The 72089-nt window shown below is 35.5% G+C and overlaps 3 protein-coding genes across 3 annotated transcripts; all 3 read right to left on the bottom strand.

Annotated features, from left to right (window-relative positions):
* Positions 1-13485: 13485 nt before the first annotated feature.
* Positions 13486-60485, bottom strand: ESP (separase). The gene is made up of 27 exons (XM_089832534.1): positions 59550-60485; positions 59145-59322; positions 58925-59032; positions 49432-49560; positions 48863-49281; positions 48624-48738; positions 48380-48505; positions 47835-48110; positions 47619-47747; positions 47298-47510; positions 47057-47185; positions 46695-46844; positions 46134-46517; positions 45936-46025; positions 44112-44348; positions 43820-43943; positions 43235-43723; positions 42888-43131; positions 42675-42777; positions 33699-33899; positions 18034-18089; positions 17730-17956; positions 17341-17599; positions 16671-17235; positions 16260-16580; positions 16034-16121; positions 13486-14030 (listed from the first exon to the last, which is right to left on the bottom strand). The coding sequence occupies exons 1-27, from the start codon at positions 60308-60310 to the stop codon at positions 13549-13551; spliced, it is 6603 nt and encodes a 2200-aa protein (XP_089688660.1). The 5' UTR covers positions 60311-60485; the 3' UTR covers positions 13486-13548.
* On the bottom strand, positions 41256-41585 carry LOC149579408 (protein BOBBER 1-like). Its single transcript, XM_089832544.1, has one exon. It carries the CDS (start codon positions 41583-41585, stop codon positions 41256-41258), a length of 330 nt encoding a protein of 109 aa, XP_089688670.1.
* On the bottom strand, positions 41637-42200 carry LOC149579407 (uncharacterized). Its single transcript, XM_089815478.1, has one exon. The coding sequence runs from the start codon at positions 42198-42200 to the stop codon at positions 41637-41639; it is 564 nt and encodes a 187-aa protein (XP_089671604.1).
* Positions 60486-72089: the final 11604 nt, after the last annotated feature.

The following is a 72089-nucleotide window of genomic DNA, read 5'->3' as shown; positions in this document are numbered from 1 at the left end:
TGCTGACATCATCATTTTTATAGCTGACATCATCATTTCGGCTGATAGATTTTTCAGGCCCTAACATCATTTTACGACGTACTGACATCATTTTTTGGTGACCAATTTTTTCCCGGCAACTAGTATAATTTTTTGGAAGACATCCATTTGACGGCCATACGGCCATCAAATTTTTTGCAGTGTCTGTAATTTTCCTGAGAGCTCATTCTTTGGAGGAGTTGTTCATCTTTTGGCCATAACTTGAGCATACGGAGGTCTTTTTTCAATCTGAAAGAAGCGTCGAAAAGTTGGTTCCAAGCCAAAGATAATGATGTAGGTTTCATTTTCTTATGAGGCCATTTGAGGTCCTATTTTTTTCATTGAAGTAGAGGATTTTTCTTCCTCCCTATGTGCACCTAGTGTCTAGGTTTTCTTCTCATTTTTTATGCTTTCTTTAGTTGGTTCTTTGGTTTACGAGGGATAGATTTATACATTGTTGGGGGTGAATTTTCATTTCTATCATTTAATTTAGAAATGACCCTTCTACTTTCATCTTCTTCTCTCAATGACGGACTCTTATGTCGCCTACCTTACACCTCACAACTACCATACTCGGAAAGGACAGATGACCAGATTACTTATGGAAAAGGGGTGATGGTCATGTCGCAATGCAGCTCAACCAGTACTACAAAGGCCTTATGAGGTTCTTATGCAGCACAATAAGATGGATGAGGCAATGGGCCTCATTGCAATAAATATTTAAGATGGGTTACTATTTCACCTAGATAGTTTGACTACACCCAGGGCTATGTGGGACAAGTTTTCCACCTTGTTTTGCACAATGAATTAGTTCAGGGTTCTACAGATAGATGTAGAGTTCACATCCTTGATTCTTGAATCATTCACCAACATTGAGGACTTCTTAATGAAATTCAAGTCTCTTCGATCTATTTTACAAGTTGTTGGAAAGACAAAGCTAGATGATGAGTGTATCTTTCTGATACTCTCAAAGCTTCGAGGTCCTTATCAAATTTTTACTTCTACCTTCTACTCCACTATGGATGCATTAGGTGCACGACATGTTATGCCCTCTTTTGAGATATTCTATGATAGGTTGACTCATGAACAGTCCAAGCTCACTCAAATGGATTCACTTAGAAGTTCACAATCACATGCATTGCTTGCCAAGTCACCTCAAGATACACAGAAGCCGAAGCCAAAGCAGATATCAGGTTCCTCTTCTTAGCACTCTATTGGTTCATCATCTTCTTCTAAGAAGGAGAAAAATAAGACTAAGATTCCTACCTATTCCTATTTTCAAATGGACCTCATGATGAGTCACATTGTTTTCAGAAGAGATTTGATGGCTATGAGAAACAAATTGCAAATTTTCAAGCTCTTCTTTAGAAGAGCATTGTTTCCTCTCCATCCTCTTCTACCTCATAGGGGTCTGCCTTTCGGTCTTCTTCCATCTCTTCAACATCTACACCAGATTTTAGACAGGGTCATGCATTACGAGCATCCATTGCATCCCCTTCCCAGGTCCCTTGGATATTGGATTTAGGTGCTTCTCACCATATGGAATCTTCTCAAGGGGTCTTCTCCACTATTGAGGCTTCTCCTATTCCTCATATTCTTATGGGGAATAACACTTCCCTAACTGTTTGCAAGAAAGGTTCAGTTGGCATTCAGGGTGGCACATCCAATGATGTATTTTATGTTCCATCTCTATCTGCAAACCTTCTCTCCATTTGTCATATTACACGCAGTGGATTAGGGAAGACAGTTGAGTTCACTGCAGATTTAGTCTTCATTCAAGATAGTGCAACAGGAGGCCTTATTGCTCCAGGGATAGTAGATCATACCACCCATCTCTACACCTTCTCGCACTTTGGTCCACCATCTCCATTGTCAGAGCAAAACTCTTCTCTTTCATGAGAGCATCATTTGGTGCAGTCGGGACACTTGAACCTTTGTATTGTTCCCAAGATCACTATTTTGACTAACACATCACATCCAGTTGAGGTCTTTTCTCTTCAGTAGGATTCTTCTTCCACTCTACCTGACCCTCCAACTCCATTCATTGAGCCTCCAGATGCCCTTGTTGAGGATTTTGCAGTAGACATTCATCTCCTCTTTCATGGTAGCATCAACACACCTGCATTGGGGATTCCCTCTCAAGATCCTCATGTTTTCTCCTTTCAGCATCAGTTAGGCCTTCTAGTTTCACCTCTCATTCAGGGGTTTCCTTGTTTTGTGTCCTTCTTTCTTTCGCATTGGAGTTCCATTGGTTCATTCATTTCTACAGGGGCTCCATCATTCTGGGGGGGGCTTTGGTGTCTCTTCTCTCCCATGGGGGGGTTGGTTGTACTTCTAGTTTTGAGAGAGTCTCTTGAGCCATTTCTTTTCTTTTTTGTCATCTCTTTTTGGAGATGAGTTTTTCCCATTGGGTTTTCTCCTTTGTCTCTGGTTTACAGAGATATCCTTGTATTGGGTAGCTGATCAGGCCTTGTTGTCAAGACCCATTTCCTGCTTTCATAGTTGTGCTAGGTTAGCTTATCCCCTTCGCTTAGCTTAAGTGGGGCTGTTAGAGTAATATTATGTTTTCTCACTACTTAAATCTTTTTTATTTAATTAGTGAAGTTATTACTCTTTAGTGCTTAAGTTTTCTCTTAGGTACATTAATAATTAATCCTTATATTAATTATTAATGTGCAACCTAGCTTTCTTAGCTTTTAGGGTTTCATTCACCTTAAGGTTGAACACTTTTTTTTTCCTTTTCATTATCTTGGAATACATTTTTCTCTCACTCTGTTGAGATTTCCAAGCTGCACTTTTTTCCTTCTTTGGTTTCTCTTCAGCACAGGTCATTTGCATGCAAGTGTTCTTGGTGAACTATGAAGTTAGTTTTCACAACTTTTATAGGAATGTACCTGCACTCGCTATCCTGACAATTGTAATAACCCCATGTTTGTGGCTAATATATGTGTGTTATCCTAAATATAAATATACGTAGTTAAGTCTTTATCTAAATATATTAATCAATAATATGAATAAAAAATTTATAAATAAATATGTAACTAGTATGCGAGTGGTTGCAAAATAATGTAGTTATATTAACATATACATAAATAATATATTACAATTGACTACTTTACCAATGGATACACAATCCATTAATGCTTACGATTAAGAGTTATAATTAAAGAAGAGATACAATGATTATTCACTCATTACCGGTTACTAATCAGAGATTAAAGTTCATCAACTTTCCAAAAGAAAGCACCCCATGATCATAGACATATAAAATAATGATATAACTAGATTTAGAGAAGATATGACTCAGAAAAGAAATAAGAAATGGCTAACCGTAGACTACAAGAAAACTATTAGGAGATTGCACATCATCATCTGCAAGGAAACTTTCCATCATTAGATGTTCTACCACCTTCACAAATAGGCAGTGAACAAGAATGAAAAAATGATAACTAAAGCAGTAATCAACGATTATGTGCAGATAATATGGAAAGGCTAATAGAAGAGTTTATAATGACATTGGATTTAATGCATATAACAAAAGATGTGATGCATAATAATTATAAAGGCGTGAAGGGAAGGGGAATGTTATGAAGTCAGAAATGTTATTCATCAACGTGGAAGGAATAGATCTCATGCAAGTTTCTAAGTCAACATCGCCAAAGTGTGTCGATGCTATGTACTCCATACGTGAACTCAATCGATCCCTTTAATGTTATAATATTACAATATATGTTTGAATGGTCAGGTATCAGACACAATGGATGTATCTCAGATCGACATGACCATATATTATGGTTGAGACCTTGCAGATTATAATGTTTGATAACATCCTTGGGTGGCACATAACATATTATGATATCATTTACAGTGTGGTGACATTATAGAGTAGAAGTACCCATTACAAGAAAGGTTACTTAAATAAGGATGAGCGAATATTTTAAGGGACAAAATAACAAAGGCATCTTCGATCACTAATAGAAGGATAAAATATAAGTTATTTAATCTCTCAAATTGTGAATGGATAATGTTAAAGATTTGGTCAAGAGTGGACCCCTGACTATGCATTGACATAAGTATAAGGTATGTATGTTCTAATTCATTCCTATGTTATTAAATTTTAAATGAAACATTATATTCTATTTCTATGTAAATAAAGAGTGATATATATATATATATATATATTCCAAATAAGATATAGGTATTATTACATTTATCAATGTTATATTTTATGAAAGGATAAATATAACTTTGTATGGAGTAAAGATTGATTTTAAATATTGTATTGTTAGTATCAGAGATGAGTGTAATCTTCATTTGGCTAACATGATAGAGATGTAACTAAAACTCCTATTGTTAGTATCAGAGATAGGTTAAATTCCCATTTGGCTGACACAATAGAGGTGGAATACAAACTCTTAGTGCTAGTATTAGAGATGGGTGTAATTACGCATTTGGTTGACACTATAGAGATGGATATTTAGTGTCGGTATCAGAGATGGGTATAATTGTCTTCTACAGAATAGTGTCTCTCTGCTAATTCTAAAGCCTATATTCTTCTTATATTTTCTTGCTAAATCCAATCTCTCTATTCAATCCAAAGAATTTGAAAGTTTTTTATTTCTTTTTTAATCATTGTTGTTTGATGTTTAACCTTATGTTTATGATTATCACTCCCTTTTGGGTCTACAAATTTTCTTCAACTAATTGTCCAACGAAAATATGCCTTCCACTTTTATAATTATTTTGCTTCCTTTCTTGTTGGTTAATCCACCTATTATTGTCAAGCAGTGCAAACCCATATTCCACATGATTACTATAGGTATTCGTGCATGTCATAATATCACTTGAGTTTCCTTAATTAATAGTACCACAATTCTATTTGAATGGACACCCTTAAACATCACATACTAAGGAAGAAATTAAGCTTGGAAAAATAAGTCAACTTTGACTAATTTAAAGCTTTTAGCGTAGGAGTTTAGCCTTAGTGTGTGATGTTTAAGTCATCCTCATTTGAATCATCTTCCCAACATTTATCTTTGAAATGAAATAATTTGAATAAATTTCTAGTTTCGATAATTCCATAGCAAAATGAATATGGCCAACTCTAAATGATGTTGAAGATCCACTGTCTGAATGTAACATGACAAAATTCAGTGCGACAATGGTCAAATGCTTTGGTTCAAGAATCTAGTGGTTCTTTCACTACAAACAATGGTAGAATGATTAGAACCCATATCTCCAATTTCTTTGTGTCTTTGTCATGTTCAAATATCTTAATGATTACCAAGTGCAAATAAAATCAACTTATTTTCCCTTGATTCAAACCTACTATGATACCATGTTAATTTTTGGAGGATTGTCACAAATGTAATAGCATTTCCATGTTTGGTATGTACCAAAGGTAGTGATCTCTCTCTTTATATTGAGGATGAAACGTAGAGAGACATGTCCTTCAAGGGACATGTCTATTTATTTTAATTAATTAATATAACAATTGATTAGTTAACCACACACACACACACACACACATTGATCAGTTTAGTCTCATGAATTTATCCAACTAAAGCTACCGAACATTAATAACTCTAATGTCATTTTTAAATTACAAACTCAAATTTTGCAAGACTAAACCATATTGTAGAGAATAGCACCAAAGTATTTCATTCATCGATCACTAAACAGAATGTACATTTAAATGGTCCCCAAAAAACATGGAAAATTATAAAACTTAGAAATTATCTTAAATCCTAGAAGAGAGTTAAGGCCAAATGTACAAAGAAATGCAACGTCTAAAGACTAGTATTTTGTAGGATGGGATGAAGATGAAAATCAAATTCAAATATACAATTATAAGAAATGGCATCACATGGTTTAATTGCATCCCCAAACTAATATTTTATTTTCTTGAATTGAATGCCCAAACTAATATGTTATTGTCTTAAATATTGTAGTAGCTTTATATGAACTTCCACTAAAATGAATGCATGTCAAGTTATATGTGTTAAATATTCATTTGTAAACTTTGAGCTTGCCTTTATTTAGGTTCTAACAAAATTATGCAAGCATGAGGTATTGCACTATTTGTTCATTAGTGGTTTTTAATGAAGATAAAGCTCCAAATTTAGTCTAGATCCATTAATATGCCAAATTTATTGTGCAGGTCTAAAAACTAGATATCAACATGTATTATTGTCATTGATGTGAAAAGGGTGGAAAGGTTTTTGCTTATTGAAATTGCTATATAAAGAAGGAACCACATTGATGTTATAATATGCCTTGATATCTGCATGTTGGGAAAATAATATTCAATTTTGACTTTGAGAGAGATTTTAAAATAACATTATTTCTTACTCGAATTGAAATTAAAACAATATCATATGTTGGTTGACTTGAGATACTCAAGTTTAATGTTAACCAACAAGGAGAAGCATATTCTATGTTCTATTTAAGGCTCTATTAGGGGGAGATTTCTGTAAATTGGCATTGATGTTAATCGTGTTTAAAGACCAACATTGGAGTTGCAAGCAAATAAAAATAAAATATATATTTTTGGAAAGAGTCAATCCTTAGACTTATGACACCCTTACCTAGATAAATAAAAATTGTAACTTAATTTCACAAATCTAACCAATTATGCTTCATAGAAATGTTATTCAATTATTATGTTTGTTTGGGAAACCTCTCAACATATTATCAAGAGAGTGCAATCTTACTATTCTTAATCTACCCAAGGAATCATGTGAATGGAGTTTTATGATGAAGTGAAGACATATAATTATAGACAATGCCACCTAGAAATTGGGTGATGGGGAGAGTGTCAATCTTTGAGAAGACGCATTTGAAGGACAACCAACTTTCTCAAATAGTGAGTGTAATATGGGTCTATGTCACATCACAAAGGATGGATGGGGAAAGGTCTTTGACTTTATCATTAAACAGGATTTGTGGGGTGTTGAAGTTGAGGTAGAAGGGTAGAAATGATTGAAGGTTGCCTAGTAAATCTTTGTCAAAGTTGAAAGGGTTGATCAAAAGTCATAATTTTGTGATGTCAAGATAAAAAGACAACTTGATTTGGTGTGGTTCTGAGAAAGGGAAATATTCTATAAATATTGGTTATAAAATGGTTGAGGTATTTGTGATGGTGGAGCAGGAGCCAACTCATCTTTTTTGCAATAAGTTTTGCCACCCTAGGGTAGGAGCTTTCTCCTAGTTGGAGCTAAAGGGTGGGATCTTGACTAGTGAAAGGATGGTGAGGAATGGATTTCATGGCCCCTTTGATTGTGTTATTGGTAGAGAGAAAGAAGACTCAAAATTATCTCACTACATTGTAAGTTCTCATCCCTATGTTGGAACTTTGTGAGGAACTAGATATATTCATCATGTACATTTCCCTTAACTTTACTGTTGTTTTGTTGACTTTCACAAAGCCTTCGACTCTGTTCCTTAGGCAACTCTCGATCAACATCTTAGGGACATCAGGATCTTAGAGATTCTCCTTACAACTATTATGAGGTTATACAAGTGTATTGTGGGTAGATTCGGGACTCCACAAGGCTTCTTCAACCCTATCTAGAGCACTATCAGGGTGAAACAGGGCTGCCATCTCTCCCCCACTCTCTTTGACATCTACATCGACAAGCTTGAGGCATTTCTCCGTGATTGCTCGCTCCCTGGCGATGGTTGTTGCTTGCATCAGGTGTCGATCTCTATTCTCTATTTGTTGATGATGTGATTCTCCTAGCATCTTCCCTCGATGGTCTTCAACAGCTCCTTGATGGCCTGGCCTCTTTCTATGACTCACGTGAGCTTGTTGTAAATCTGGGCAAGACTCGGGTTATGGTCTTCAATTGTTTGAGGACATCACACCTCCATTTTTACTTCCAGGGTACCAAGATCGAGATTGCATCTTCATATACATACTTGGGCATTAAGTTTTCTTGACCTCGATTCAGCATGAGACAAGCCATGCAACCCAGAGTCAAAAAGGGGCTTGGCTCCCTCGCTATTCTTGAGCGACAGTGTTTTCGACACCACTTCTAGGACACCATGACTAAGATGTCCCTATTGAGAGAGTCCAAACTCTTTTCCTTCGACGCGTTATCAGGTGTTACCGCTCCACACTGCACAGCATTGTTCTAGCAGAGTTTGGTGCTCACCCTTTCAGATTGGGGACCATCTTTGATTTAGTTTGGCTTCTTCATTGGCTCTGGAGCTTTGATGATTCCTTTGATGGTCGTCACAGATATTCCTACTTAGCTTATTGTTCCTCTATGGAGGTTGCGGGTTTGGACTCTAGACACAGGTCTCATTGCTAGTACACCCAAGTCTCTTCCCTCTTGGATTCAATTGGTATTAATTTGGATTGTCTTCCCCCCTCTCAATTTTCTCTAGATGCTCCAGCCCATCTTCCACTTCAGCGGGAGTTGAATAAGCATGTTAGACTTGACATCAACAAATAGTATGTTATCATGACCTGGAGGAACCCCCTTGGTGGGCTTCGCTTGCGTATGGCCTTCTATACTAAGCACTTCCTTGATATCCAGGACGAGATAATCCTACGCCCCTGGTACCTCACTCGTTGTTGGAATCGCGCTCTTCGCATCTCCTTGGGATCTTTTAGATTGGGATCTCACCAGCTACGTATTCAGACTGGTCACCAGATTAGCAAGGAGGACAGGATCTGTCGGCTTTGTCACCTTGGGGAGGTTGAGATTGAGTCTCACTTTATTTTTCGTTGTCCCATTTACTATCAGATCCAAGGGAGATTCTATTGTTTGTTCAGAGAGTGTCAGTCTCTTCCCTCATTCTTCAAATATATTGACCAACACTATCTTGCACTCTACCTTTAAGAGACCATGCAGCGTCGTGAGCACACTATACAGCTCCAACTTTGCTTGACATTGACCCCTACGCAACTCATCACCTCTTTCTTTAGTCCTACAATCCCTGTCCAAGGATTGAAGTGACCTCCCTATACTATCTCGGGTCACACCAGATCTGTGAGATCTCGCAGAGATCACACTCAACAGCGACCCTCCAAAGTACCTGATTGCTCTAATGCCCACCTTTCCATTATGGACTACTTCTCGCCTATGAGTTCTTAGTTGTTATTCATTTTCTTGGTTCTTTTGTTGTTTTGCTTTCACGTTCTTTCTGCGTACACCGTTTGATATTCCCCCCTTTTGGTATTTCCCCCTACCAGTGTTTTCCCTTTGTACTGTTTCCAATCCCTTAGACCCTCATTGGTCTCCTGTTGGACATTAATAAATTTATCTTATCTTATCTTATCTTATCTTATCTTAACTATCAAGGAGATGTTCCAAGTGTGGAGAATTACTCTTCAAAACTTTTTTAGTATTTGGAAATTATTTCCTTCCTTTATCATATAATAAATTTGGAAAGATCATAACTGATATATTTCAAGGTAAATTTAAAATAGTGGAAAGGTTATATACGAGGATTCAGATGTCTTTATAGGGTTGTCAATATTTTTGTAGGTGTACAAAATCCTTGCAAGATCCATTTATGCTTCTTTGAATTTGTGCTTTAGAGACAATGGCCTTTGTTAGAGATTTTTCCTACTAATGGACATTCCAGAGTTGATCTTATTAGAAATTCTAGGGATGAGGTTATATGGATGAAACAAGATGATGGCTAGATTAAAATTAACTTCAATGGGGCTTTGAAAGGAAAATGGGGCCATTAGGGATTGGGTATTTTCAAAGGGGTTCTTTGGGCAACATATTCGTAGTTGAATTGAAGAAACTAGAAGACAATACAAATAATGATGTGAAGGCTCAAATCACCTGATTAGTTGAGATGACCAAACATATTAATGCAGAACAACTCCACCTTGGAGGAGATTCTCACATTATTGTCAATGAACTATAAATTGTCATACACAAGTTTGGAAGATTGATACCTTTATTACAATTATTCAAAAGAAATTTATTTTATTTTTTGTAACTTCAAAGTATCCTGGGATGACTTTGTATTATGCAACCTAAATTATGAGGCATCGATATTGGAGGATAGTAAAGTGACACAAAGTACAAGCTCATTATTATGCATGATACCAACAACATTGGTATGTTTTGAAGAATAATTTCTCTTGGAACTCTATTATTTGATGTCTTGTTGGTAAAGGAGGGTCCAAAAAGCCTGGCAGTTGAGATGGTGGTCAATTTCAATTTGCAAGCAGCCAAGTACAAAATGTCATTCTAAGGCAAAATTTTAGAAGAAATATTGAGAATTATTTTTTCCACAATTGACCCATTTTGCCTCTCAATAGTGTGGCGTACATTGGGGGTTGAATACATATTGGCCAAGTATAAATACAAGACAAATATAGATATGTCTTCCATTTTTTGTGTATGGAGCTTCAAGTTGGATGAAAAGCGAAGGTGAAAAGATTTTTTTGTTTAAAACCATAATAGCATCAAGAATTGAATTTTCTTTTGGCTCTTGTCAAACGAGGATGTGGTTTCATAACTACAATGGGGATTGGCTTCATGTTCCTATCTTCCCACAACAAATTCATCTTTTTTTGTTGTGGCGTGCATTAGAGAATGGATAGCAGAAGAAATGTGATTCTTGGAGAATTCGGAGCTTCATTCCTTATCACACTCACAACTAGGAGGCATTGTCGGAAAGTGGTGTAAAGAAGAGTAAAATGGACATGAGAAGAATCAAATTCAAATTGCATATTAGTAGTGTAATATGAACCCAAAAAATGTTGTGAATGATGAAGAGGTCAATAGTGGTGAGGGATGTTTGGAAGAGGTGGATGAAGCATGTGAAGACATGGGCAAGGTCATGGTTGAGGTCTCATGGACAAGGAAGAGGGGAAGAAACCAAAGTGGAGTGAACCGTTTGAGGTGTGGTGGCTTTCTTATCCTTTATCGATTGGGCTGAAGAAATTATATTTTCATACTTGATGATAGACAATATACCATTTTTGTGATGAATTATGGGCATAGGATGGGATATTTGTATATGTTTGTCATGCAAAAGGCTTTGTTTGCTCACATAGTGGGTAGTGATAAGGGTTGGAGCTTTGGAAATTATGATATTGCAAATTTATGAGCAAAAGAATTTATTGTTATGCTCGAAATTTTTTATTTATTAAATTTAGGTGTAACCTACCAAATTTTAAAAATTAGAAGGCTTTAGACTCATTTTTTAAGTATTTCATTATCATCTAGGAATCTATTGACAAAGTCTTCACCTCTATTTCTATCAATTTTTCTTGTCTAAAACTTTGTTTTATCTTCAATTTCAGATTTCAAAGACTATATTGCAAGTTTGTCTTCAATGTCGAATCTGTAGGTATAATTGCAAGTCATTGTTATTATAAGTCAAGTTACAAGCTTGAATTACTTACTCTGGTAATAGCCATCTTAGAACCCGATTTTAATTTTGTATTTTATATTTTCGTTTAGTTTAATTTTTGAGTTGGTTGTTTAAGTGAATCTAGTCTTTTATGGTCATTGCGAGTAAATGTATTGTTTTGTTTATAACTTGTAAGTTGGCTTGTGAACCCTTATTTAGAAGTAACTTAAATTACAAGTTGTAACTAAGGGTCTAGATTCGAAATTATAACTTGTAATTAAGGGTCCAAGACCAAAAAATACAATTTGCAATGAAGGGTCCAAGACTCAAAATTACAACTTGTAATGAATGGTCTGAGACCTAGAATTACAACTTACAATGATGAGTCTAAGACCCAAAATTGCAACTTCTAATATTTCTTCTAAGACTCGAATTATGCATTGTTTATCCCAAACTTGTAACTTGCAATCTAAAACCTTAAAAGCAGCCTTATGAGGTATATTATACTCTTGCAAGTCAATATTCATGGGTTTTGCCATGTGTTGTGTGCATCACTCTTGTTTGCACACACGACCTGCCAAATCAACAATTCAATGCTAGTAATGAAGAAAGATAGTGTTCTAGGATAGTAAATGGCTTGTTTCATCAAAGAAAATATAATGTTTTTAAGAGAGAGATGGAAAGATGCTTTTCAAATAACACCTAGAATGATTTAGTATGCATTTTCTTGTTTTGGTTCAAGATGTTTCCACCAAACCAAAGTACTCCATCCACATAACATTGTGTGGCATCATGAAGATTAAAAAAGGATGATGTAAATAAAATCATGTCCCCATATATTTAGACTAGTTTTCAATTATGCACTTGTAACTTCTTTTTGACAAATTACATATTAGATGAAAAGATATAATTGCATGTTTACATGTAAACGAATTGTGAGTCATGTTACATTAGAACTGCAATTTGGACTAAGTTACAATTAGTTGTGGGAAAAGTCATAATTAGTCCCTCGCCTATAAATAAGAGTGAGTGCTCATTGTAATTTTTATCTTTTGGCAATGCAACCAAACTCTGTCAATTTGTGTGAGGCCCCTAAAGCTTTATTGTAAATGTAAAGCAAACTACAATCAATAAAAGAGGAAACATACTTTCAAACTTTTTTGTTAATTCAAATTGTCATGTGACAACATTTTCAAGAGTTGGTTGTGAATGTGTTCTATTGTCTAAGGGGGATTTTAACCCAATCTTACAAACTTTGACCTGTAAATTGCATTTAAAGTAATAGTTAGATTACCAGGTCTAAGATTAGCATAGAACACTCTAAATCTTCGAAGTGATTACCAAGTCTAAGATTAGCATAGAACACTCAAAGTTATCAGATTTTGGCAAAATATTGAGTCAATGCATAAAGGACAATTAGACCTAATTCAAGGTGGTCAAATAATTATCATATTACGTTATTGAAGATTGGTGTATCATATTCAAAGAGATTGGTAGATTTTGTTTAACTAGTTCTCACTTGTGAGAATTAATGTTTCTAATAGATTGGTACATACAAATCATTTAAAAGGATCACTTGGTGTCTATTTTGTCATATTTTTCACCTCCACGAAATTTCACTTAAATCATGTATTCATATTGTATTCCTATTCATATTCCTATTCATATTGTATTCCTATCTAGATCTTGTATGCGCTACGAATATGGGTGATTATATTTTGAATTATTACTGCCTTCTACAGTTATTTCAATATTTTAAAATATCTTACCCATGAGTGACGTTAAATGTTATAAAAGATCATATATAATGATTTCCAGAAGCTTGTTTTTTATTCTCACGAAAAGATAAAATTTGACATCTTTAATTGTAAAATGATGTCTGCACCGGACAAAGAAACAGGTCTCATAGATTCATGTGCAATCTTGCTCCCAAGGCCTATCAAATCTATAATCGAAGTATCATGGATTTCAATTTAATTTATCACCAACTGGTTCCTGATAACAAAATGTGACAAACCAGAAAACAAAATGTTATCAATATGAAAAAAGACAAACCAGAAAACAAAATGTTATCAATATGAAAAAAGACAAACCACGATTGCCCGCGTACTTGGTACCAGCCTTCGCTACTAAATATACTTCAAAGAATGGAAACATTTTATTTGATACACTGGAATAATTTTACATATATGAACATTGCTATTTGTTTTTAATATTAGTAGGTATTCCATAACATACAGGGGATGCCCCAATTAAGTAAGGAAGCTTGCATGTACCACGGCATTCGCCAATACAAGAACCTGTTCTTACTTCATCCATTGTATTTTTTGTTTTATCATCCTTTAATATCTGTCTAGCTCGGGGCACCCTTTTTACAGTATTTTCGCTACTAATTTTTAGGTTTTTAAACTCCTCAGTCACATTCAGGTCATTACATTGGCTAGACTTTGCTTCAAGCCAACTATGGAGCAGAACCCTGCTGAATCTGTCAATATCACCATCTGTCACATCCCAAAGGTTGGCTATGATACAAGGGCAACCTGCAATCAAATATGACAATGGTACACCAACAGGTTCATAATCCCCTTTATAAGAAAGACGGCCACTGCTACATCCCATAAGAACTACAGCTGCACAATAATCCAGCCTCTTGATATTTCTTTCAGGAATATATTGTTCTCCTGGCCAAATGTATAAAAATATAACAGGTCAGTATTGTGAGACCGACAGTCTTGCATGTGCATTATTAGCAAGTTTATCAATACAAAGTTGAGAAAAAGAGGACGAATGAAACAAATGATCAAACCATTGATTTGAAACGTCATAGAAAGCAAAATATAAAGAATTAAAAGGAAATTGTGATTTGGACAGAGGCATTAAGCACATACTGATGCACAGGAATAAGACTTTGCAACTGGCAATTAACCAGCAGCAGTCATATGTAGAGAATTCTCTACCATTATTTGGTATATGGGATCAGTGTCTGACAAAACACGGTAACCTGTTCAAAGGAAATTGTGATTTGGACAGAGGCATTAAACACATACTGATGCACAGGAATAAGAGTTTGCAACTGGCAATTAACCAGCACCAATCATATGTAGAGAATTCTCTACCATTATTTGGCATATGGGATCAGTGTTTGACAAAACACGGTAACCTGTTCAAGGCAACTTGCCTTTATTGATGGTGTCGTAATAAATTATATCCTATTAATGTCTTAAGCACAAAGGCCCCTAAGATCATTGCATTTATCATTTACCCATTACCAGTGCATGTTCTTGAACCAGTAAAATATGTGATAAATTAATCATTACATTATGACATAAAGGAAACTAATTTTATGATCTATAAATGAAGTCCTACATCTCACCTCTGTAAATTCAACGCTGTCCATGTTTGTTCAGATTATTTTAAAAACTTGTGCGTGTTTTGTTTGAAACTTTACCTAAGCTAACTAATTTTCTTCCAAGACCGAGTTTTTGAACTATAGTTAGCAGAGTTTAGAATTGGCACAATTAGTACAAGACTTGTCCAATTTCCTTTTGTCATTTGATAGAAGTGATTTTGCCGGTATACCTTTAACTAGATTTATCCCAAATATTTCCTAAGGCAAAAACAAATAGTTGACATTACATGACCAAGGGGTCAAAAGTTGTTACTTTCAGTTGAAAAGCAAAATAATTCAATCATCTGTGAGTCCTTGCTATGACAATTTGGTAACCAGTGTCCTGGTTCTCAATGCAAAAAACAACTTTGGAATGGTCCAGAAAATCCCAAATATTGCAAAGAATGGAGCTGCAGAGGCAGAAACTCTGTAAATTGTAGTTGGTGACAAAACTGCCAGTACTCACTAGGCGGAGATTTGGTAACTCCTTCCACAATTTCAAACCTCTAGTTTCTATCAAGAAGCAGTTTCATAACCGACCTGACAGGTCCATAAGTCCCAGACTGTTTCTTAACCTATAGGCTTTTGTAAACCGTGGATTCATACTATAAGGATGTTGAAGAGCTTTAAACAATTTCTCTTTCCACTCCAAGCATCTGAAACTAAATTTGGCACCAAAGGAGGATTCCAAAGACTAAAAGGACAAGCAACATCCAGGACAAGGTTTGACTCTCATTCTAAGATTCATATGTTCATTTTTTACCTTTGCTACTGAAGAATATGAGATTCCCGTGGAGTTGTCCTAAAACAATAAACAAACTTGTAAGTGACTGGAAACTAGTGGCATAAAATTTTACCTCCCTCTTCTGGAGTTACTTTCCCATTTATGGGTTTCCTTAGGGGTCTCTGCATTTCTGTGCATTCAACAATATTTGCTACAGCTGTTAGGATGCATTTTGCTTGATTTTCTCATATTCTTGCGTAATGGCATAACCTAACTAAGATTATTAAACAATTGAGGACTGTTAGGAGACTAACTCCAACCACTTACAGATCAATTACATGAACAGGAATGAATCACATGCCTGATCATAAACAGTCAATGTACCACTACTGAGACAATCATAAACCCATTGAAATAAATTGGATCAAATTCTTCTGAAAAATCATTCCAGTCACACGACAAAACAGAGATTTTATTGGTAAAAACTTGTCCAAACATAAAAATCGCAAGCCAAAATGTTGTCTTATTTGTAAGAGCCTTCTAAATAAGATTCAGATGTTCAAGTCTTATACCTCTTCCATGTCCCAAATAGATAAAAAGGTCATGTTTTTGGAGAGCAAGAATGCACTCTTCAGGAGTCGGAACTTCTCCAGATTTCCCCTGTAAAAATTTAAAACAACATAAATAGATTTTAGAAAGTTAAGAATCAACTTGTAGTGAAAGACAAATAGGTGTTAAGAGAAACTTTAAAATGAAAAAAATCTGAAAGCAATAAAAGTATGCTGCAACATATCTTACCTGCCAGCCTTGTTGATTCTTAAACCAATCCTCAAATGCAGACTGTGTGTTACTTAGGTCTCCACTTGGATTCAACAAATAGAATGCATTGTAAGGGTCCATGACTGGTAACTTAGATAACTGCTCTAATGCTATAGACCATGGATTTTTTCTGACCACTTTATTGGTTTTCCGTTTTGACATTTTTTTCTCTTTTTCATCAGAACTATCCACCATTGGCTCATGGCCTCTAGAAATCATTACTGCAGATATGCTTCCCACAGATGGCATACGATAAACTTCTTGGTTCCGAAAAATTGGCAAGCTTTCCCAAGGAAGTACCTGCACTCAAAAAACATACAATAAAATTACCATGAACAAGTTTTGATAATATTTGTAAAAGTATTACATTCTCACAATTAATGCATGTACCTGTGAATTAGCATCAAGAATAAGCACAACTGGTTCTCTTGGAATGCACGTCGTACTTGAATTTTTATAATCATTTGACAAGTCGCATGGGAGAAAACTTTCAGAAGATGTGCATTCTGTACTACCTTCATCTCTTAACTGTTTTTTCTGTTTCCTGGAAGATTTCCTTGGTTCATTATCATAAATTTTATAATGATTCTTCCTCGACGCTGCACGTTGAAATGTGCTGGTAAGTTCTTTTGCAGCTTTGCCAATGATATCCTGGCGTGCAGATCCTTCAAGGATACTGTGAGAGGAAATGGAACCATGTACTGTTTCTTTCAAAAGTAAACAACAAATGCACTTCTCAATTTCATTATTTGTTAGAGAAGGAATTCCATGTAACAGAGCTTTCAATAGAGTGTCAACAGGAAAGTAATCCTCCTTTTCTGCATTTAGTTCTGCAGAATAAACCATTGATTTAAGATCCGGCAAATGAGTTTGTAAACCATCACAGTAAGCTGCTTCTGATGGTTTTCCCAATAAGAGGAATTTCCATGGACCAAGCCAACAATCTTCAATTCCCCTGTAGTTACAAAGGAAAACTATTAAAACTGCCTTGATTTTTCCAAAAACTAATATAATACAAGCCTCTACCAGAAAATGTTAGATTTCAGATATTATTATACACCTTATTAGATTCCCAAGGCGATCATCAAGTTGCTTTCTCCACTGCCACCATCTCATTTTTTCATCATTTGTAGCAACAGACAACGCATCAGAAGTGGAAAGACGACTTTCCTCAAGCAACAAATGAAACTCTTCAGCAACCACATCCATAACCTCGGACGTGCTTCTGATATCATTAGCTTTCAAATCGTCAGCCTCCAGATTCCAGATGGAGAACGGACTGCATAGGTTGCTACCCTCCACGGCATCTATTTTTGTACCTAACATTACAAATAAAACTACTCAATCTCCTTAAATTTAATGACAAGATATATTTAGTATAGAACAATTAGAAAATTATTTCAAAATGACGTAAGATATTTGCTCTATAATGAAGTAAGAAGTGCAAACCATTAAAGGTTGAACGGATGGGCAATAACAGGACTACCGGTGGCCCATCAGAATCAAATCGTGTGAGGAAAATCCAAGCTGGTGAGGAATTGGTAAATGATGATGACTCCAAAATAGATGCATATCTACAATCCAGAAAACTTATGCAGACAATTGTTGGAAGTGGTACACTTCTAAAGAAATCAGTAACAAAGGGTTCAAGATAATCCAGCTCGTCTGGGGTCAGTCTGGAAAAAGCACAAGGCAGTCAGATAATCCAGAAGTGATACGTTTACAAAATTTCACATACAACGATGAAAATCACCTGAGAACTTTCTGGACTCTTTCTATCACCTCCCTTGAATTATTGTGCTGTGAGGCCTGCCAGAAACATACATATTGACATTTGTGTTGCAGAAGAACCATCAGAGATAAGGGATATAAGCAATATAGAAATAAATGTGAAAAGTAATTCACAAGCATTGTGAAAAAAAATAATTCTGCTGTGCTAGTTGATTTCAAATATACTACAGAAAGAACAAATAAACTGATAATTTTTTTATCAGATCATATGCAGCAATACATATATTCTTGCAGTTGCAGTCGATTAAGATAGAGGTTCATAGATAATAATTATAGATAACTTGTTCTATCATCCCTTATGAAATTGTTAGCTCATTCTACCTGATGGAACCTAAAAATTTTGCAAATTTTAAGGCCTCCATTTGTAAAATAATGAAGATTCATGATGGAGAGGATATCAAAGCATTATAGTTCGAATTAAGTGCAGAAATATTAAAGAACAGATCTTGAATGCATATTTTAAAGCGCATTGGAGCAGAGGTACAAGAATATTTGAGAGCATGGTTCAGATTATGACAAGGAACGGTAAAACAATTGGGAAAGGATTCCAGAATGACACTTAGGACTCTTTATCTATTGTCTTCATCAGCTTCTTTGGCTTCAATGGTAACCCTGGTGATCTCAGAAAAGAAATGCTATCAGATATTATGAATACTTTATCTTTTTTCATCTAGTCCAAAGTCGAAGACTATATCTCTAAAAGCATATTATTTGTTAGTTTATACAATATAAAAATATGCGTCTGAAAGAATGGAGTCATGATAAACCAGTAAGGGGTAACGGCAGATCATTCTAGAATACACAGCATGAGCCTGGAGTTTGTACACAGTAGAATTACCATAATGTTAAATCTTTTCCTATAGCTTTCACAAGCCTCTTCTGCAGATATTTGTACCTTTTGTGAGCACCAAGAAACACGGCATGATACGATGCTGAACCTGTGATAAGTGATTCTGCCTCATGAGGTGATCATGTTGGGGATGTTGTCTGCCCGCTAAGTCACCATGATTTAGACAACAAATTAATGGCATGGACCTCAGCCTTAGAGGAAGGATTTACGGATTGAAATTCCTGAGATTCAGCTTTATTTATTTCATCTGTGATTGTGATGGAAGGCTGTATCAATTTGATCTGCACAGAGATATTTTTCTTAGGATTTGATGGAACAATTAAGAAACGAGCAGCCTCTAAAGAATAAGAGGAAGAATAGAGATTTGATTGGGGAAGATGGTTCAGTTAGTTATCCAAGCGAAGGATACCTGGAAGTCTTTGAAGCACAGCCAAGGAGCACCACTGTTCTTATATTTTCAGATGGAAAGAATTGGAAGCTAGCAATAGGCCATGGTTTGTTGCAGCTTCCTTCTATGACAGAAAATTAAACGGTGCGCATTTTCAACAGATGGCTTTGATCAGGGTGCAATCAAATATAAGGATAAACAGCGAGCAAAGAACCCTCTTGGAGAGAAAGTCGAACAGCATAATCACGTTGTTAGTCTCGAACTAAATACAGCAGACAGCGTTGCATTGTTCAAAACGTAAAAGATGAGGAGGAAATGACACAGGAATATCGTCTAATTAAGAAGAAAGGTGCTATCACTGAAAGAAAGTTTGCAAGAGCTACAGGCATCAAAGCAATTATATACCCATGTCGACAGAATTCTAGCATTGAGATTTTCTAAAACATTCACGAGACAGAGCAATGGAGATTTTCTGAGAGTGCAGCAATAACCATGGTTTGCGTGAGTAAGAGGAAAACGTTCCCTGTATTAAGATCGATGACGAATAGTGGAGGAGTTAGAAGTGCAAGCGCTAAGGAACACGGCAAAGGCCTTCGAACACAATCATCTTGAGCCCGATAATTTTTGTAGCCTCCTGAGTAGTGTTTGTTATTTGTGTGTTCATCAATATCTAATGTTTTGTTATGCTTGTTGCAGGTGTTCACAGGGAAGAAGAAAGTGGGCATCATCAGGCGCGAGTAACGTGTTAACAGGAATTAACACTTTCTTCATTCGCATATGCATATACAGGTTCCACCGCTTTATGTCCAGGTTGATGTGCTGTGCGTAAACATGGAGCATGGAAATTCAGGGCAAACTGAAAGATATGAATGCGAAAGGATTTCATGCACCAGTAGGAGTTTTAACGTTCGCAGGTGGGTTGAGTGCAGAGAGATATTGGTCATTCAAGGCTTGCATCTCGTTAAAAGTAAAGAGTATCTGCTAAGAGGTTTGAAGTGCGGTAGGATCTGGAAGTCATCATGCACTGAAAAGGCACCTGTATGGATTCCGAGCATGACATATGCGGAAGTAATCGGGAATATCAAAGTGAGAAAATATACCTGCGGGAATACAGAAGACAGTTTTTGGTTTTATTAATTTTTAAATTTATCAACCATCGGTTACTGTTTAAAAACAAAAAAAGACAAGAGACGCGATGCGTCACAGTTCCTGCCATATGTTTAGTGGTTATTTTTGTATGGAGGGAGGGAGGAGGAGGTGGGTCTGTGGTAAAAATTGGGCAAGATGTAGGAGGTTGAGATATATGTAAAACAGATTTTTGTACCTTGATAATTTAGGAGTTTATGTAATATACATTGACTAATCAAATAATGAAATATAGATTCAGCATAGCTAATGCTTGTTTGAGAATATTATATCTAACCGTCAAATAATGATTCGGGAGGAAAACATTTACAAATTCTATTGGCCACAACAAATCTGGAAAGAAGCTTTTAGAAATGCTTCAAATTAAAAACAATATATAGCATATATATTAATAAAATTCCATCTAATATACACTCTCGTAGTCAAAATTAATAAAGAAAAGATAGTAATAAAAATGTAGTACTGTAGTAATTTTATGTGTCATCATGTACGTGGCATACGGTAAAGAGGATACTGCCTGATTTAACTTTGTTTGAAAATGGCAAATGCAACCTTGCATAGTGGTGTACAAAAAGACTACAACCTGATATCTTATGTACACAAACTCCTACTAATAAGAGATGAATAGGTGATCCTTTTGTTAAGACAAAGAAGACTTATACTCTGTGTCTTTAGAGAGAAAACTATAACAATGTAGTATGAAGATTTTGAACAGTTTCCTCAATAAGATTTCATCTTTTGGATATATCAAATTCCAAGAATGATTGCATTAAGGAAGTAAGGCAAAATTAAATTTTAATCTAAAGACAGTACATGTAAAGCTTGGAAATATTAATTAAAACTAATTAATAGTCTCCCAATGCACATGAGCTGGAATTGGATCTGACTCTTGCATACCTATATTCGCTGATAGCTCCACCGAACTTAACTCCAGTTGAACCATTTTTCTTTTTGCAGTAATTGTAATGAACTTGAATGAGTGTTAAATTGTGCACCTAGTCCTGGTACATGTCCATGCAGTTTCAAACACGAAAAAGTCCAACTTTCTCTATTTGTATTGAGTAAAATGAAACACATTTACGAAGTTGAAAGGCAAGGAAAAACAAAATGGCGTCTGCAACATTTTTTAGGTGCTGCTCTAATGTTTTTTGCCTCTGAAGAATTTTTAAGATATGGCTGTGTAGTATGTCTCCAAATAATTTTATTTGATCATGTTGACCAGCGGAGTTCTCATTTTGTTCATTCATTTTTGGATTTTTTAGTTTTTCTTTGTGGTCATGATATTCAAATGTAGATCTGAAAAAATATTTGTAATTTAATTTATGAAGGTTGTAGGTGATCATGAATATCAAATGTATTGAGATTTTTCAAACCTATACATTGCAATGATGCTGGTCTATATGATGTCATTTATTAGTGAAGATTGGGCTTATTATGATTCGAGCTTGTCAAGTTTTTTTTGCCATCGAGTGATTAGGAGGTAATACAATGGATGTTTAGAGCAAGGATATGGACAATGCTCAATGATGTAGTGACCAAGCTCAACATGTTTTTCGATTAAGAGCTAAGACAATCACAATTGAAATTTCTTCTCTCTTACACATGATTTTTATTGCTCTCTGTTTGAATCATTTTTATTTGATTTATTATGTATCGACAGATCCAGTTCAGGTCACCAGGTGCTAACACAGGTTCTGGTCCTGAACATGAGTAGGTACCATTTTCAGCACATACCACTTTGGGAATGATCATTGTTGTGGAAAGGGTTTGTCATCTTATTTTTCATGAAGAAAGGGTAGTGTAAATTTGTGTTTAGTCTCAGAGGTGCTGGAGATGTAGGGTTTTAAATTACATGAATCAGATCAGCAGATGTAGTTAGTGATGTATATGTATTTTTAAATGTATTTATGGGTTCTTTGATATTTATACTGTAACTCTTTCTTGAATCTCCTTTTTCAGTGCCAGAATGAGAAATGTGGCACTGTGATGTAGGGAAATATTTATTGTTTTGTTTACCTATTTTACATGTACAAGGGAACCTCTAGCTACATATTATTAACAACCATTAGTTTCAGAATCTGGAATTTATTGTCCCACCCGTTACGAAGTATGCATATGCATTCATTGTATGGGATTTGAAATACTGAAAGTTTATATCATAAACAGAAAAGCATTACAACTACTGCAAACACTACGCATTGATTGACCCAAGATTGCAGTTAATGTAAAATAATATCTATATAATAAGCCTGTTTCAGGCAGGGTTTCAATGTGATGGCTTAAATGCTATAAGAAAAAACACAGAATAAAGACTTTTTCTGAAGCTTGCTTTACCAGATTTCTGAAAAATCAAGTGAAGTTTTCAGGAAAAGAACGAACACCTGTGTTTTCAGTTCTCCCAGCTCAAAGAATGAACACCAGTGTTTTTGGTTCTCCCTTTATACATTAGACCAACGAGAGAAAAAAAAAGGAACGAATGCAGCAACAACCTCATTCAACAAAAAAAATGTACAGGGTGCTGAAGTTTGGGTTCGAATCTCTCTTGCTTTCATGCAAAGTTTGATTCTTTCTATTTCTTCCTTCTAGAGAGAAACAAAGGCGGTGCTAAAAGCTGGAGAGGAATGGTGTTGCAGTGGGCAATGTTGGGTTACGTGGTGGTGGCAGAGGCGCTGCTTGCTTTGGCTCTGATGATCCGCAGTGCAATGGACGTGATACCTACATCTGGTCACTTGTTCATTACAAATGTGAATTTTTGGGGAAGGGTACTGGAGACAAAGATGACTATCAATTAGCATTTAATGCACCGCCTTTCCATTCAGTATATGCACTCCACCGCCTTTTAATTTCAGCCCAATTTTTCGTATCGGGAATATATTTTCCCCCTTGCCTAAATTACTCTCTGCAAATCAAATGTGAAATAAATAGTAATTTATTTATTTTAAAAATATATTTTAAAAGTGAACTTTTAAGTAAAAGCTGGTAATGTAAAAATACTTTTATTTAATTAGTTAAGTTAATGTGACTTTAGCATCTACATGAATGTGTTAGTATTCCTGCCATGGACAGGAACTAACAAATCGATTAGTTTTTATTAAAAGGTGCAACATTAGAAAAAGCAACCGACACCTCTCAAGTTTCTATAAATATATGATGTAAAAATCAAGCAGGGGAGAGAATTCATATTCATATTTAAAATCTTATAATTTATAAGCAATTGATATATTATATTCTTCTATTGGTGAAGAATGAATTTTTGAACTAAGTCTGTAGATGCGGCTTATTAAATAAATGTATTTATATGCGACTTTGGAGTCAAATGCATTGGATGGATCATCTATAAGGATTGTCTCCAATGTATTTTATTTCCAGCATGATCAATTGTGGCTATTTGAACTCGACAAGTACAAATATTGTGAAATATTTTAATTGTTTCCTTATTTGTATCTATTTTGTCCTAATAAGGGTTAAAATATTATAGACTGGTTTAAATATGCATAAAAACAATTGATTTATCGCATCTTGATCAAGATGGACTAAACTATTTATAAATCCAATGTACATAACATTATAAAGTCGTATGTGAAAACTTATAGTTCTGACTCTATCACCCTTTGGCACTGGTCTTTATATTTTTTCATAATTCATATCTATAGCTAGCAATTATTTCATATCCTTCCTTTAAAGAATTAATATATTCATTTATTGCAATCATTATTTTTTATTTGAAAAACATTCATATATTCATTTATTATTCCTAATTTGTAATTTGCAAACTTAAAGTTTTCTATTATTCTTGCCATTTGGAAACTTTCACTATATTTGTGCTCTAACCAATTTGCTATAAGAATCTTGGATATAAGGCTGTTGTCCAGGATTAGGTACACCCGCCTCAGTTTTGCAGAGCCGGAAGTGCAAGGAACTCGGACCGTGTTGTTCAGTTTCATCAAGTTGGCCTTAACCAGTTGGATATCCCAGCATCGAGTAGGCAAGGCTCGTAGGATTCCAATCTGCATTTTTGGGAACCAACACTACCATCATCTTTTATTGGATTCAGTAAGGCAAGTTATAATTTATAGATCATTATATTAATAATTTGTAGCTACATCAATGTCTACAAGTCTTATACCATCCAAGGACCGAGACACTTAGAGGATGAACAAAGTATCTTCCTGTCTATTTACAAGATTCATGTTAATTTTTTGATGACCCAAAAACTGCCTCTCCCCCCACCCCCCTGCGCCCCAGCAATTCCCTATTGGCAAAAGTCTAAAAAACATAGAAATATGTAATTATGGTCCACAAGCAAACAAAATGGGTGGCAAAACAAAGCAATGCAGAAACAGAGCATTGGAAAACAAAGTTCTGGTGATCTATCGCTATCTTTCATCTGAGATGTAATGAAGAGAAGCACAATTACACAATGGTAGAGGACAATCGTGTGGTGACGCCAGAGTGTGCGCAAGACGTGGTTTCACACATGTGAAGTTTTGTATAGACTGTCAGCCGACAATGATATTGTAATTGTGAATTATTTAATTATCTTATTTTAATTAATTGGGAAAGCCTTAAAGCCGACTCAAGGAATTATTATGAAGATACAATACAAAGGAAAGTTGTTTTCCTTGCTTATGATGTGATCTTGATTTAGAGGATCAAGTGGAATGCAAAGTATTACTACGCAGTGCAAGGAGCAAAATGCTTGCTGAATGTGTGAAAGCGATCCAAGGGATCATTGGATGCGCAGTATGAGATCTGGTTACAAGATCTGAAGGAGCAAAAGTCTAGTTGATAGGACAGAGACAAAGGAAGGAAGTACATTTCAGTTCTATTATTCTACAAGGAATAATACAGAGATCATTTGGACAGTGGGTTCATTGATCTTAACCTTGAAGTTGTTTGGGCAATGGGTCTAGCTGTCTTCCACAACTCCTAACAAAATTGACACAACTCCTAACATGGTTGGAATCTCCTAACAGGGATTCAAAGTCTCCTAACAAGGACTCATATGTACTGAATGTTGTAACAAACTCCTAACAGGATCTATCCTCTAACAAAGAATATTTATATTAGTACATCATCTAGTGGGTATCATCCCCACCGGAATTTTCCCTCTGATCAAGGGTTTCCCTAGTTAACAGATCTGGGGTTAATTGTGTATGAGTATCTTGTTGTGGTTTCAGTTAACATTACTCATATGGTTAAGATTGTTTAAAGTTAATGATTGTGATAATAGTTGGATAATTGATTCACCCCCCGCCCCCCTCCTCTTAGTTATATCAGTGGACTATATATTCTAATGATTGGTATCAGAGCATCAGGTCCTTGAAGGATAAGCTTAACAGCTTTGGTAGATCGGTGGCAAGTTATTTCAGAAAAGATCGTCCTGAATCTGATGGAGAAAATTTTGAAACCCAAAAGATGAAGCTTCTTGGTGAGAGATCAGAATTGTGTACAGAATTGAGCATTGAGTTTACAGATAGAAGCACAAGCAAAGACAGATCCATATCCAAAGAAGACATGGAGATCAAAGAAGGTATTGATCTGCTTATGAAAAGAGAGAAAGAAGGTATGGAAATTTTTGCTTGTTGGACATGTAAAGAGTTTGGTCATTTTTTGTCCAGATGTCCTAAGAGAGTAAGAAAGTCTAGAAAGAGTTCACTTTCTTATGAAAATGAAGAATTTAAAGCATGGAAAGATTCTTGAATGACTGATGATAAAGATAATGAGCCTGAATTGGTTAGGGAAGAGAAAGTAGTAGAAGAGATAGCTTTGGTAACTATTATTGATGATGATGAAGAAGAGTATAACTCTGAAATTGTTAGACAGAATGCTGAAGTTCTTTTTGAGACTAACAATGACTTGCAGAATGATGTATCTATTAAGCATAGAGAAGAACAAGGATCTGAACCTGATATGGTCTGAGGGGCAGCACTTCAAAACTACACAACCATTTATGGTGCACATCATTTTGCATTTACTCACATTAAGAGAAACAAATATTTCTGTCTTTGCAATGCATTAAATCAGAAAGGCTTTAAAAAGTCAATAAAATAAAAAATGGTAAAATATTTCTAGCTGGTGCAAGTGCCTAAAATAGTAATATGACTATTGGGAAGGATCCCTTAACTGAAACATGTAGCAAATGAAAGCCATAGTTGGATATTAACATTGGCAGCTAACACCAATAGGCATCTGAACCATCACTTTTCTAAAACAAGAACTTATTGCATCACCATAAACTACTACAAAAAGGACCAATACACTAGCTAATGATGTTTGTTGCTGAATGTTCTTTGCTTGATGGGCTAAGCTAATCGAGTGACGGAGCAATGTGTCTCCACTAACACCTGTCTGAATAGAGTCCAACAAATGACTAAGTAAAGACGAAGTGGTGTTATATGGATATCAGTATGCTCAATTGGTAACCGCAGAAAACCATGTTGGCAGTCTAGACCAAGTAAAAGAATTTAACATGCAGAATATGTAATGGGCCCAATTGGTCCACACCAACAAACTGAGGATACATGTATTTTCAATGGCAACTACTTTGTTTCTGAGATACTAAACTCACATCTGTAGCAAAGGTCTTTGAACAACAGCATCAACTAACGAGAATGTGCTTAGGCTTGCAATTTAAATTAGCGAATTACTGTTCCATAAGAGCTTCAATTTCCAACTATGACCAGTGAAACTCGATTGTTCAATACTAAATGATTACAATTCTTCAATTTCAAACTATGACAAGCACAACTCAATTGTTCAATACTACATGAATTACAATTCAATTGCAAGGAAACCTGTTGTGAATGTCACGTGCAGCAGATACAGGTTTCAAACAACCCGCAGCAAGACTTCAAACTCCATGCTGGAAATGTAATGTCCAATGCCTCAATATAGGAAAATCCGAATGCCCAATCAACAGAGATGATTGACACTCAGGCAGAGATAAAGCATGTATGTCCAATACCCAAATTGCAGCTAATCGTGACACCAATCAGAATTTCCCTTGGCGCCTAGGCGTCATGATTATAATCGAACATGTGCACATATAATTTGCAGTAGTAAACAGAGATCTTACTCACCAATTTTCCCTCAGTATACAATGCATGTATGCCTATCAGATGAATGCCAAGCAGCTAAATAGGCGTCCAAAGTAGAGAGAATTAACACCACAGAGCAGGAATTCTGGGCGTCTAATGCCAACCAATTAATCACACAGGATGCAGGATGATCAAATGCCAAATAGCCAAGGAAATAGGCATTCATTGAATGCAGATTTAGCAAACACCAACAGCAGACATAAATCACACCATTTAGTAGAGAATTGGGCATCCCAAACTCAGATACAAAAACCCAATATGAGAGATGCAAAACGAGGAAAGCAGATATAACTGGTGCTCAAAATCTGAACTCCACAATCACCATATTCCTCAGAAATCACTTGCTTCTCAGCCATAGTAAGAGATAGCACCAAAATCACAGTCCAAATCCATTATACTTCAGTGATAGGTTGAAATCACCAACTCCATACAAACCCTCACAAGAGATAATAAAAAAGCAATGTCAATTGGATGCAAATTCTCACAATTGGGGTCATATTTATAATGTAGTTGTACAACGTAGCTGCCTCTTCACACTTTTCACTTAAGAGGCTTCATCTTCACAATTCCATTTTATAACATTAAATAACATAAAGTGTCTTAAGAAATATGAAGCCTCATTAATGTAAACTAATAAATATGAACTCCGTCAATTAAATGCACAAACCATATGCAGATAGCGACCAACTTCCAATGCCACCACTGCACTGCCAAAAGTGCCCAAAATAGACTTACTATAAATAGCAAGTCCATCCCAAAGACCCCAAAAACTCACTGTCAGCTCTGTTAATGCATAGGATCTCTGATAGAAATAATATCAGACTTGTACTTACTTCTTCTTCTTCCTATTTGTGTGCAGCAGGTCTGCAACTTTGATTTGTCTTCTATGCTGCAATAATCTTTATCTTGAATGCCAAGTGCTGATGAGAAAGTATTTGATAATCTGCAATATATAAGTCTGCCGATTCTCGGACTGCAAGTATGTCAATTATTGATATTGCCTTGTCCAACGATGAGAGTTAACATTTATATAACGTAAAGGGTCATGTCCCCGTAGGGGGATGACTCTACATGGCCAAAGGCCACATAGGATCATGACCCTACGTGGTCATGACCATTGGTAATCATAACCAAACGGTGATTTGATCCAAACTAATCATGCCCAATAATGAACCCGATAAGATATGCTCGGCATTAATTAGAACAACACTTTAACATATATCAAAAGCAATACAATTTGGAGCCCGATCCCTGATCGGTGATAACACAGATGTTATAATATCAATATTGAAGCAACCCGATTTGAATCGATGACAGTAGCAAGAGAAGCCCGATCTGAATCATGAACATGTAACTTCTATATATATATATATATATATATATATATATACATACATAGAAGTATGCATATAACCAATGTGTATGTATATATGTATAAATAAATATATCAGTTTTAATATGGCATATTAGATTCAGATACTCAATATTACTTTTACTAATGCTAAACTTCAACACTCCCTCTTTAGCAAGGGAGAAGTAATAATGAAATCAGATATTAGAATATCTACACATAACACATTATTTGACACTACCACTCTAAAAACAGAGACTCATCAAATAATTTAAATCACCATGCTATGAACACTATCATAGCATATTTTATGATCTCTAATTGTCTGAAACAATATCTAGAGTAATCATAATGGATTTGTTATTCATGACTTTCGGCATGTCCGGAACAAACTGTCATAATAATAGGCCTATCATTTGTAAGATCGTTACCTTACACAAATTACCTTCTGAATATATATGTCTCTGAAAGTTCGTCATCTTTCATTACATATCTAATGCAACTATTCAACTTAGAAGCATAAACACACATAAATTGAAACTTAAGTTCAATATTCAAAAATTACAATTTGATCATATCAAGTTTACCTCTGAAATATTCCAATTTAACATAGGCAAGAGGTTCAATAAGAATATCTGTTGTTTTCTCGTCAATCTTAATATACCATATCTCTTATTCAAAAACTGAATTTGTAGATAACTAATTTATCTGAGTACAACATTGCATATGTCACTTTATGTATTTGAACTTTGGAAATTTATCACTCTCCCTCTGATTCCTCACTATGGGATTCTCGTTCCACTTTATCTCTTTGTTCAACAACTTAAAATGTAAGATTTTCATCCTTTTCATACTTAACCTCTGCTAGGGCTGCTTGAATTTTCTCCCATTATAGACAAAAGTTATGAGTGTGACCGAATTTGTCACATTTGAAGCATTGTACTTTGGACCAATCTCTTTTCCTATATGATTTGGTAAATTCCTTGTCTTGATGAATTCCCTTTCTTTTTCCTTTATTATTGGTACTGGCTTGAAGAGCTTGAAACTCTCCCTCTTGATTTGAAATGATTCCTCTCATAATTAATCTTGACTCTTCTTGAGTGCATTCGTCCAAACTTAGGAAGATCTGGTCGAGAACTTAGTCCACGAATAAATATCTCCCAAGACAATGGTAGTCCTTTTAGGGCTATAATGCTAAGTTCTTTGTCATCTACTTCACTTCCAATGGTCGCAAGTTGATCTTTTAATTCTGAGATTCTTAGGAAATAGGACGTAACAATTTCTCCATTATTCATCTTGACGTATAGTAGATCTTGCTTCAATGTCAGCAATCTGCTAGTATAGTGGAGAACATCTCAAATGTTGTATAGAGACTGGAGAGAGAAGGGAGAATATGATCTTTAACAGAGTCTATAATAATTTTCATGGCCTTATTGTTGTGCCTTTTCCATGTTGTTGTCTAGATCATTCTCAGGAATAGCTTTGTTTGATTCTACATAATCTTCTAATTCCATTTCTCTTAGAACTATCATGACTTGAATTTTACATGAAGAAAAAATTGATGACCCCTCCAATCTATCCTCTAACCTTACGTGGTTGAGCATTTTAATTTTGAGAATGAAATTCTAAAATGGCTAAGTCTGAAATTTTATATTAATTCTGAATAATAAAACTTCTTGTCAAGATGGCTCTGATACCATGTTAATGCATAGGATCTCTGATAGAAATAATATCAAACTTGTACTTCTTCTTCTTCCTATTTGTGTGCAGCAGGTCTGCAACTTTGATTTGTCTCCTATGCTACAGTAATTTTTATCTTGAATGCCAATTGCTGATGAGAAAGTATTTGATAATCTGCAATATATAAGTCTGCCGATTCTGGGACTGCAAGTATGTCTGTTACTGAGATTGCCTTGTCCACCGATGAGAGTTAACATTTATATAACGTAAAGGGTCATGTCCCCGTAGGGGCATCACTCTACGTGGCCAAAGGCCACGTACGGTCATGACCACGTACCCTACGTAGTCATGACCGTTGGTAATCATAACCAAACGGTGATTTGATCCAAACTAATCGTGCCCAATAATGAGCCCGATAAGACATGCTCGGTATTAATTAGAACAACACTTTAACATATATCGAAGGCAATACAATTTGGAGCCCGATCCCTGATCGGTGATAACACATGTTATACTATCAATATTGAAGCAACCCAATATGAATCGGTGACAGTAGTAAGAGAAGCCCGATCTGAACCATGAACATGTAACTTATATATATATATATATATATATATATAATCATATGTGTACGTATAATGTATAGATATATATATCAGTTTATATACGGCATATTAGATTCAGATACTCAGTATTACTTTTACTGATGCTAAACTTCAACAAGCTCACAAGGGTCCCGATGATTATCTTCTCTTTTCTTCTCATCTGCAGATCTGCTAATGTAAGTCTGATATAAATTAAATACATATGTACCATCTAAAGCAACTAGGCAGTGTGGAAGTTTCTGGTGAATAAACTAATAGGTACCATATAATATTGGTGTTAATAGTGGACCCTGCAACTTCAGAAATCACCTGCAAACAAAACTCCTGTCAAAATTTTACAAAGAAGCTTATGGGTTACTGAATCTCAGTCTTTGACAGATGGGTTATTGATTCCTCTCGTAGTCAATGTAGGTATATAATTCACTGCACAAATAGACAGAGAGAGGAGATACGATAACGATATTGTCATTGCTCTAGTCACAGATTGAATGGAGGTGACTTCTAAAAATTTGCAACAATTTTCAACGCTAGAATGATGTTTAATCTACGAACAATGTTGTGGGAAGGATGTATATCGAATCTCTTGTCAAACACTCGGTTCTCTTATTTGGAAGGTAATTTGCTTGGATCAGGATCTGATACCATGTTGGAGAAATTAGGAGGCCTTCGTGTAGCTGCTGACTTCAAGAGATTGAACCAAGAAACTATCAACCGCATGAGAACTATGAAGAACAAGATTGAATACAAGAACTTGCAATGCAATGATATGAATTGCTATCAAATTGATTGGGATGTTCATTCAAGAGCAATGGTTGAGCATATAAAATACTTTACCACCCAAGAGACTTCAAACACAACCAAAGTGGGATAAAGTGAGGAGAAAGTAGGTATAACTACCTTGCTACAAATATCAAATACCTGAAGTAAAATATTAATCACTGTAGACTTGATTACGATAATTTATCCTTACTCCAACAATTGACTCTAGCATTACGCTAATAGAAATGAAGCGATAGGTTGCATTCTTGAGATGTATCTCTAATCTTTGATTGAAGAAATATTCCAAACTGGAGCAATAGTGATCCATGTGCCAAAACTAGTATTCAATGAGGAGTTCTTGTTTGCTGATCACAGATAATATGTTGATAAAGATCCACCTTCCTTGTTACTCAAGATCATTTTGGACCCAACAAAATCAAAAGACATTGTTAAAATTATAGTCATTAGTCTAATCCACAATTGATGGTGCCTAAGAGTAGAATTAATCTTAGAAGGATGCAATCCATGGTTTCGAGTCATCAACAAAGGTTTTGGCCATGCAAGTTTACAATATTGAATCAACAAGACCGTAGACTCCCTTTGTTCTCTTGATAGTTTGACGTCACGAATCAAGCCACAAAAGTAGTCCAAGTTTCAGTATCAACTTCATTGAATGTGCTACAAGGGTTTATTCTAAAGCAACAATTGACAGATCATTTGTATTTCTACTAGGAAGGCATGTTTAATTTCCAGCCCACAAGATGCGATGGATCTTGAAGGTTAATTGCAAATGTTGGGTCTTTTTTATCAATTTTGGATTTTTTTTTACCATTTTCACATATGTTTTTGTTCAATCATGCCCTCCTAATTTGGAGCAGCACACATCTAACTTTTTGCATATGTCTTAATATAAAGGGAGTGGTTCCATAGACCTTACTTCGCCAACAAAACAATATATGAAGATTATAGTTCATTTATTTGTATATTGCACAACAATAGTATGCTAAAGCTATATAACTTTATAAATAACTACAAATTCATATATACAAATTTTGCTCCTATTTGTCGAAGTCATGCTCAAGCCATATTAATTGTTGTATAATGCCTAAAATCCATTTTTTGTTTGCAAGTTTATAAAGAAAAACATTTTGGTGCATGGTTTCGAACAACACGTCTTGGAAAGCTTATAAGTCCATTATGTCAACTCTTCCATATATTCCAAACCGTTTCAAATTATTTTATTTTATTGACATTGATGATGCGACTTTATTCTCCCAACTACCTTGCAGGTTCATCAACAACCCGGAGTTGTTCCCACTTTGTTCTATCCAATGCAATGATTTTATCGTGATTTTCCCAAATTCTAATTCTACGCATTTCAATATTATGTTGTTTACCTTTTAAAATATTTCAGCATCCCTTTATTATTTCTTTTTTATTTGTTTCAGCATCCAAGAGTTTATTAGGGTCATCTTACTATCCTCAGTTCATTTGCTTGTACTGACCATTGATGACACATTGTGATCCTAAAAGTTGATAAAAATGAAAACAAAGCAACAATTCACATGGATCTTTTAACTAAGATAATAATTCATATTACAAGAAAATGAGAACAAGGGAAACATATGTGTAACAATCTTTAAGTTCAATCCAACTTGAGAAAGGGAACTTCTTAGACCAGATTCTTAAGCAAAAATTTATAGCTAACATTTATTTTAATTGATTAAAGTAAGTGAACTAAAGAGTACCTGACTACTATCAGAATCTTGCAATGCAAGCTTTGCATCCAAAACAGCAAGGTGCTCCTCACGTAATGTTGTTCCAAGAGAAGCCTGATGAAAATATGCTGACCAGTGACTTCCAGAAAGGTTGCTGTTATAATCCTCAGGTACAGAACATAGCCCACCCAATGCTAACGGCATGTGGACAATAGCCAGTAATATTGAAACCTGTAACATGAAAATTACAGGAGTGAAAAATGTGCACATTTCCATAAATTATCAATATAGCAGACCAATTAAAGAAATGACATTGCAATACACAAGTTTACCAGGAAGCAAACATATTGGATATATTTAGATCTTCAGTTAGAAAATTAAAATAAAAATCACCATTTTTTTACTTGAAATGTAATAAAATTAAGAAAACTAATATCCACAAAAGACCAAAGCAGATAAAAGAAACTTTAAAATAGAGCATGTACAATATTTAATCAAAAGTGCTAAAAATAACACCCAAGGACCAAAACTATAACTACAATAGTACAATTATATCTACTAAACAATAGAAAACATTGAGGTACAAGGCTTAAGGGGGGCATCCTGGACAAGCCAACATCTTTAAAAGTTAAAATATTATTAGTTCTGTCAAAGGGAAATCCAATTAATGGAACTTATTTAATATGAATGTTCTATCTACTATTGATATTTTTGAGATCAAATTTGCAACACTTAGCCTACTCCTCCTTGGATAGTAGCACATTATCAAATATTGCCTACCCCTTCTTGGGCAGTAGCACATTATCAAATGCTTATGTTTCCTTTAAAGATATTACAGTGTAGTTACTCTTCCAAAAACTTGAGTGTGGACAAAAATTTCGATATTAGGCAAATGTGTCCAATGCTTCTCCTACTATAACCCCAATTACTGGAAAGTTTGAAATTATGTTTGCATACCTCGCTGCACTGTTTTTATGCTTTCTTCCTTAAAGGAAGATTTTGAAGGCCAAATTGATGACAATTGGTTGGATTCTCCCTTGCAGACCACTATGAAACTTTAAATTAGGATTGTGAGAAGATGCATATTATCTCATCCATTATAAAGTTATTTGTAATGGGCACCCTAGAAATGCCCAAAAACTAAATCAATTGCTGATAGGAATTTAGTCAAATAATTTGCATCCAACTCTTAATTTCTCCGTTAAATGTTTAAACCCCTTTATGGCTCTGGAAATAAAATGTTTATTTGTTTTTATGTCTTTGCGTAGATTTGAAACCACATAACATGAACAAGAAGGAATTTATAATAATATGCAAACTAAATTTTGAACTACTGCTGAAATAATATTAATTTTCAAACTAATAAAATCAAATACATAGCAGACTTTTTAACTAATTACTCCAGCATTATAACATAATATTTCAGTAATAACCTCCCATCTTGCTGCTACAATAATATGAATAGCGTCGCGCTAAAGCGCTGCTACAGTAAAATCTGCCTTCAATCAATCCAAGACCCTCATAAAATCATCCCTTCACAATGGCATAAGCATTGGACAAGAAGTGAGAATGATATGAGCAAACAAAAAATCTGCCTGTAGCTGGAAATGCGCCCAATCTACCTGTTAATGAAGTTGATAGCAATGAATTCCAAAGGTCAAACCCCAAGGGAATGATGTCTAGAATGTCACAAGAGAGGATAGACGTCGTCTATGCCAAGAATGGATCTGCAACTCACACATCAATTTCTTCTCATATTCAACCTACCGAATGAAGCCATGAACGCTCCCTTTTATTCTTTCTCCAAGGGTCCATTCCACTCACATGAGCAATGTGGGATAAAAGATGTGCGATATACAACATATTAAAATAATCACTTATGTCTCCCATAGGCGCCCCTTTTGATTTGCACACATTCCCATGAAATTTAATATTAAAGTAACACTTCGATATTTTACAACTAAATTAATTGCAACTTTAATAATACTTCAGGCATAAAAATATATTAGCTATCGGACTCCGAATAGCATGAGTGATAGCTCATCGGAAAGCTCTCGCCGTAGAGTATCAAATTCTATCACCAAAACTAGCCTCCCCTATGTCTTGTTGATTTACTAAAAATAGTAAGTATGCCTGAAACTGAGTAAATCAACTCCATTTTGGCCCAAACTGGAGATGACTAGGCCAAAACACTCTAAGATCCCTTTAAACCCTTCGTTAGCCCTCGGGACCATGTAGAACTAGGCTAACACACACACACACACTTGGTCGACTGCTAAACTGGGGACATTACACTATTTCATCACGTAAGTTGCTTTCAAGCCTTCCGCAGAAATTTGCTTGGCACTTATATGCAGCTTTTTGTAGTAAATCTATTATTACATCGTATCATTTCATGAACACTGGCCAGTTTCTAGGGCTTTTCACTAGTTTCTAGGTGAGTTGGGATAACTATATTGTTCTTGAAGAGTTCAGTTTTGGGTTTTCTTGGAATCAAGTGATGGTCATTTACTTGGCATTCAGATTGCAGTGATGTTCCATGTAGCAATTTTTGGCTATCTAGTTTGTTCTGCACATTTCTTGAAGATAATGGCTATTTTAAATAACTATATGTTTTGTCACCCAGCATCATTCTTCAACATTAATGCCTTCTTCACATGATCAATTTCAATTTCCAATCCCTTAGCTTTCTATGTTTCATTTGGAACTGTGAATTTAGGACAAAGTATAAGTCAATACTAGAAGGGCACATTACATTTCCCTTGTGTATGGCATGAGCCCACTAGGCTGGAAAGCATATGGTTTATGGTTCTTTTTCAGTTCATTAGAGGTTCCAAAAACAAGACCCCTGTTGATATCCTTTCCGGGCTGGACAAGTGTGTTGCTAATGAGTTCATGATTTTTTCCAAAGTTGCCGAGACTTGATGGAATCATTTTCTGGCAGTCATAATTCTTAAGTTTAGCTACCACTTGCTATCAGAAGAATGCATTTGGTGGGGCAATGGAGTGAAATTCAAATGTTACAAAACATCAACCATGTATCCACTCCAGCTTCTCCTACTATAACCCCAATTACTGGAAAAATTGAAATTCTGTTTGCATGCCTCACCACACTGTTTTTATGTTTTCTCCCTTAAAGGGACATTTTGAAGGCCAAATTGGTGACAATTGTATTCTTCCTTGCAGAAAGCTGGGAAAACTATACTGTTCTTGGAGAGTTCAGTTTTGGGTTTTCTTGGAATCCAGTGATGGTTTGACATTTAATTGGCATTCAAGATTGCAGTTATGTTCCATGTAGCAATTTTTGGCCATCTAGTTTGTTCTCCACATTTCTTGAAGATAATGGCTATTTTAAGTAACTATATGTTTTGTCAGCCTGCGTCATTCTTCAACATCAGTTTCTTCTTCACATGATCAATTTCAATTTCCAATGCCTTAGTGGTGCTTTCCGTGTTTCATTTGAAACTGTGAATTTAGGACAAAGTATAAGTCAATACTAGAAGGGCACATTACATTTCCCTTGTGCATGGCATGAGCCCGCTAGGCTGGAAAGCCTACGGTTTATGGTTCCTGTTCAGTTCATTAGAGGTGCCAAAAACAAGACCGATGTTTATCCTTTCCAAGCTGGGCAAGTGTGTTGCTAATGAGTTCATGATAAAGTAGCCGGGACTTGATGGAATCATCTTCTGGTAATCATAATTCTTAAGTTTAGCCACCACTTGCTGTCAGAAGAATGCATTTGGTGGGGCAATGGAGTGATGTTACATAGCATCAATCATGTATCCACTCCATCCAAATTACATACTTAAAACAGGGAAGAGATAGTAGCAATGGGCGAATTCAGCCATATGGGTTCTTTAAGTGTGTGATTCTTTAACCTATTCCACTAGGGCATCTGCGTCAAAACAGTCCCTTGTTTCGTCCCATAGACAGAAACATTCATTTCCATTTTATGGAATGTCAAGCTTCCAAGGATAGAATCTGCACCAGAAACAGAAAATTAGTGAGATTCCTGTGCCAATGCATGTCAAGGTTAAACCTTGCTGCTTTTCTTGCAGAATTATCTGTGCCAACCAGCAAGCATGCCATACATAACAAATGCTTTTGATTTGTGTTAGTAAACAGATTGTTCTTCTTCTGATTCTCCTTTTAATTTGCCCAATTTGTAATGAAGAACAACTTTACATAACAGTTGGGAAACTGTTTCTGAGAATAACTAGTTTCACTCTGAATTAAGGTACAGCTCCCTATGTGAAAAATATTCAATGAATTTTGTTTCAATTCTAATTCCTACTGCAGGTATGTTCTTAACCAGAGAACAGCAGAGGAAACCGACTTCCACCCAGGCAAGTGAAATCTCAGGCAGGATCTAAATGCAAAGATGCTATGTTGATTGATTTTCACAATCTTATGAATTTCCCAACATAACAATTTGAAAATGCAAATTATGAAATGCAAATGAAGAATGACTATGCAAGTTATGAAATGAAAATGAAGCATGCTGACACAATTCCACAACTAGTTATAATTCTCTGATTATTCTTCTGATTGGCTAAATTGAAAACAACGAAACAAAACGCTGTTTATTTCCCCATCTTCAATTCAACACAATGAAACAACATCAGATACAGATGATGAAAGTGGACGGTAAAATAATGGCACTAAACTTGATTGACTCTACAACCAGCTTCACCAGAATTTGCCAACCCCTATATGCAATGAAACAAAATACATAAACTAACATGCCGTCTCCTCTACTCCAGCTCTCTGACTGTATGCAGGAAAAAAAGAACCACCTTAACAGACAGCAGTTTGCAATAAATAGATCTTCCTTGACTGTTCAGTTCACCTTCGGTTCCAAAACTGACTATTCAGTTTCACGACAGCCTTTCATTTCCAGTGAAATTTGAAATTCGTTTCCTTGTCTTTAGCCTTTGTATCTATTATATGGATATTAGATGTTTTCAGAAAAAGGATGCATGTTCATCTTTTGGACACATGACATAAAATTAAAAACCCATCTTCCATGATATTGTAGTTGTGGTGAGTATTAATGCATTAGAAGGCGGAAGGCTTTATTCTGGTTTTCATTATTGTATTCCTATCCAAGATGTCCCCTACCTGCTCCAACATTACCCGCTGCCCGTGATGCAAAGAAAGTGTCATAGCGCTCGCATCTGCTGGCTCGACACCTATACTTAGTATCATTACAATTTCTGCACATTCCCTTAACGGACCTCTAGACTTCCATTTGCAATGAAATGATGTTGAGTCCCTACGAAACTTCTTCTTTTGCATGCACATTTTGATGTCCATATGTCTTGACCACAATTTCAGAATATCAGGGTGTCACTTCGACCAGTTGTAAACCTGCAGGTTAAATCTCCTTATGCCAAGCATTGTTATTGAAAGTTTATAACCCTTTGGAAATGAACTTATAAACTCATGTGCGTAAGCTTGAAACACGTGCACATTTGATGCCTTATTCCTTTGGCAAAAAAACTGCACATTAGCTTCTCCGATGGAAAATTCAATATGGTGTGTGAAACATGTAGCGGAGAATGATTTTTCCGCTATGCCTTGTCCCTTTATGGAAATCCCAATTTATTTTTGTTTTATGGGGTATGTAATTTCCGCTTCCGATGTGGGATTCATAACATTCAATGTCATGTTTCTTATCTTCACATTTACTTGCGGGATTTCTACAATTGACTTCCATCTGCGAAAAACTGGACTTGGGCTTCTCCTTGGCGAAACTCTGTAGCGGATAATGGATTTTCCGCTTCTTTAAAACTTTTTCGGATTTTCAATTATTTTCTCCCCTCAAGACAAATGATCATTTTCCATACTTCAAACGAGACTGGAGGAGCCATTAGCAGACCTTTTTATCTCTTATCTCTCCATGGCGGAGTTTTGCCTCCGAAGGGAGAAATGCGTACCAGATTTCTCGTTTTCCACATTTCTGGGTTTCAATTCTCTATGAATGCCAGTTGGTTTCAGTTGAGAACTGCCCTGCCACCTCTTTCTTCATAACCACCATGTCTTCACCGGCCACAGGTGTAAGGCACATTCCTCAAGCTTTTCTCTCATCTCATTGGGCAGCTATGGATAGTTAATGCTTTAAATTGATCACCCAATGGAGACCACTGGCATTTGGTCAAACAATTTGATCATAATATCCATGTCGCTCAGTACCAAGGTTCTCTGCAGCTCCAATATGCATAGATTTGACTGCATGTTTGATATAAGTCTAAACCATCCTCATGTTTTTCCTTGGCATAAGCAGTCTTAATTCATAAGTTCAATGATCAGCTGCGGGTCATATCTGCGTATGGGCATTTGGATCTCGGGGATAAATATTTCATTATGTAAAAAAAATATTTTGTCAAGCTGAACGTGTGCATCGTATGCTTTTCTTTGCATATTCGGTTCCCACTTATACCTTGGCACTCATGTTGTTCCTAATTAGTAACCCGCGAGCATACTACATGATTCCTCCACTGGTGACTTCGTGAATTTATCTTATGCATTTGTGTAATGCGTATTGTGTGTGAGCAGAACATATTCATCTTCACGTGGCTGTGGGTCAATGCCTATAGCTCCGGATTTTTATTACTTGCGCACAACAGATAACCAAACTTTTCAATGCAGATTTGACATATGTTTAACTGATCTACATATTCTTCTTTGACGTCACTGCCTTAATCCATAAACTCGATGAGAGACCACAAACCATCTCTGTCTATTTATCAAGCTTTGTGTTCTTTATATCTGCTCTGGTGTTGTAACCACATCACTTCCGATTCGCACTCCTCCAAAATCTTGAAACATGAAAACGGTCTGCTTGTTTATGAAGTATGATGTATCTAGGTTCTTCATTCCTGGTATCAATGTTGCATTGATAAAGTAACATCCAGGTTCCACTGTTATGACCATTCCTTCACGAAGAATACAAACAGTCCGCAATGATCTCAATCCAAGTTCTATAGGTCTCTCTAGTTTTGTGAAGAATTAGAATATTGCATAGAGAAACAAATAGAGTGCTGATGAACTTGAAATTAGATATGCTCTCTACCGCCAATGATAATCTTCACAAGCCTGCCTGGCTGGCCAGTCTTCTCCTTCAATGTATCTCATATATCTTGGGGGTAAATCAATTAGCTTGGAAACAGTGAAGTACAACACAGGTTAAACATCAATGTTTCACGAGCTTCTATGCTGTAGCTTTTGATGTAATGCCTTAGATTATCTGAATGTAAAATTCCTCATCCCATCTATCGATTAATGAAGGATCTTCAGTATATCAAATATAAATGGATGTTACTGCACTTTCTACCACAACAAGAGTCAAACCAACTAGAATTGTTCCCATCAGCATAACTATAGAACCAATCATAATGACATGATCGCTTGCCTTAAACCAAGTCCATATGCCCACAGAAGTTCCGATAATAAGTCCTCCAAGAATAGTTCCCATTAGCAACACAGCTTCAGAACAATCATATGCAATCAGAGACTCAATTCCAGTGGATCAGAATAATTCCCATGCATCCCGTGGAGAATGGTTGAAGGATTTACTATACACATCTACCCCTGATCTCCCAGTGCAATGTTTGAATAGCAGCTGTAAAGAGCATTCTCATCCACTAAAAACCAAGGACGATAAAAGAGATTAGATATTTTTGCCTGTGAGAAGTCCATTTCAGGGCGCTGGGCCATAAATTTCTTCAGTATTTCGTACTTCTGCTGTTCCTCACTTGTAGGTAATCCCATGGTCTTTTGGCGTTGATCAAACATCATTTTTTTTACTGTCTGTCGTGTTTCTACATCCAGGTCAGAAAGTTTGCTATTCTCAGGCTCTACTTTCTGAGTATTGATTACAGGTTCACCCTTTACAACACAGTTCCACCACTTCATTTGATTCTGCTTTGTCAATAAAATTGAGAGTACCTTTCCATCTTCTATACTCTAGAAGCAGTCATCCACTTTAACCGACTTAGAAAGTTCACCATTTAGCATAAGATGCTTCCCTTTCAGCCCTGCCTTTATACTATTCTTTTTAATTTCACAAATAATCGATCTTTTTGCAGTACCAAGTGTAAGAGGTATGGTAATTGTGACCTCGGATAAAGTCTGCGTCCAGGAATAATTCTCAAGATCTGCTCCATTGCCAGAGTTTGGATCTTCCTTGGAAACTCCTGAAGAGATGAATAATGGTGCAGCAGGAGCATAGGCTTCCACAAAGGCATCCAGAGTAACAACTGCATCATTTATGAAGTCCAATACCTCCCAAAGATCTCCATGAAGTTGTCCAACTGATGAATTCTCATTTTCTCTAGAGGAAGGTAGAACTTCTAAGGAAGGGGAGCACCGATGATCCATTGTATCAACTATAAGCAAGAACTGAGGAATCACTCTTCCCAAACTGTCAACCAATCCTGGCTGTGACTTCAGAGAATTGAAAACTAGTAATTGTGTCAAATCTGAATTGTCATGTCCATAAATAGCAGCAATATCCATCAGCTTTGACATGTCTAGCAACCTCTTTCTCAGCAAGAAATCTGTAATACTGAACTGATGCAATGAATTCTGGATTGAGGCATAGGAACTTTCACATCTACACTAGAACTTTGATCTTTATCCTTCATAGAAACATTATTAAGCTAACCGAATACAATTTTGGAGAATTCTTCCCGGGAGGTGAGTCTAAAAGATTTTAAAATGGTGTACTGAAACTGCACCTACAATTTGCAGACTCATTCTACATTCCTTGCATATTCAAAAATGGATACCTATACATTATTGCAGTTTTAAGATTTCTTGGTTAGTGAACTCATCTGTAGTAGATATTATAATTTTTATTTTCATTCTTGCAAAAACTGAGAATAAAATAACATTTTACACTTCCAGTACATTTGATTATCTACATATTCTGAGCTCCCAAGAATGCAACAAAAGAAAAATATTTTAAAAAGGTATAAAAGTAACTCAAAGAATTTGAAAAACCTTTCGAAGAAGTGCAGGCATCTGATTACAGATAAAAAAGGCATGATGCAACCATCCAATCACAAAGGATCTCAGGTTTTCAGAAGGACTGCAGCACTGGGTCCTGTAAAAACTCAATGGTGAGAAACAACTTACTAAAAATATCTACAGAAGTTCGTATATGCAGATTTTCTACAGGAATCAGAATGCACAGTACAAATTCAATGCTCTTACCATGATAACACAGGGAGATTTTTCTTCAAACAAAACCAACTGATGTGGTATAGCAATGCTGCACGTTCAAAAAGTAATATATCTACAGGAATTTTCCAGCCAGGACATTTTTGCTGGCAATGATGACCATTAACAAATGAGCACAGACAGGGTAATCCATCAATATGGAAAGACAGCAGAGAACTATTCTGTAACATAATTTCATATGCCTTGAGAAATTCTCCAGATGTCTCATGGCATTTGCCTGCTCAGCATGAAAAAAAATTGGTCTTTGAAACAACTTACAGATAAATGAAAGTAATTCAATATAATTTATTAAATAAATCAGTTTTGTGTGCCAAGACTACCTATTTGAAGCAGAAGCCTAGACATCAGACTTCTCCAATGCAATTCGAAACTAAAAGCCAAAAGCTCTTGTATGGAGTCTGTTTTATTGCTTTTCCTCACAGAATACAATAATGGATCAGATTCCAGCTCGGGACTAGATGCTGCATTCCCTTCCTTGCAGGCCCTAGAATTACTGTCAAAACACTTTGTATGCATCTTTCTGTCAAGAGGCATATCATCGGAATAATTTCTTTTAATATAATTCAGCTTTTCTTTCGCTAACATGTAAATATCAAAAGCAGAAGTCAATTCCTTGTAAAAATTTACAGCAAAGCTCTCCCTGGGACATCTGCGTACAAGGTCCCCTATGCGCATTTCAAGCGTAGCCTCTATGGTTACTTTGCAAAGCTTACACATGTGTTCCACATCAGGTCGGCCTAAAACTTTCATTGCCTCCTGAAATCTCTTTTCAGCTGTCTCCCATTTGTGACACTTTCGATGTATCTCACCTGAAAAAAACATTTAAAATATCTTAACCTAAACAAGGGTATCTGCATACTAACCATCTAAAAAGAATTCCAATATCTGAATAGAAAAATAAATACCTAAAGATGATCCAAAAGCCGCCTGACAGAGTGGTAGATCTTGTGCATTGGAAATATTCAAGCCTTCCTGAAAGACATATTCAGCTTCATTTGCAGCCCCCGCTATTTCATATAAAACTCCCACCTAGCATTCAGTTGGATTCAAATACAACATAAACAACAGTTTTCATTCCCAGAAAAAAAAATTGCACTAGAATGCAAACCTCAGGAAATTATTTCAATGCTTTATATTATGAACATAGGACATAGAAACAACTCGTTGATTAATAGCTTTAAAGATGATGCCAAAAACCTGCATTAGACTTTCCAAATAATTTCCAAGAACAATCCATTGACTCGTCTGATACTCATGCTTTCCATTATCAGAAACATTTAACCAGACATTTGTTGCAACTGAACCTCGAGCCTCCAAAGAAAAGCCTCCCATTTCATTGTTAAATGCAAAATGAACATCCTTTCCCACATATTTGAAACATTTCTGCAATTGTCTTCTTCTTATCCGAAGGGCTTCATTGGAATATTTGAGAGCCTGCATTAAGGCTGGAGTTACGAAAACTAAAAGAATGTCTCAAGACATGGAGATGTACAAAAAGATTGTATGATGAAAAGTAACTTACAAACAAAAATATGCTAAGAAATCATTTATTCTTCTGTTATAGTTCTTCAGCAATGTGAGGTATCAAACCTACCTTAATGTTTTCAAGTGCAGTTGCCTGAAATCATTCTGATAAAAGTATAATAAGTTTAGGTTTGAAAAGATCTACAAGAAGAAGCATGCATCCACACTGATAGGATATTTCGCTGAAAGTATTGAAGAATACCAAGAAATATAGGGCATTTGAAATTAATGAGGGATAAAAATTGACTGATTGTTCATAGTCAATGATATAAGTTCCAGGCATCAGACACGTGCTCTTGCAAATGACGTATAGTATCTGCTGTATGTCAAATTACACCAATATTTCCGAAGGCATTGATCTTCCTGGTAATAGTCTAAGGAAAGCTTGCTTAAAACTGGAGGATTTTTCTTATATTTAACCAACAAAGGAAGACCCTCTACTCCTTGAATTCAATTCACCTCTGTTTAAAATTAAATAGTAGATACTGATACAACATGCAATATTCAATACAATGCTTGAGCCTGCATAAATCTCTTTTTAAACTAATATAGTATCAATATGAATACTAGATACAGATACAGTAAACAATATCAAGTGCTGATACAAAAGGAATCAATTTCCTTTAGAATTGGGACCAGAGCTCTGTAAAGGACTTTTTATTTTTATTTTAAATGTATCAAATTTGGATGGACTAAGATAGCAATTGGCACATGGCACAAGTTTTCATATAGTGCACATTACCCACACATCCTAGCAGATAAACCACCGAAGGGATACTTGACAGTCATTTATACAATTCTTATTTTCCATGTAAGAGTCCTACATTGTCCGTAATAAACCTAGCTCTAATACTAAATAAGAAGTTGCTTCTTTACAAATGTCATGACCTCTTGACTCGTCAACAACTTTCCTCTCATATTAATCATAAAACTGTATATTAAAGCACCTACTAATATTGCAAACTTCTATGCAATGGAAAAAAAAACAAATCTGACCAACAGCAGAATCAATTAAGTTCGGTAAGTGAGCAACCTAGCTTTTGTGTGATTTTTATTAATTGACTGATTTCAAAGTGTTAACCTACTAGTTAATTTCCCTCATTATAGCAATTCCTAAGTAAAAGATATGTTAATAGATAACATATATATTGCCGTCCCCTATTTTTGACCCTCTTAAAAATGTCCCAAAATCATGTCCTCGGCCGTCCCCCTAGCCTGACCCTCAAAACGCTGTAGAAGATAGGTTAGATGCAATATTATGTATCTGGATGCAACTGTCTAGTGTGCTCTTCTGAATTAGTACCCAACAATTATACATCATACTGAGAGCCCATTTCACTTTTGATTAATTCTACAATTGACCTAATATAATTTATGGAAAATGAAAGCTTTTCTTGGGCAATTTATTTTAGTTTGTAATTTTGCTCTGCTCACTCTGGGGCACAATGGCACATATTGACCACATAGCAAATGCAAACAGATTGCTGAAAAAGGTACCTCTGAAAGCTTTCCATTTGTGCGGCACTTTTCGGACAATATATAGAACAGATTAGATGTAACAGACGAAAATTCAATTGATTTCTGACCCTGTAAAATGCAAAATAAGAACAAAATCAGAGACAAGGTATACTCTTAAGCAAAAAACATCCTTAATAGCACTACACACATCTCTAAACTAAATGATAAATATCTCACATTTGAAGCCAAGGTTAGCACCCTATCCTTCAAAAGTTCAATTGAATTTGTACCCAAAGATCTAAAGAATGAATCTGCCGAAAAATCTATATCTGCTTGAACTTCAATAAACAAGTCACACATCAGCTTTTGCTGAAACTCTAGGAGACAACCAAGATGATCGTTGAGAGAATTTTCCCAGAATCTAAGAGAGTTGATTGCATTTCCAACTTTGTCAATTAAAGTTGAGAAAATGCTTGCAGAAAAAGGAACGCAGCATATAGTATGGTTAAGCCTGCTTTCTCTCCACAAAAGAGCACAACATTCCTCAGGCCCGATTTTCTTCACAGCACTAAGAATGTGCAAAATCATCCCTTGCACCTCAGACTGAAGAGAGACAAATCCCTGAAACCATTCAAACCAAATATCAGTATGGACTATCGATAATGTAAACTATCAAAACCTACCACATTAGGGACACCGATAGACCCCAAAAACTAAATACACTGATTCAAATGCATGTGTTCATAGATATACGAAACACAAAAAAAAGACATGAAGCAAGGCTCTGATAAAACTTGCCTTCAAAGCTAGTAACTGAGATATATTGATCAATAGAGGAATTGATGTGTCAAACATCCAATCCTTTTGTTCCTTATTTGAGTCCAGAAATTCAGAACTAAATATGCAAGACCACAATTTCAAAGCAGAGCTAATATCACCGAGGATCACCTGCTTCAGGTAAAAATGACAAAAAGGTATTCCACAATTCATTCATAAGAAATGCTGAAATAAGAGAGTAGAGAAATTATTCACCAATGATTTCAGATCATACTGTTATCCATAGCATGCTCAGATGAACATAATTTAATGCAATTATGATAGAAGAATGCATTTTAACGTTTATGATCAAGCCAAAAGTTATCTTTAGTATAGGGAGTAACCTTTGAGTCTGATTTCAGTTCTTGAATACAACATGCATGAACACAGTAGGTAATCGCAAGCTGATGGCGCACACAATCCATGTGGTAACTTTTGTCGGAAGGGAATAAGTTTTCATCTAGTTCCTTTTTCTGTTCAAGAATTCACATTTTTGTTAGTCAAAACAAAATTTGATACTTATTTGAGCAATGAACTTTATGAAAATTAGCAATGTTGCATATGACCTGAAGAGAAAGATTTTACCAAGAGTGACATGGCATCTGATAAACAATCCATGCATTTATCTAAACCATCAGACCCAATCAATCTTGCAGCTTTACATTGCTCCAGAAGAACTCTTGATCGTTCTAAAGCAAATTCCTTGGTAACATAAACATCCTCCAATAGCAATTTAAATATTCTCTTTTGAACTAATCTTGAAAAGTTTGTTTCTATACTAGCATAAGCAAGGAGCTCCTGTCAAGACAACCACCTTACACTAGTTTAAACATCAACACAGGAATACAATGATTTGATATAAGAAAGAACTCAGAAGAATCATTAGAAGTATGTTGAATGAGTCACCTCCTCTAACAATACACCTAAGGTTTCCACAGGCCATGTGGAAGAAGTATCAGTCAAAACCTCGTACAATGTAGGGCAGTCAACTAAAGCTTCATTCAGTTCCATATCTTTTGAATCCTCACAGACTATCTGGATAGATATGCCACTAAATTTGAGAGAAAGCATTAGAAATGTTAGCCTCTGAATTTATTCTATATATTTTTTCCAATATCATACCTTGACCCAATGCTTCACAAGAGCATGGCGACTGTTCATGCTCGACAACCTTGAATCAGCACTGGACCACTGTGTTAAAAAATCTATTATCATTTCTTTCAGTAGAGGACTCCCACTCCTATGAGCAGCATCAACTAAGACAACACTTTTTGCACAAGCATCACAGATCAACTCAGATATGCTCTCAGATTCAACACAGTCATCCAACGATCCATTCATAACACAAGAAATCCTTCTCCAAGCAGCTGTACAAGCCATCTTTAAAGGATTGGATGCCTATAGATGAGTAGATAATCAGACAACACCCTTAAAAACATTGAATCACAGATTCTGATTTAAAGACGACAGCAAACCTAACATTAAAATGTGATCATCTGAAAAAAAAAACAATGCATTATATCAAAATTTCCGAACTTACCATATTAGTTAATTCAGAACTAATGGATAGATGGATAATTAATTATTCAGATTGTAATAACAAATATATAATACAAAAAAGCAGTAAAGAAGAATAAACAACTTTTGACAAGACCCATCTGCTTTACCAAATCAAATCGCTTATTGTTGAACATCCGTACACCAATACTGTATGTACAATTACTCAGCCACTTCAACTCATCGACCAGAATGAAATCTCCAGAAGTAAGAGTCTCAATGATCTCAAAAATTTCCTGCAAAAGAAAATATTTTATTAGTCACTAACCATCATCAACCACACACACTCTTAAAACCTTTAGCATTATAAAGCCTTGTGTTTGACATGAATTTGAGTAGAGTTAAGACCCTAACCTGAGAATTTTTTTGATACATCAGAGCCAACTTCAAGGCTGAAGTTGCAGCAAGTAATACCATCTGGCAGCTCCTACGAAGTTCCTTCTTTTCCTCCAATGGAATAGGGTCACAACTGCAACAAACAATCCAGCTTCACTTACCAAAAGAGTTACCAACCAATCTGAATTTCATTCAACGAGAACTCGTATGAAAAGGATAGTGGGACAGAGGATCATAAGATCACATCAACAGATTACCTAAGTACAGCAAGAAATATGCGGGAAAAATTAAGAAAAGTTTGTTCCAATGAATTAAACCAAGCAGAAGGTCTACATTTTGCAGCATTTGCTACAAAAAAGTCCCATTCTTGCTTCACACATTGAGCAGATGCCTTTGAGAGGAATTCCAGAGCCCTGAAAATACTAATCACTGATTCATTTTTCCCATATTCCGAATCTTCAAGTGATTTCTGAAACTCCTCAACCATATTCTGAATCTTTTGAACTAAACTGGAAAGGAGTTCTTTATCATCATTTTTTGCACAAGATCGTACTTCTGATATTTCAGACTCAATATAGTCAACCCCATCATCACCTAAACATGAGACTTCAAATCCTTTAAATCCCATTCCCACACCATAAATATGTAAGGCTGCAGAAAGATGGAATGGTAATGCCTGCTAGACAATGAAGCAATACATACATCATTCAGAACTTGAAATAACAACTCATAAAATAGTATAGCGAAAACCAAAATTGAGCTTTGGAGATTGTTATATATGACTTAGAACAGATGAGTAGTTGATGGAAGGAAAGCATTAACATACTTGTGCACAACTATCAGCAATTGCATGTAGAAACTGCTCAGCGTCCTTAGTCAACTTGGAACTTGTTTCACAGTAATGACAATAAAATTCAACAGCATCAATAATTTCATCCTGGCCATAAATCTGCTGCTGGTGTACATAAGATCCAATAATGCTTTAGTTAATAACAAGAGAAAATCTTCAAATAACAAGTAGCAACTGTAAATAAATTCTTGATTTAAACATTTTAAGAAAACAAAAAAAAAACACCACCCTTATTTTCTTCAAAAAACCAAAGATATTACTCGAACATAATATTAAACAGGTGCCCAACAAAAGGATTTAAATGCAAAGACAATATGACCTTATATTTATATTGTCAAAGAAGTAATCAGAATCCATTTCTCAGGAATTAATCAAGAGGCCAAGGACCAACAACAAGTTATTATAGACGGATAAGAAAAAATACATTGTACATTAAAGATAAACCAACAAGCTATCTCTGCAACCCAAACTTTCACAAATACATAATCAATTACAAGACTATTTATTACATAATGAAGAAATGTATATAGAGCAACCTTTTGATTGTTATATGTTATCTGCCTTAGTAGGTAGGCCTCGTGTTATTTCATAACATCTTCAAGAAGTGAATAAGCAAAGTATCACAAATGTCTGACTATATTTGATTAATCCATTTTGAGCCTTAGTAGGTAGGCCTCGTGTCTATTTCATAACATCTTCAAGAAGTGAATAAGGAAAGTATCACAAATGTCTGACTATATTTGATTAATCCATTTTGAGATGATTTATAGAGCCACAAACCACCTCAGCTAAACCATGAACCTCAACCAGCAGCTCAGTGTTTGGACATAGCCTAGAGCTCTTATATCTTCCAACTACTTACAACCTAAGTTGCCAGTTCGGAATGTGTTGCCTAGGTTTAATACGTCATCCAATGACTGCACTTGCTACTTTCAGATTTCTTGGCCTTCGCCATGCTACCACATCTTTCCTTGTGTGATATTTCCATGTCCTAGGTTGTTTTGTCGTGGTGTCCTTTGTTCTTTCTGTTTTTCTTTTTAGTATTTTTTGGGGGTTTGTTTGGCCTCCCTTGGTTGCCGTGCCCTCAACTTGGTCATGGTGCCCTAGGTAGAGTTAATCCAAGTGTGCCTGCATTAATGGGCACTGAAGATGACATTAATAAGGATGTTAATAGCAATTGCAATGAAAAAAATAGTGACATTGCTTCAGAAAAGAAAGCGGGTGGAACATAGAAACCATCCTACAAGGCAATTTTATCTGCAAAAGAAGAAGCTGCGGTGTGTCTGCCTATGGTTGTGTTCGATGTAGGAGTCATGGCCATCAATTGGGGTAGACCAATGGAACCAACGGACATGGATGTGGAGATGGAAGCATTGTCGGTAGCGAAGACACCAGAAGGAGAGAAGATGGTAAGTCGACACCTTTGATGCAGAAAATTCTGCCTTATTCTCCTAATATTGATATGGTTAAAGTTCTTAAGAATGAGCAGGGTAGGTTGAAAAATGTTGCTATTTTCTTTTCTTGTATGGATTCAAATTCTTTCCCCTCGTGTGAATTTTTTAATGAAATGCAAGAGAATGTAAGGGGTGAGAAGCTAGGGATTTTTGTTAGCTTTTGTAGAATGATGTATAAAGGATTGTTCATTATTGTTTTTAAAAGCCATGGCATGTAGGAGAGAGTTCTCAAAAAGGGATTTTGGAACGTAGTGCAAATCCTATTCAGGTCCTTTACCTAGTCACTAAAAGGGGATGTTAGCTAAAGCTTCACCAAACTAGATGGAGATTAAAATCTTCCAACTGAATTTTAGCTATTCCTTCCCCAAATTTTGAAACCCTTGGGTAATGTGTTGCAAGTAGAAGATTCCACAGTTACTCTACCACATCTCAATGCACAAGTTCTAAAAGCCCTACAACCAGAGGTAGGTAACTTTGAGGAGTGATGAAGGTACACTCTGATACCACTGACGAAGGGCCACAGCACCCTTACCAACTCACAACCAAGAATGCAACAATATGGAGACAACGAGATGACAAAACAATTTTATTACACTTGAAAATCCAATAGTAATTACAATAACATTTTTGCAAGATCTCTCAAGATCTAATCCAAACCCAAGCTAGTCCAGATCCACACTCTGGTAGAAACCTCCAAGATCTCAACTTGTGCTCGCAAGCCACCAAGCAACCTCCTTGTTTCTAAACCGCAGTCACTAGCTCTTCTCACAAACTTAATCCAAGATCCAAATGTAAACTGCCTCACATTCGGCGCTCTGTCTACACACTCACAATTCCACCACAATCCTGCTGTAAACTGCCTCACATTCGACACTCTATCCACAGACTCAGGAAAACTCACTCTTCACTTCCTCCTTGAGCTTCCACTTCTCAAGCTACTCCTTGAGCTTGATTTAGAAATGCTCATATGCCTTGCTTAAATAGGCACTTACCACCCAATGCATGACTTATCCACAACCTTCTAGAATTCCTCCACAACCTTCTACAACTTCCATAACCTTCTACAATATCCACAACTTTCTACAATATTCATAACTTTCTAGAATTTTATCCACACAGCTCGATAAATGGAATGACAACCATTTATTTTTTTATTTTTCTATTATGCCACCTATGCACCTCGAAAATAGAAATCCCCTTTTCTTTTCTTTTCTCATTTTTTCCTCTTTTTATTTTTTTATTATTTCTCCTCTAATTTTCATCACTTTCTCTCTCCTCCAGATTTTTTTTTTTTTTTTCAATTTTTTTTTTCCAATAATTTTCCCATGCAAGATGTTCCTGCATCAAGGAGACAACACTTTGTCAGGATGTGGAATTGCTTGGTAATCTGAATGCTTGTTTCCATTGCAAGCTTAGCATGAGCACAATCGCAAAGATTGCCCGTTGCTTAAAAGAGCACATAATTAGTCATTAAAAGTTGTTAATGATGAACATACCCTTCTTAATTAACAGAGACAACCAGTAAATAACCCTATTCATACAAATATGCAACAGGAACCCAAGAAGAAGCAAAAATCTCTTACTAGGGTAGATGAAGGTATTTCTTGTCAAACAAGGGAAACTAGTGTTAATGAAATGAGAGATATTCCTTAAGATTTTGTAGTATCACTAAGCAATCCCCTTTTCAAAGACGAAAGGAAAGTCATTCCTGCCAAGTCGTGTGATAATAATTTGCCAGGGGTGGCCCCTAGTGATGGCAGCAATGGGAGTAATGCCCCTACAAGATCTAATGTCCAACAAGTTGCCTTGACCAAAACTAAGGAAAAAACCAAACTTTACAAGAAAAACCAATCAACTATAGAAAATGGTAAGGAACAAATAGTGAAGTGCAATGAGCTTGCTATTATTAATACAAAAGTGGAAATGGCCAAAGCCCCCCTAAAGAGGATTCCCCATCTTTCATTAAGGTCAAAAAGAAAAGAAAAACCTCAGATAGACATTCGATTTCAAGGAAATACAAGAATGGAAACAAAAAGGATGGTGACAGTCCTACATGTTCCAATAGATTATACAGAAACCAGAAAAATCCTTCTAATAAGAATTAATAATGTTGAATATTGTCACTTGGAATACTAGAGGGTTGGAGATGAGAGATAAGAAAATGGTGGTTCGCGATTGGTGCAACAAGCTGAAAAGGAAAGACGTCATATGTCTATAAGAAATTAAGGTAATTGGGTACCAAGCAGTTTCCACAACGAATTTTAATTGGAAGGATGCCAAACAGGTTGTGACCAATCATAAAACAAGGAAGGGTGGAGTTGTTATGCTCATTTGTACGCATTGGATGGAGATAGTGGTTGATTTGGGCACTTCACCTTGTAACAGAGCATGTTGGGTTGTGTTCAAAGTCCAAGAGTCCTTGGTCAGAGTTAGCGGTATCTATGACCCCAATGGCTATAGAGACAGAGCAAACCTACGAGGGTAGCAGGCTTCTTCACTTCCCAAAGCCCATTGGATTGTAGTGGGCAATTTTAAAATGGTGGAACTCAAAGAAGACCAACTGGGGGGTCTCGTGGCACATCGGAAAGGGAATGAGCAATTCTTCTAGGCTAAATGCAAAAGATGTCTGAACCCGGTCGATCCTCTAGAGAAGAAGAAAAAATCCACTAAGGATATTTGTTTCTTTTGGTGCAATGACCAAACCAATTCGTAGAGAATTTGCTGCAGACTTGATTGGATATATGTGGATAGCTCATTCTTTACATTTGAATCTACTTGTAATCTTGTAGTGATCACCTAGACACTATTTCAAATCACTCACCTAATATAATTGGGATTTTCATAGGGAACCAACCACAGACAAGGATTACAAATAAACATTTGTATAAGCTTAACACCTATCTCCTATCAAATAAGGACAATCTGACATTAGTTAGAATGGCTACTTATCTGGCTAAGATGGACCACATTGAGAAGTGATGGAACTCGTTGGAGTTTGGAGGAAGATGTTCCAATTTATCGGGTAAAAGGCAGCCAAAGATAGGAATAGGGTTGAAGACACACTTCAATGTACATTGAACTGGACAAAAGAGAAGTTACAATGTGAACCCTAGAATATGCCACTTAAAGAAGATCTCATTGAAATTAGGGCAAACCTAAGGAGGATTGAGAATTATAAATACAAAGGGTAGAACATTAGGGCTAGAATGAATTGGATCAGGGAAGGTGATAGAGGTTCCAAATACTTTTTTACCATTATCAAATATAAACAAAAACATATAAGAATTGAGGAAATTGGTGTGGATAGCAATTCCTCTAACACTCAGAGGTGATCAAGAAGGTTAATCTAGAGTTCTACTCTAAATTGTTCTCATCTAAATTCTGTCAATCTATAACCAAGATCTTTGGAGAGATGCTTGAAGCTAATCTCCAAAAAAGGTGAAGAAAGCAGAGGCTGAATGGTTGGCAAAGGAAATTACAGTAGAAGAAATTAAAAGTGCCATAAATACTTTGACTAATAATAAGTCTCCAAGGTTACATGGTATCCCTGGTGAACTTTATAGGGCTAACTAATGTGGGTAGCAACAAAATTGTTAGATTTATATAAGGAAGAATACAAGAATGGCTCAATGGGGGAGCACATCAATAATGGGTTTATAAAGTTGCTACCTAAGGAAGGGGATAAGAAATAGGAGAAGAATTGAAGATCAATTACATTGTTGAATCTATCATATAAGAATATTGCTAAACCGTTGACCATTACACTAACAAGGATCTTGGGCTCCATTGCATTTGTCACTCAAACTAGCTTTATTCAAGGGAGATAAATTTTGGAGAATCTAAACACTAGTTGGGAGTATATAAACTAGGCTAAGAAGGATGGATAGCAATGTGATATGATACTTCTAGATTTTGAGAAGGCTTATGATAGGGTGGAATGGCCATTTGTTATGGGCATGTTGGATGCTTTGGGTTCCTATCTGGTTTCTATAAGTGGATTGAAGTCCTATTTAAAGATTCCTCACAGTCATCGACATTCGATGGGGGAGCACATCAATAAAGGGTTTATAAAGTTGCTACGTAAGGAAGGGGATAAGAAACAGGTGAAGAATTGGAGAACTATTACATTGTTCAATCTATCATATAAGATTATTGCTAAACTGCTGGCCGATAGACTACCAAGGATTTTGGGCTCCATTGCATTTGTCACTCAAACTAGCTTTATTCAAAGGAGATATATTTTGGAGAATCTAAACACTAGTTGGGAGGCCATGAACTAGGCTAAGAAGGATGGACAGCAATGTGCTATGATACTTCTAGATTTTGAGAAGGCTTATGATAGGGTGGAATGGCCATTTGTTATGGGCATGTTGGATGCTTTTGGGTTCCTATCTGGTTTCTATAAGTGGATTGAAGTCCTACTTAAAGATTCCTCCAGTCATCAACATTGATGGATAGCTTTCAGAACCTATCATTCTGCAGAGATCTATCAGACAAGGTTGTCCTAAAGTCTCTACTCTCTTTGTGTTAGCAGCAGATGCATTGTATTATATCCTTAGAGATTTTATTAATGTTTAGCGTCAGAAGAACCAAAACATGAATCTCTTATGCTACCACTATTTGCAATACATCTCAGAGATATAAGCATCTGTATTTTGTTACTGATATCTGCTATACATTACAGAGATATAAATATGCTACCACTGTCTGATATGCATCACAGAGACATATGCATACGTACATATATTCATACTGATGTATGCATACATATACGTATGCATATATCTCTGTCATACATCTGAAATATTGACAGTAAAATGTGCATGATGTTGACCAACTTATATTGGTCGGGCTTCATATTATCAGCGACTGATTATATTGCTTGTGTCGGGTTTCATACCCGGTGCCTTGCCTTTGCTATGATTATTATTAGGCCTTTGTGTTGTTATCGGGTGACGGCATATAAAACAAATTCTGGACAGTTATTATGTTAACTAACATGCCTCCGAAGAGGCATGTCCCTACGTGGCTTTTGGGCCACGTAGAGACACGACTCTTTGGAGTCATGTCTCTCACCATTTATATATATGTGCTCATTCACCGCTGCAGAGAAATCATCGATTCAAGGCATCTGAGTACCTGTAGATAAGTATCAATATTATTTATTATTGTTATCACCTTCACTTTTGTTATACAGTGATCAGGAGCTTTAACCATTGCTGAAGAAGGAAGACTGATAAAGGTTTGCTGCAAGTCACGGTAAAAGATAAGTACTTATATTCTGCATAGTTTGAATCAGAATTTATCTACAAGCATTTTGTAATTGTTTGTCTATCAGAGATCCACTATTCTTAACAGATTTGAGTCTAAGCCCTCAAGTTAAGAGTACCAAATTACCAAATAATGATGAGCTCATCAATGCCAATTTGCAGATGATACAGAATTGTTTATTGAACTTAATGAGATAAGTTTGATGATGCATTTAACAAACTTAAGTTCTTTTCTAGTGCTTCTGGAGCAAAAATTGCACTACATAAATCTATGGTGGTTGGGTGGTTTGATGCCTCACCTAGGTGGCTAGAGTCAAAAGGATAGGGTTGGTTTGGGCCTCATTGCATTAATAGGTGCCTTGACATACCCTTTGCCCTCAGGCCATCTAGCAAGGATATGTGGAATTGGCTCTTTGCTAGAGTTGAAAGAAAATGCCAGAAGTAGAAAACCCTCTGCTTTCTCTGGCCGAGAGAGTGCAGGTAGTGTAGAAGGTCCTCTCATCTTATGCTATATACTTCTCCTCTACTTGGCTTTTTTTCAAAATATCAGGTGAACAAATTGGACAAGATTCTCAGAGAATTCTTGTGTTCAGATGAGCAAGGGAACAGAAAGAGACACAATGTGTCAAGGGATTATTGTTGTGTTCCTAGACCAATGTTGGTTTAAGCGTGAGGGATTTAAAAGCTCATTGATGGCATTAGTTTCTAAATGGATATATAAGGTTCTTAAAGGAGATGAACCATGGAAGATCTTAGATAGAAATAATATACGCTTATCTAAACCTAAAAAGGGTACACAATGGCTGGAAATTGAATTCCTTGATAAAGTGTTTACAGAATTTGAGATGAGAATCTTTGGTTCCCCCATATTTGCTTCTATATGGAAAGCTTGAGAAAAGATTAACAAATTTCTGGTTGGTATTCAATTTATTAATCTTTGCCCAAGATTTTCTGATTGGTATGGGACAATCCCCTTCGTATGCAATCAGAGGCAGATCTATATGGCGGGGTAGCAAGTTGAACAATAAACCACTTGCGCTCACACAGTGTTGCTCAGCGAAGAGTCGGTCAGTCAAGGGCATTAATCTCATTGAAGACATCATGAGGGATAATAAATTATGCTCTTGGGAAGAATTGAGTAAAAAGTGGGGCATTCCTTCGTCTCAGAAGAAAACTTACTCCTTCATCAACAAGACAGTTGGGCTTTTTTTCATTGGAAAGATTTTTACCTCCAATTAGTTTGTGAAGCAGCTTAAATGAAAGAATGGTACACCCTTTGCAGATACAGAAGTCAAGCAAATTTATAGCATGATAGGAGAGGAAATTGATATTATTGCTTGGACTAACTTGCCCTGGGGTTGCCAATGGCCCAAATCTACATGGTCTTTTGTTCTGAATAGGATGTGGAAGAGTTGTTATGAACCTACGAAGGTTTGTCTTAGATGGTTGTTATTGATTAAGAAAGTTGTTGTTGAGGATGTCCTATCTTCTTTGGGGATTGGTCCTGTATGTTGTTCTATGTGTACCACCAGAGAGTCTGTGAGTCATATTTTCTTTGAGTGTTAATTTGCATCCCTAGTTTGGTCTATTTTTCTTTGCCAGCCAGTCACTTGGAATACCTCCCAGGGTCTATCCCGGTTTGAAATTTTGGCCAGGTTTGTAACTTGTTTTGATGATAAACTCAATGAGTTCTGGTCTACCCTTTCTTTTGAAATTCTTTGGTTTCTGTGGTCCAAGAAGAATGAAGTTGTTTTTCAGCACAAAAGGTGATTACTTACAGAGTTTAATGATAAACTAACTGCTTTGTTTATTATGAAACAGTTTTCTGCAGTGATTAAAAATACCTAAAGGTGGGTTCATGATACTAGCTCATCAAGGTGTTTTGCTGTTGCACAAATCTGATATTAGATCTGCTCATTTTGTCCATGCCTACAAAGGGATGCTGAATCAGGAAGAACTAAAGGCTTTGGAGCAGGTTTTAGAGCTGAACCAGATTACTAGTGACAAGATTGAGGAGAAGAATACTGAACCAAAGCTACCAGATGCACCCAGCTGGGACCATGAGGCTAATCCAGATATATACCCCCCTCTAGAAAGGTACCCGACCGATCAGGCAGAAACCAGTAATAACATTGTGGGCTCATGGGAATGAGGAAGACAGTTTAATCCCTGTTTCTTTTTGTTGCATTTAGAAATCTGATCTAATGCCTGCATTGGTCTTCTTTTTGTATCTGTGTAGAGCTATATCTGATACTAATAGCTATAGGTATCCTTGATACAGTTGGTTGAGATCATTAAAAAAACTTATCTTGATGGTGAATATACGATTCAGCAACTGCAATGTATCCGTAAACTATCCTTAATAGGAAAAAAAAGTTGCCACTTCAGATTCAGGTTCAAAATTCATTCAAGATTCTTCTAGGGTGGATTCAGGTGTGTTTTGGATTCATCTGTACAAAAATATATGTTTTTTGAAATATATGTGTGTGTGTGAAGCAGCAAATAAGTCCATACATTACTATGCTAATAGTAAAGCAACATAGCAAAATACACCACCATATCTATGTTTCAATTCAATAGAATATTATTTGCATCATTTAGCCATGTGCCAAATTAATTTTATCATTTATGCATTGATTGAATATTGATTCCTTAAACTTATATATGAAAATACGTATTCAGAAATTGAAATGATTTTTAACTTACATTTTTCAAAAAGTGAAACAAATTAGAATACAACGATACCTGTAGACCCTTGAAAATAGTACTCAAAGTCAATTTACAGATATCAACTACCATGGAAGAATGATCATGCGCTCCAGAGACAAGTTGGCGACAAATTCTACAGGTTACCTGCATTCTCTCATTTTCAAAACCAGAATAAATAACATCCACAAAACCTCGTCAAATATACCATAATTCTATAAAAACAAGCCAAAATCCCTAACAACATAATTACACCCACCTTTATAAACTCGTTTTTCACTGAAGAACAAGCACAGTTGTCAAGTGCTAGCATAACAAATGTCCTTGTCAACTTGGCATCAAAGTAACTAGGTTTAGATATCATAAATAGAACACATTTTTGTAATCCTTTGAATAGCATGCTCCGATGTTTTTCAATTGTGTTCTTGTCTGAAACCCTGCAATCACAAATAGAAAATCAAATGAGTTTCTCTACAAGGTTCAAGTAAGACACAAATCACATTTTGCTCTGAAATTCAAGAGCTTTGAGTGTATTGGAGAAACATGCAAAGTTCAACTGGCAACCCAGCCTTTTGTGCCTAAGAGAATGGGAAATCTATTAACAATGGTGCAAATTCGTTTGCAATATGATATGGGATGAATTGAGGAATGAGCACCAATTTACCTCTGCCACGGCACAAGCTGCTCAATGAGCACCAAAACCTTACGGTAGTCATCGACCTCCTTAAGCTTGCTTTCCCCGGTGCAAATGATCAAATCCGTAACCAGACCAAGCACTAACTCCACAAGACCTGAATCTGCAGTCTCTGCAAGCTCACCATATAAATCAATCCCGTAATTATCAGTTCCCTTCTCAATTGTTTTCCTCGCGGAAACCACAATATCTTTTTTCCTCGTGGAAGAAGTTGTAACATCCTTCTTCTTCACCGAGCCTCTCCTGGCAGAAGCCACGACTTCTTTTTCCCCTTTTTCAGACTTACAAAAGATATTCACCTTCAAACTGTGAAGTGTAACCCAGCATTCTTCCCTAGCTTCAGTAAATCGCTCCCAGGCCATCAAACGCCTCGCCATCCAATACCTCTGTTTTTCTATTTCGTAGGGAATCCCTAATAGACACGGCCGTAGGGTATCATAACAAGCTACAACTAATTTTAGCACTCTAAACAGTTCATCGGCTCTTTTCTGATCCGTTTCTGAACTAGATTTCTCCCGAATTAAATTATTGGAAGAAACCTTCAACAATCGGCCCAAAAATGGTACATAACGCTTGGCAAGCACACGAATTTGTTCTGTAGACTCAGGTTGTTTCTTTCGCCCTTCAAACTCTACCAGTCCACTAAGAGGCTCAAGATGCCTTCTCAGCTCCGTGTAGAGGCCGGCGACGTTGCAGCCTTCCGCTTTGGAAATAAGAGCATCGGCTTCCATTGCGAGTTTTAATGAAATGCCAGGGATTTCGAGGTTTTCAAGAAATCTGTATAGTGTTCGGATCTGGTTTTCTCAGTGTTCGGATCTGGTTTTTAGGTCTGGGCTCCTTGGAATGGCGAGGACAAACGGGCCGAAATTTACAAATTTCTATAATGGTTTTTGTTCTTCGTAATGACATTTGAATGGGGGAGAAGAGGGAAAATAGTCGAGCAATATATTTTGTAATTTAAAAATGACATTAATACGTAATGCTTTTGGGTTTTTACAGTGACATTTATAATACTTAAAAAACCAAATTATATATTGTTTTTCTTTAATATTTTAGTACTATTATAATTACACTATGTTATAAATGAGATACTTTTATATTTTTTTAACTAATGTTACTTTTATATTAAAATATTACTAATTATGGTAATAGTTCTAAAGCTACAAACTTCATTTTAGCATATCTTACAAATATGAACTTTTAATCTTGGATTTCTAAATTTTAAAATAACACTAATTTGATTTTTTTAAAGCTATTAAGGGTTCACCTAACATATATTTATGTTAATTTATGCATTATATTGTTGTTTATAAGAACAATTAACCTAATATTAGGCAAGAGCCTACAACTAATAAATGAATAATAAATAATCTAGGCTTCGGTAGATTACCTATCAAAAAAAAAGGGAACGATTAACCTAATATCATATGCTAATTTATATTTTATGTTGGTGCATTTAAGGGCCATTTACTTGTTCATTTTAATACCATCAAGAATGATTGAGTCCTTGATTAGCACATTTAAAGTTTGATTTACAAGGAGTATAACCAATATCTAGAATATTGCATTGGCACACATCGTGGTAGGACTATTGAATGCTTACTTATTGTCATCAATTTTGGTTCATCATCATGGTCCAAGTACGGGCTTGATTAAAGAGAGCTTGAGCCTTGAGTCAAGTAGAGATAGTGGATTGATACATACTTTTGGGAATATAGTGGAAGCAACATGGTAGTAAAAATAAGTACATACATATCTATATTTTCTCCTTGTGTGAAATAACGCTTCAATATAAAATATCACCCCCTCTAAGACTATTATATACATTATTTTTTAAAATAAAAAATTTAACTAATAAAACTTCAATCTCACCAATATGTTCAATTTTCTTTTGAGAATTGTCTTTCCTTTGCTTCCCAAAAATTTATCAAATTAACAACTAAAGATTTGAGACCTAACAAACTTTCTCTCCCTTGCATGGAGAATATAAGGGAATAATACTCCTAAGAGATGTCCATCCAAAGGAAATATATGAATCTTCAAAATGTCCCTTCTAACATATGTTTGTCATTATTCAATTATTAAACTTGTAAAAATTGCATTTGGTTTTGATCCTGCAAATTTTAATATATATATATATATTGAGGATTGAAATATGGCTTTATATCGGTGCAAACAATTTAGATGAATAATCACTTTTGATATGGGAGATCATTGGGAAAATTTATAAACATTCAAAAGTAGTTGTCTGGATAAGACTTTGATAGTGCAAATAGAAAACCAAGAAAATCGCAAATGGATTACGCCTTCAAAACTAGAAAATTAGGTAATAAGGCTTTGAGATATTGCATAGGGTTTTATCTTGATGCAAATAACAAAGGAACAATTGGCTTTCCATGAAAGCTTAAAAAGAAAAATTTATTAATGCTCAAACATGATCATTGTGATAAGTATTTTATTTTTCAACAAACAAATATTAATGAAATGAGATTAACTTTATGAAAAAATAGCAAATGATATCATAAGAATCTATAAAGTAGCATGGATCAACTTTATGATATACAAAATGCATAGGAATGACTGGATTGACATGAGAGTTCTTAGATGTGAAATAATTATGGTCTGAAAAATACTTACATGGAGCAGTTTTACATTGTAAAACATATACATACATAGAAATCGACCATGTGGCATATGCATCTGAACAAGGTTCAGGGAGTTTGAAATGGAAGAACACACTCAATCATAGATGATGCACAATATTGTATGGTGAAATTTTCTTCTTGGCATGGAGTCTAGAACTCTGAATTTTGTAATATTAGGGTTCCAGCAAGATCATCTACACTGTAGAATCTGAGAGGGAATTGTTATGTAATATCCTTGCAATTGAAAGATATGTGGGCTTTATTGTATGCTTTTGTTGATCCCTTTAGAATGACCAATTGCCCTTTGGTGAGATCTAGGAACAAAATGTGAATCTCTTCAATACCAAGAACTATCTATAGTTCTCCCCATCCATCATATTTGAATACTGGAGTGGGATTTTCAGGGAAATACTTTTCTAGTGTCTTCTTTTGACATTCTTCATGCAATTTTTTTATCTTCTTGATTATAGCAATAGTTGGATCTTTGAGAAGCAAATTTTCTTGTACATCAAATATCCTAATAACATTTATGAATTTAGCTACTTCTTAAATGAGATGATAGAATTTCATCTCCTTGTGGTCAACCAAGACAATATTGGCTATTAGAGAATGAAAAGGATTAAAATAGTCTCAATATATCCCATTTAAGAATTGCATTAGTTTAAATGTTCTCATTTATCCAAAAAGAATAATGAGAGCTAAAATCTCCTTGATTTAAAAAGGTGTTATGGGTCTTCTGTCGAGTTCTTTAGATAGTTAATAATAACTTTACAATATTTTTTAATTAGATCTAGTATTATAATGAGAAGACATGGCTTTTGACAAGACTTATGATTGAGTTGGTACCTATGAGTGCAAGGAATTTTCTATTGAATCATTCAATATTGATGATAATGATAGGCATGGTAGAAAAAGTTAATATGCAAGACATTTTCTTTATATAATGCAAGATGCAAAACAAAAGGATGGTAAAATCAAAGTAGACTAATTGGGTAGTTAAAAAATAGAGGGTCATTACAGCCCAAGAAAAATTAATAGAGGGATTAGAAGTATTATTGAAGTATTATAGGGGGGAGGAAATGGGAATATAGATATCTTCTTCCTTATATGTTGTGTTCTTATCATCGTCGTTATCTTCTTTATTTGTAGAGCATGAACAACATCTATTTCATTGTTTGAAACAGGCTTTAGATTAGGATTATTTAATAGTTTCTTTGTACCTATAGGCATGCCTCTACATCTTCTTCATTAGGGATCTTGTATCAGAATGGTTTGAATTACTAAGAATATAGGTATCACCAAAGAAAGGCTCTGATGCCCAATTATAAAGGGGGCATATAAATACTATTAAGATAACTTCTAGATGGAAATTTTAATAGTTAAGGAATGTTGCTTCTAGGCTTATAGATTGAACTATTCCATAATATGAAAGAAAATGTTACTCAAGTCCTTCCTTACTAATGAGTCTGGTAAAATTAGAGTCTTTTTTTTTGGTTTTATTTAGGAGGGTATTATTGGGTTAGTTTTATGGTATTTTAACTTACTTTCCTAAAGACTCTTTAATACTTAAGTATACTATGATGTATCAACTATGGTACTTATATGCATAACATAATTTTATAAATTATAGTCATAGTTCTATATGAAATAGTAATCAATTCTAATTTAACTAATGTTTTGAGATGATTTAGTATGGTTTTGTATCTTCAATATTTATTAGCTAACTTGCAATTCTAAGACATGAAAGGTGATCTTTAGATAATGGATGGGCATTCTTGTCATAATGAAGGGTGTGGTAAAAGCCTACATTTAATGAACTTTCATGCAGTACGATGTTCTTAATTTTGCAACTTTTGTACATGGTTCAAGTAGAAACTTAATGATTGGAAATGATCGTCCAATCGCAAGATAGTTATATTCGTAAATAGTTGCATAATCCATGATGGGATGTTGGATTTCATTCAATGCTTTGTATTTCTAGTCCTATTTGTGTAGTTGGAATAATTTAATTTCTTCTTGAAATATGATATGGATGAATAAAGCTTTACAAGTTTATGTTATCATTGATCTAAGGACTCTCTTATAAATACAAATTCTTCTCTCTATTTTTTATCAGTAAATACAAATTATTCTTATGAGTAATGTTTAGAGAGAATATATTAATATATTTTGATCTAAAATATAGTAGATATTATAACCTACTACCATTTCGTAATTTTAGGTATAATGAATAAAAGTACTTTGGGACTTTCAGTTAAGAAAGGCATGGAATTAATTTGAGGCTATGACTCCTTGAACAAGGGTCATTTGAGATAAGTAACTCTCTATTGGAATTATATTGTATATGTCTATTTTAAGTAATGTACTAATTTATTATTTACTAGTAAACTTCAATTGGATTTATGTGTCACTTGTTATGTTCACACACAACTATACCATCTTACCTTCAGCCAAAGTTTTGTGAATAGAACTAGTGTTGGATTACCTTAATCATACTTGTTTTTTATTTTAGTTCTATGTTTTTGATAGATGCTATATTGAATTTATTATACATAAGCATAGGTGTCATTCAAGGAGGTATCTCCTTTGTGGATAATTAAATGAGTCTCTATTAGGATGGAGATTTACTTAACAGGGGATTAGTTGCCTTGTAGGATAATGTACCAAGTTATTTACACTAATAAGTAATAATAGTATTAAATGGTCAAAATACCAAGAGGGGGATTTATTATCCCCTAAAATACTTAAATCTAGTTTACTTAATGCTCCTCGAGCTATCATTACTAGTAATTAAATACAAATCAAGTAAAGAACACAAATTTCATATGCATAAGCAAACACCACATTTTATCGTCAAAACCCAAATGTGAAAAACCATAAAGAGGGTTAAGTTATAATACAATATAAGTAGTTATATAATGTTACAAGTGCTCACTCCATAGGTCACTATCAAAGGGGTCACTTCTCAAATTATAGAGGCTCGTTAAAAAAGGGATTAGTTCCTATGGTACAATAGATAAACAAAACAAACTAACTATTACAATTACATCTGAAATAAACACAAAATCAATCTATTCATCCTTCTCTTCTCTTAAAAGAGTATATCAAGGATATATGTGAAGTGAAATCATGTTATATGTCAACCAGACTTGTTCCATTAAGTAGTTGGCTAGGATAGATCATCACATGTTATATTCTAAGAATACCAAACACTTTACTTCCATGAGTCATCCAAAAACCAACAATTATTGGTATCAACTTGAGATTATATGTTTTACTCATTTCTTAACCTTTTCCCAAAAATATAGGACCAAAAACATCAACGAGACATGTGTGGATTTTACAATAATTAGCTATATTCTAGAGGAACAAATTAATTGGCAAAACATGTTACCATGCAGAATAACAATCTAACTAAAGTACCAAAACTCATGAAAACTTGAATTTAGAAACATCAATTATACCAAAATATGATATTAAATTCTCATCCACATAATTGTATATGTGAATAAATACAAACTAATTGTATCACAAAGAACCATATTAGAACAAGCCAATAAAAGTATGTTGACATTGATGAAAATCCATATGGCAAGATCTAAACATTCTCCTTCATCAATGAAAAAAGTCCAACAAATAGAGACTAGTAACTTTTGACAAAGTTATCAGGGATTGTGTCAAGGATTAGAGTTTCTAGTATATAGTTGAATACATATTGCATGTGGCAATAAAGAGATGCATTAGGGAGATTTATTCTAACTGCTAAGACACTAGACATAGTGGTTATACATATTGACCATGGAGATACATCTAAGTTTCTTGAAGAACAAGATGTAGGAACCATGGTGAAAATGAAACAGACCCTTTTTGGAACTCTAAGGGTGAGGATCCATTGCAACATAATCATCACATGCAAAACATGGTTGATCAAAAGGTTGAAGATCACACAAATCATGTCACCTTCAAGTTCCCCATATTGGACTAGGAGTGAGTTATAGCTCTTAATAATTTTACCCCATCGACTTGGACTAATTTTTATGGCTTAGTCATATAAGACCTTTGTACTTTCCTATTTTGAGTTTGATGTTATATGTTGAATCTATTACTACATTACTGATGCACATGAGTTAAGCTCTTTCTAGAAACTTTGAATGATAATTCTCTATGATGTTTTATGGGGCTCAATAGGAATGGTATTGTTAAGTGGGTAGTAATAATAGACATTTTTAAATTTAAGTATCAAGACTAATATAGAGGTTGAGATTCAAGGAAAAATGACATATTTAGGATGGCCTAGAAGGAAGATAGACCATTGGAAGATAAGATGGAGAGGTTTTAGTTTACTCTCAAGGAAATTCCATACAAATTAGTGTTACCTATTTTAACCTATAGGTTTAATTAGGTATAGCCCTTGCTTAGTAAGGGATAACAAATTCAAAAAGAAAAATTGATCATGTGTTATGTGTCTTATAAAAAAAAAAGTTACTTTGGTCAAATTACATACATTTAAATCTTTTCCAAAAAATCTTTATTCATAAAAGTATTCTTATTGATTCACACAAGTCGTAAAACTAGCTAAAAATAGAGACATAATTGTTTGTTATAAAATTACAATAGATCACTTGTTGTATTCAAGACAAGTGTTTGAAAGGTGTAAGGAATTTGGAATATCGCTTAACCCAAAAAATAGTGTGTTTATTATGCAGGAAGGAGAGCTCCTTTGACATATTGTATCCAAGAATGGAATTACTATTTATCCCAACAGAGTGAAATTCATTCTCGAGTTGTCATTGCCTAATCACAAAAAGGAACTGCAAAGTGTCCTAAGAAGGATAAATTTCTTGAGAAGGTTCATTTCTGATATTGCAAGCTTGTAACAACCTCTAACTGCAATGTTGAACAAGAATATTGCATTCAAGTGGACTAAGGAAGGGAAAGATAAATTTTAGGCTATTAAAGAAGCATTATCAATAGCTCAAGTTCTGGTAAACCCATATTTCTCATTAGATTTTGTATTATATAATTTAGGAATCATTTATTATATATCTACCATACTAATTCAGAAGAACAAGGACAATTTTGAATATCCAATAGCTTTCTTTAACCAATCTTTAACTAATTATGAGACCAAATATACCTTTGTAGAAAAGCATGTACTTCTTGTGGTAAAAAGTTTGAAGAAATTCAAGCCCTTGATTTTAGGAAACAAAGTGCATATTCTTGTGCTTATCCAAGAATGGACTTTCTGTTGAGTAAAGATTTGAATGAAAAAAGACATAGATGGATCACAAAATTAATGGAATTTGATGTGCATATCAATATCATAAATTCGGTACGAGGTAGAGAGTTGTGTGAAGAAATTGTTGTAGTTCTTGATACTGCAAAAAGTATTGTTCTAGTTGTTATTTTGTTTAAAATTGATGACCTTCAAGGTGTTCAACTAGTGAGAGAGGAGGGTTGGATTCATGATGTTGGCTCCTGATTTAACAGTTTTGAAAATGACCAAGAAACCAGACCAATGCATCTAAGGCTAGTAACTTCCTATGATGGATGCACTCGACTGCAGTCTTGGGCCAACTATAAGGCTTAACTCCTTCTTCACTTCAGGCTCTACAAGACCTAGGCGGGTTAACCTTCAGGTTCTGAGATATGGTACTAGTGCATTTAAAACATAAATCTGAACCTATTAACTGCATATGAAAACCCCGTATATCTCCTAATAATTCATGAAATGACACAGATCTACAGTAGTTGAATGCAAATCTATGAAATTCACAAGTTGAGTGAGGGTTAATTCCTTTCAGCCCACTACAAACATGAAATATTGAAATGATTTTGATTTATAATGTTGATTTCAACAAACCCTCAAATATGCAGCAATAAGACTTTAATGATCATGTAGCTTACCTATGCCTAATCTATTAGGAAAATCCATGAATCAAATGCATACATATGGATATCTGATACTTATTTATATATCCAGATATACGATCTATCTATTCAACTTGTAAATAGACATCCATGTTCAATCTGAATCTCATTCTTACATGATATCCCCATCAATAAACTTGCAACCCTGTTGATTTCCCTAAAGCATTTGCATAACCCCTTGAGTTATAAGCAACAATGAAATAGCATACAACCTTAAGGGACTGCAACTACAACCTAAGCTCTATGTCAAAGATTATAAAACATTGAAGATCACTGATGAAGGAGACAAGATTCAAGATGAAACTCAACATCTGTTGTTCTTTGTATTAATTTCCTTGAAATTATACATTCATGTGCATGAAATGAAAACACATAAAACACCTAACAGATCTAAACTATCTATATTATCCTTCTTAATGCTGTTAATACAAGAGAGAATATGTTGAAAGAATGGTTTCATAGTAAAACACTGGAACCTTGTTGGTATTACCTACAGAAAACTGCCAACCCCACAATGGATGAAAGAAAGAAAGATATAGGAAGAAGATGAATTCTCGGATCCGATGTACAACTGACATGTGTCCACTTGAAATTACATCCCTTGCAACTGAATCACCTTTCTCTTCTCTCTACCATTGATCTGATTTTTGTTTTCATCATTACTTTGTAACTGATTTGTAAAATATCTCTTGTTGAATGATGAAATCCTTTGTTTGCTAAAATATTTGAAAGCTTCATGAAGATGCTAGTGAAATTGAGTTTTTACTAAGTGAATCTGATTAGAATTTGACCTTAATTGCATTTTCACTGCCTTTTACCCACATTCAGGTCATTACCTTACTAGTAATCAATTATGAGCTTTGATACCCCTGAATGCAGTTGCAAAATAAAAATCTGAGAGAAAACCTTGAATAACTTGAATACATTGCTTGTTGTGCAAAAACTAACCTCAGAATCAGAAAGTTTGGTTTCTCTCAGTTGTGGTGATATATAATATCACTATATTAGCCTCTCAAAAACCCCCTAAATTTCAGTTTGAAAAATACCCCCCGATAGAGGACTCAGGCATGCAAATTGGCTAGTTAAAAATTTCAAAAATTTAAAACCTTCTAAAGTCAAAACTTTAGATTTAAGCCTTCTGAATTTAAAAAACTCAACGTGCATCCTTATTTTGAAAAAATGATAAAAATTGACATTTAAAAAAAATAAAATCTCGTTTGCCTTCAATTTTGGGGTTAAAGTAGATTTGACCAAGCACTACGTGGCACTTCCTGATTGGCCTGCTCGTGCCACATCATTGCACACGTCATGGTCACTATGTCACTATCTGAGTCAGCATCCACCACGTCATCAACGACATAGCGACCTTGTGACACGTGTCACCCTCTTCCACATCAGCACCTTGGGAAGTGTGACACATCATAAACATGTGCCACATGTCACCATCAAACTCGTCCACCTCATCTGACTGCCACTTGTCAATTGTTTATGTGCTGACACTGCCACATCACCTCCACACGGGACCCACCTCTGTTTGTCAAATTTTAAGGTTTTTCGACAAGTCGCTATGTCACTACTAAAAAATCTTGCCATTTTCTGATGGCGACATAGCGCCTTGCCAAATTTTGCAACTTTCCAATCGCTACTGATGTCATTCACCTCTATTCGCGTGTTAGTTTAAAATTTATCACCTCCCACGTCATTAGCAACATAGTGACCTTGCGACACGTGTCACCCTCTTCCACATCAGCACCTTGGGAAGCATGCCACATCAGAAACCTGTGTCACATGTCACCATCAAACTCGTCCACCTCATCCGACTGCCACTTGTCAAATTTTTATGTGCTGACACTGCCACATCACCTCCACATGAGACCCACCTCTATTTGCTAGATTTTGAGGTTTTTCGGCAGGTCGCTATGTCGCTACCAAAAAATTTTGCCGTTTTTCAATGGCGACATAGTGCCTTGCCAGATTTTGCAACTTTTCGATCGCTGCTGATGTCATTCACCTCTGTTCATGTGTTAGTTTAAAATTTATCACCTCCCCTCCCAGCTGGCCAACCAAGTGGACCCTCCACATGTTGAGTGCCTTTTAAAAGCATGTGTCTCTTTAGACACTTATCACTCATGCGCCTCAACATTTAAACATCATAAGCGCTCATTCTTTTATAAATGTGGGATAAACGTTTATTGTCTTGCCCTGTTCATCCTTGAACTCCATTTTGACTGCGCTTAATCTCCAACTCCCTCTCTTCCTTTAGGCTGGCAGCTTCTCTCCTTAGGTGTGGACGTTGCCTAACATGGAGCTGGCGTGGAGCTTCTTTCATTTCATTGGCGTGGCTTTACTTCTGAATGTGGGCTCATTTCTATCGACTGGTTCCATATCTCCATATTGCCTAAGCTGCATCTTTTCACGTGTGAATGCTCACTGCATTGACTGCGTATTTACTTCAATTCTAATTTGAGGCTCTACTGTTATGAGTCGTGCTTTTCCTTTTGCAACATGGGTTTCTTTTTTTACACATGGAATCTATCTTATAAGCCTGTGTGGGATTTAGCAGACTCCCCTGCTCTTCAAATGTAGAGCTCATCCTTCAATCATGCTAGTTTCTATTATGTGGGGTTCCCTTCATCATGCGTAGGTTCTTCCACATTTGGCGTGGGTACATTTTTAATTTTTCTATGACTTCCTCCATTTTTCCATGTACAAGCCATGTCATCTTAGGTGGCTCTTTTATAGTGACTCCCCTACTGCTGACTGGCCTCAAACAACTTCTTACGTGGGCTCCCTGCCTAAAAAACGTGGGGCTATTATAAAGAATTTGCCCCCTGTTCTTCAAATGGAATCTCCTCCTTTCAAAACATTGGCCTCTATCTTTTTAACTTTTGCTACTTGTGTGAATCTTCCTATCAACCATGCTCCTATCCTCTTCCATCGGCTTTACTTATTCGTTGTGGTTGGGCATGGATTAGGCTTTAGCGTGGAGTTCCTATTCTAGCCGGCTGCTTCAATTTGACATGGGCAACTTCTCTTATAGTGTACTTGCATTTTTTCTACATGTTGGGTCTTCTTTGCAATAAATTTGGGCTCCTCTTAAGCCGTTAGATTGAGAGTTCTTAGTTTTTATGTGGGTAATGCCCTGTATCCAGCATGCTCCTCTTCATTTCAACGCTGCTTTTGACCCGGTCCCATATTTTTTCTTCACCTCTTCTTGTTGTAGCTTTGATTTTCATCTTTTATGGTGTCTTCCCTGAGATGCCTTCCCTTTTAGCTCATTGGCCAACTCTCCATCTAATTGGCTTCCTCTGTGTCACACACTTTTTCTTTGATCGTGAGTTTTCTTTGTATGGCTTTTCCTTCATTCTTTTTACTGCCCTTTTAAGTATTCCCCTTCAATGTGACTTTGCATTTTCCCAAAACAATAACCAAGTCTACACTCAAGAGCATTTAGGTCAAAGGCACGTTTTAACTCGAAATCATTAATGTCTTTGGCTAAATCCTCTTGTTCTTGTTGCCGTTGAGAATATTTCTTGTCAAATTGATCAACATTTCAATTCCTATTTTTCATCCAATTTTTTATGAGACAAGCTTATGTGGAATTGTAGAAGACTACTGGGCATGCAAGAAGATTTAGCCATGAAGCACCTAACACGAGCACATGTCATGGACTTTGCAAGAACATCTACCATGCACTATTGGTTTATTATATTCTCCCATTCAGTCTTTAAACACAAGTGTGCATACAAAAGCATCATAATGAGTAAAATTCATTTCACTACTGCTTTCAAGACCAAAGTAGAAATAACTTGGTGGAATTAGTCGGGCCCCAAAGTGGGTCCGACTAATTTTTTTTCCGTTTTCGAACAACTGATCTCTTAAACTAATCCATTCACCACCTGATACAAATCCAAATCAAATTTGACCCCCTGAA

The sequence above is a fragment of the Cupressus sempervirens genome, chromosome 1, assembly GCF_028749045.1.
Source record: "Cupressus sempervirens isolate cs-2001-9-10 chromosome 1, ASM2874904v1, whole genome shotgun sequence".
NCBI lineage: Eukaryota > Viridiplantae > Streptophyta > Pinopsida > Cupressales > Cupressaceae > Cupressus > Cupressus sempervirens.
The sequence above is the reverse complement of the archived record's forward strand: the minus strand, read 5'-3'. Positions and strand labels throughout refer to the sequence as shown.

What these genes read in the sequence shown, in the direction of transcription:
- ESP (XM_089832534.1), bottom strand. Translation starts at nt 60,310, where the DNA reads ATGGAAGCCGATGCTCTTATTTCCAAAGCGGAAGGCTGCAACGTCGCC. An exon ending in CAGCTTGTGCCGTGGCAGAG is followed by an intron (nt 59,323 to 59,549) that starts GTAAATTGGTGC and finishes TTGTGATTGCAG; the next exon opens with GGTTTCAGACAAGAACACAA. An exon ending in TTCTTGATGCTAATTCACAG is followed by an intron (nt 16,581 to 16,670) that starts GTACATGCATTA and finishes TTTTGAGTGCAG; the next exon opens with GTACTTCCTTGGGAAAGCTT.
- LOC149579408 (XM_089832544.1), bottom strand. Translation starts at nt 41,585, where the DNA reads ATGAAGTGGTGGAACTGTGTTGTAAAGGGTGAACCTGTAATCAATACT.
- LOC149579407 (XM_089815478.1), bottom strand. Translation starts at nt 42,200, where the DNA reads ATGTCAAAGCTGATGGATATTGCTGCTATTTATGGACATGACAATTCA.